Source organism: Cyrtonyx montezumae, unplaced genomic scaffold, assembly GCF_038088225.1.
Source record: "Cyrtonyx montezumae isolate F1298 unplaced genomic scaffold, pur_monq_1.0 scaffold_23, whole genome shotgun sequence".
NCBI lineage: Eukaryota > Metazoa > Chordata > Aves > Galliformes > Odontophoridae > Cyrtonyx > Cyrtonyx montezumae.
In genome coordinates this window covers 11465933-11535882 of record NW_027071970.1, presented here as the reverse complement: position 1 = coordinate 11535882, position 69950 = coordinate 11465933, and the positions used below count along the sequence as shown (strand labels likewise).

At 52.6% G+C, this 69950-nt stretch overlaps 3 protein-coding genes across 4 annotated transcripts in view; 1 reads left to right on the top strand and 2 right to left on the bottom strand.

The window, feature by feature from the left end:
* Window positions 1-1913, top strand: part of CMKLR1 (chemerin chemokine-like receptor 1) — a 5037-nt gene extending 3124 nt beyond the window's left edge. The window contains exon 2 of one of the 2 annotated variants that reach the window (XM_065738685.1): window positions 587-1913. In XM_065738685.1, coding sequence (XP_065594757.1) covers window positions 625-1707 — 1083 coding nt within the window. In that variant the 5' untranslated portion in view covers window positions 587-624 and the 3' untranslated portion in view covers window positions 1708-1913. Of the gene's footprint in view, window positions 1-569 lie in introns of both variants that reach the window. The other variant, XM_065738686.1, reaches the window with a different exon arrangement.
* A 3915-nt stretch (window positions 1914-5828) lies between these two features.
* WSCD2 (WSC domain containing 2) lies at window positions 5829-15188 on the bottom strand. The gene is made up of 8 exons (XM_065739310.1): window positions 14496-15188; window positions 11299-11413; window positions 10696-10880; window positions 10147-10268; window positions 9479-9653; window positions 8866-9030; window positions 8427-8627; window positions 5829-6537 (listed from the first exon to the last, which is right to left on the bottom strand). Exons 1-8 carry the CDS (start codon window positions 14911-14913, stop codon window positions 6185-6187), a joined length of 1734 nt encoding a protein of 577 aa, XP_065595382.1. The 5' UTR covers window positions 14914-15188; the 3' UTR covers window positions 5829-6184.
* A 19923-nt stretch (window positions 15189-35111) lies between these two features.
* Window positions 35112-54507, bottom strand: RPH3A (rabphilin 3A). Its single transcript, XM_065739331.1, has 20 exons — window positions 54443-54507; window positions 48247-48335; window positions 47954-47968; window positions 46684-46827; window positions 42236-42365; window positions 42005-42091; window positions 41572-41737; window positions 40466-40588; window positions 39899-39985; window positions 39758-39805; window positions 39489-39686; window positions 39126-39205; window positions 38725-38799; window positions 37992-38101; window positions 37568-37694; window positions 37291-37347; window positions 36975-37126; window positions 36023-36104; window positions 35448-35544; window positions 35112-35325 (listed from the first exon to the last, which is right to left on the bottom strand). Exons 2-20 carry the CDS (start codon window positions 48321-48323, stop codon window positions 35195-35197), a joined length of 1986 nt encoding a protein of 661 aa, XP_065595403.1. The 5' UTR covers window positions 48324-48335; window positions 54443-54507; the 3' UTR covers window positions 35112-35194.
* Window positions 54508-69950: the final 15443 nt, after the last annotated feature.

The following is a 69950-nucleotide window of genomic DNA, read 5'->3' as shown; positions in this document are numbered from 1 at the left end:
GGGAAGGAACTGGAGGAAAAGCCCATGCAGAAACAATAGCTTATTGTGTAAACTCACGGGGGCTTGGGAGCAGTGCTGGCAGGAGGATGATGCTCAGGGCAGCAGTGCACAGCCTGGTTGGGTTCGAGGTGCAGAGCCCCCGGGCTGTTAGCAGGGAGCGGTGCAACATGCTTAATGGGGGCTCAGAGTGGCTGGCAGGGCACAGCTTTGGGTAATGGCAAATGGCACCTTCAGTGCTCACAGTTCACATTTTGCTCAGTGCCCGGGAGAAGAAAGAGCAAAGCTGCAGTACTTTGCAGTTTGGAAATTTTCTAATTAGCTTAACACCAATTGTTTCCTCGGAGTTAAGTAGGCAATAAACTTGTTTTCATGAGTAAGGCTGCAGCTACATCCTGGTGAGCACAACCAAGATGTGCACAGCAGCTCCCAGAGCTGGTGCTTCTCCTGATCAGGGCATAAGCATTCCACATGAGCCCCAGCAGCAGAGCTGGGCCCATGGGATCCTCCAGCTTTCCCGGGCTCCCCCCCCCCAGCCACACCTCTGATATAACACTGTGTTTGCTTGGCAGGGCATCGCCATCTGGAGCAGCTGGATCTGACCAGGCAGTGATTTGTGCACCAGTCATGGCGCTCTCCAATTTGTCTGATTACTCTGATGACTCTGAGATATACGACTACTCGGATTACACCTATGAAGAACCAGGCAGTGTGTGGACAGGTCCATCCCACGACCCGAAGGACATTGCGAGGATACTCTCTGTTGTCATCTACAGCGTGTCCTGCGTGCTGGGCATCCTGGGGAACGGCCTTGTCATAGCCATCATCACTCTGAAGATGAAGAAGTCTGTCAACGCCATTTGGTTCCTCAACCTGGCCGTCGCCGACTTCCTCTTCAACATCTTCCTACCCATAAACATTGCGTACACCGCCATGCGCTACAACTGGATCTTTGGGACCGTCATGTGCAAGCTGAACTCCTTCCTCCTCATCCTCAACATGTACACCAGCGTGCTTCTGCTCACCACCATCAGCTTTGATCGCTACGTGTCGGTGGTATTCCCTGTCTGGTCTCAAAACCATCGGTCGACCAACCTGGCATGCATGGTCTGCCTGATCATCTGGATGGTTGGGATCATCATGAGCTGCCCTTCTCTCGTCTTCCGAGACACAGCACAAGCCCGCAACTCTGTCATTTGTTTCAGCAACTTCTCCCTGTCCAGGAATAGGTCTTACCAAGCACTGGCACTGGTGAGGCACCGAACGGTGAACGTCACCAGGCTCTTTGCTGGGTTCCTCCTGCCCATCACCATCATCACCTTCTGCTACATCTCCATCGCCTTCAACCTGCGACGAAACCGCCTCGCCAAGTCCAAGAAGCCCTTCAAGATCATCGTCACCATCATCGTCACCTTCTTCCTGTGCTGGAGCCCCTACCACTTGCTGAACATTCTGGAAACAGAGCCCGACCTGGTCCCGCGCTCCGTGTTTGAGATCGGCATCCCCATCACCACGGCACTCGCTGCCTCCAACAGCTGCATGAACCCTGTCCTCTACGTCTTCATGGGTCAGGACTTCAAGAAGTTCAAGGTGACCATCCTGTCCAGGCTGGTGAACGCGCTCAGTGAGGAGACGGGCCACTCCAGCATCGTGCACAGGAGCTTCTCCAAGATGTCTTCGATGACTGAAAAGGAGACCACCGTCCTCTAAGTCTGGATGCTCATGGGTTGGCCACAGTCCACCCGTGTCCAGCACCGTGATGGTGGAATGAGCATGGTCCCACACAAAGAGTGTGTTCTTTGACTGGCCTCACTGCCTGGGCATGGACGTGCATTGGAGACCTCTCTGTGCGTGGCCCGTGCTCCTTGGCCAAGGCACTCCTTCATTTTCCAGAGACATCTGCAGCTTGGAGGAGCCATGAGCATTGGTCGGAGGTGCCCATGCATGGACAAAGTGTCCCAGCTGGAGGTGACCAGTGCTGGGTTATGGGATGCTCTGTGAGAACACCGCATGCTGGACAGTCTTGTGATAAAGCAAAACAAAGAAACAAATGAAAAACAAAAAGGGAAAAAAAAAAAAGAGGTGAATTTCTTGTGATGGGATGTGTCTGTGGCTCCCCGGATGCGTGGATGCCACCCGCCGTGGCAGTAATGTGACACTGTGCCTTATGTATGCATGTACCCACGTATTTTAAATCCTGACATATATTGGTACTAGAGCAATGTGTCTAACTGTGATGTGAGCACTGTGTATCCAGCAGAGAACGCTGCAATAAACACAACGCTCACCAAGGGCTCAGCTGGGAAGGGGTGAGGGTTCGTGGGCTCAACCAAACAGAAAGTTGGCAGCAAAAGGAGAAAAGATGCACCGTGGAAGGTCCTTGCAGAGTGTCCTAGTAACGAATGGTTGACCCAGTGTCTCTATCCAATTTCATGCACAGTTAATTGGGGAGGTAGTGCGTGGAAATTCACAGGCGTTCTTGCCTGTGATGAGCAGGTAGACACCATTCTCACCCTTATTTATGGGCTGATTTCTTTGTGCAGTTCCAGGAGGAAGATAAAGGGCCACATCTCCACTGCAGGGGTGACACTTTGGGTGTCCCTGAGGATCCCAGCCCTTACGGTGGGGGCACTCCCAGCACAAGTCTGCTCCTGCATACGCACAAGAGCTGGGATATCAAATTAAAAATATATACCAAAAAAGAGCAAACATTGGGTACGGAGAGGGGGGAGACACAGCCACGTCCCCATTCCTGCCCTCAGCCCCAACAGGGATGATCCCACTGCTTTTTGGTGGCTGGATTTTGTGAGCCCATCTGTTGTCCCTGCAAACAGCTTTCCCAACCCTCGGTGACTTGGTACACAACCTTGGGTTAAACCATCATTGCAGGCAGCTTCGGAAACCTAATATTTGCGTTCATCTTTGTGGGTGTTTGCCTATTTAATACAGAACCTGTTTTACATACAAATACCCTACTATGTGTTGGAGCAGAGAAGGAGTTCAAGCTTTTCAGCTTTTTCCCAGTGCACATTACTGATTCCCAGTGCTGAACTGGGGGATACAAGGAAGCAGTGGGGCCAGGCTGGGGTCACATCCTGCCTTTGGGATATGATGGCCCCAGCAGCAACCCCGACACCTCATTTTCATTGTTACCCCTTTAATTTGGTTCCAGAGGATCCAAATGGCTCTTTAGGAAAGAAAAAGCTGACAATGTCCTCCCCCGTGCTCGTGTCACCCCAACGTGTTCTCTGTCGGATGGAATCCGGTGAACGCTCTGTTCTGCTGATTAAAATAGGAATTATTAATGACAGCAGCAGGCTCGGTGGCAGACTGGGAGTGCTGAGCATCCCACCTGACTCCCACTGCAGCTCCATGTGCTGGGAATGGGATCTGGCACACAGGGGCTGGCTGTGTTTGGGGGGAGGTCAAGGTTTCATGGCAGCACACATCTGGACAGGAGAGCTCTAGGAGCTGGGACCCCCAGCCCTGTGACCCTCATTGACATTCCTGGGCCATCGTATACACCCATTAAACCTACAGTCTCCATCCCCTGGGGTTCCACATCCCAAGGGCCCCCCCCCCCCCCCATCTCCATCCCTGGGTTGCCAGTTCCCATCCCACCTCTGGGACCTTCAGTCACAACCCCCAGGACCCATTGGCTCCCTCCCCACCTTTTCCCATCTCCCTGTAGCTTCAGCTGGGTCTCATTTCACACAACCATTTGGGAAATTACTCCAGAATATACCAAAATCATTTCTGCAGAACACATTACCGTCCTTTAATGACTGTTCTTTTTCAATTAGTTGTCACAGCCTTGAAATAAAGCCGTGCTTTACTTCTCCAATAAATCTCACCCTTTATTTGGAAATGGATTTAAGGAAAAAAAAAGAATAAACATGCTATCATCTCCCTTTCCCCAGTGCCAGGCAGGAGCCACATTTAAATTATCCTCACTGCATTCAGGCAGATCATCAACTGTAAATTTTACAGAAAATAGTAAAAAACGATAAATAAACATGCTTCCTTTGTAGGGGGGGTGAATATTACTGCAGCTCAGATTTATAACCCTCATCTCCCGTACATTTTATAGCTTTTGTAAAAAATATATATATATATCTATGCTGTCGCAGCTTCTGTGTTATGCTGCTAAGGCGGTTTCTCCCCCACATTTAAGGAGCAGCATGAGCTTAGTGTGCAACTTAATTTGGGAGGACGAGGAACCTTGCTTGAGGCCTCAGTTCGTCCCAAGGAGAGGTCGTTGGTGTGGCTGGGAAGGGAACTGCTCCGTATCTTATCCCATCCCTCACCCATCCCCATCCCCATGCTATCACATTCCTATCCCCACCTCCATCCTCATCCCCATCCCCTCCCACTGCTGCCTGAGCTGAGCACCAAACCCACGCAGAACCGGGGGGTAATGCGGGCAGTTTTGGTGCAGGCACCGTTACCACGGCAACCACTGAGTAACCCATCCAGCCTAGCTGCTGCCAGAGCCAGCAGACATTGCAGAGAAGAGATTTCCAGTAGCTGGGAGCGTTGTGCCTCACACAGATGATGCTGGGCAGAGCCAACGATGCCCACACGCAGCCTCCTTGCTGCCAGGGCACTGCCAAAAGTAAGGGTGCTACAGGAGCTGCAGCTCCGAGGAAGGCTGGCCAGGAGGAATGGCATCAGTCCCACCAGAACCGTTCTTTTTATAGAGCCTGAAGCACGATAAGAGGCAGTGGAAATAAAGTTGGCAGTAAATCTCTTCACTCACACAATACACCTGAATAAACCTTCCTCTAAGTACAGCAATGGGGGAAAAAAAATGCTGCCAGCACTGAGCTGCCTCATCAGCACTCCGCAGGGAGGGCTGTCATTAATGCAATTAAGGCTGGGAGGTCACACAAACACACGGGGAAACAGGGTAGCAACAGAACTCCTTTAATAGCTGGGTTGACCTGAGGATTGGTTCTGACAGAGGTAGGCAGCCACCGGCCTCCAGTGCGGGACAGGGGACACGGGCACACTCCTTGCAAAATACATTCGTGAGCAACCAGCTCCCCATGCAAAGAGCCCCCTCCCCATCCCGCCCCACAGCCAACGTCAGCTCCGCACGCACGTTAGAAAAATATATTTTATTGATAATCTCCTCCTCCAGTGGAGTTTTCTTCTCTCTCTTTGAATATAGATTAATCGCTGCCCATAGATTCTGGACCTGTGCACTTGTGTCTGTCACCATCAAGAGCTCAAAGCCAATCGTGAGTTCCTAAGTCTAGAAAAGGCTGCAGACAAGATATGGCTTTTGCACCTCCATCCATCCGTGGGAGGGTGGGCACCCGGCCATGGTGGGGGAGGTGGGGCTACAGCAGCCCCGCACAGAGCCAGCTTTGCAGACACTGGTTTGCAGGCACGGTGCTCCTTTGGTTTCCTCCTTCCCCAGGGCCAGGGCAGAAGCTGTGCTCCATGCCTAGGCCTTCCCTGCACCTTGGTCTCCCTGTCAGAGCTGGGAGCTGGCCCAGCTCTCATCCAGACCCCCACCCACTGCTCCCCATCCCTCAGTGAGGAACGGATGCTCCCCCAGGTCCTGCAAGCTGCTCTATCCAGGGTCAGTGCTCCCATCACCATGCAAAGAGGTAGCTCCCCCAGAACCCAGAGATGGTGCACTGGGACCACCTGACCTCAGTGCACCCCTCGGTGACTGATGGTGCTGCCCCTCACCCCGTACTCCTCCTTGTTGTACTTATCTCTGCTGGAGACCCAGAGGAGCCGCTCAGGGAGCACACAGAGCATGGGGACAGCCCCCAAAGCCAACACGGCCCAAGCATTGCAGCATCCATGTGCAGTCCTAAGGATGCTGCAACAGCCAAAGTGGGAGTGGGATGGAGCTGCTCAGCCCCACACCACCTGTGTTTCCCTGCTCCCATGATGTCCAGCACAGCAGGGGGACACCTGCAGGACGGGGCTGGGGACAGGGACCGGCAGCAGTGGCAGGGCACTGTGCATCCCCACGGTGCCCAGCTCTGTGGAGGTATCAACCAAGCAAACTGAGCAATGGCTGGGGAGCGAGCGCTTCTCATGCAGGGGGTTGATTAACAGCTCATAGCAGCAGATGGAGAACTACAAGAAAGCCACCCACTGGGTGGAAGCAGGCAGAGGAAATCAATCCTTTCCTCCCCAGGCAGGGGCAGGTCCCCCATGACCGTCACCTCGGGTAGTAGTCATCCGGCACCCCTGATAGGTTGCGGAGCTTCAGAGCGGCATCCACCGTGCGGATGTACCCACTGATCATCTTCCTCATCTCGGGGGTGTAGGGGTCGTACTCCAGCTTCCTCAAACCCGAGCGTTTGAAGTTGCCATCCTTCTGCCCCTCGACGCAGAGCAGGCGGTCCTCGCAGGCAGCGATGCCCAGCAGCCCCACCATGCGCTTCAGCTGCACGAAGAGATCCCTCTTGAGGTCCTCAAAGTGCACCACCAGAACCTTCCTCCCAAAGCGCAGCCAGTCCAGGGTGTGGGTCGCCCACCACGGGGCGTAGTTGGCCACGAACTCTGGCCACTCTGCAAGGAGCACAGGGACAGCAAGGTGAGCGTTAGGCGACCCTGTGGTCCTCGTGTCGCTGTCCCCCTGCTCTGGTGGCTCAGTTTGTAGGAACGTTGTGAGGCATGGACAGCTCTGTGGTCACGGGCATGTCTCAGTTATCCCCAGTTTCTTGGCTAATTGATCTTTGCATAAAAATGGGGATAAAAAGGATAATGAAACATCCATAACAAGCGGCGACTCTCCTGGCAACGCATTCTGCACATAGATCATGATGCATGAAGCCCTGGGTATCTGCCTCTTCCTCTCTGCCCCCAAGAATCCTATGCCTGATTAATAGCCAAACTGTATTTAATTCCCCAAAGAATCATTAAACACAGTATCTCTTTCATTAAAGAGATACAGGACAATTCACCTTGTGTAATCATATCACATAAAACTTTGCTTTGGAACCACTCCAGGGACATCGTAAAATTAATGTCATGGAACAAAATAGGGATTTTTGCTGAGCCTCCAGCCTCTGCTTGCTCGTAGCCAGGGGAAGGAAAATCCTGGCTGCCAATGGCCACATCCAGTATTTTCCAGCACCTAATGAATTGCCCCCAAATTAGAGGGGGAAGCAGGGTGGGGTGCTGGGGAGATCAGGGCTTTCTGCAGGGGAGGCTTGGGCTCACAGATCACCATGACCCTGTTTCTCAACAAATCTCAACCCATCTAAAGACCTCAAGCGATGGCAAACCTCCACCTTTCCAAGCAAGCTGTGCCAAAGCTCAACTAACCTGACAGTTAACCCAGGTGGCAACAGCATGCTAAAATGTGGGATCCGCTTTGGGTTGGTTGTGAGCCAGGAGCAATTCTTGCACCCCGTGACAGTGGGACACAGCTGTGCCCAGCTGCATGGGGCTGGAGCCCAGGGGGCTGCCCCAGGAGTGCTGGAGGGGTGTTTGGATGCTAGGGAGGGCTCAGCTCATAACCAAAATGCCTTTGCTGGCATCAAGCACATGGTAATAACTAAATCCAGGCACATCACTGCAACAACGGAAAAAGATCCCCTTAAATAAACTCTGAATTAAGGGTAGCAGATGTTCAATCAAGCTAAATATTTTAACTCTTTCCAATGAAGTCAATTCCACAACAGCAATTTGTAAATTGCTATAATTAACAAGCCTCTGCAAGCTGTCTGTGGATGGGAAGGTGGCTCTTCATAAGCAGCCAGGCATGCTGAACCCACCGGCGTGGCCCAAGGGAGGGGGGATGGAATTTGCCATAAGCAGCTATGGGGTGATTTTCACCCTGCAGATACCCTCCCTGAGGAGGGTGTTCCCGTGTTGGTGGCAGAACAGCACTGGCTGTCCCAGCCCTGCGGTGACACATGGAAATATTTTACCAGTCCCATCCATTTTTAATCTCTTCTTCCTCTCCGTACACCACGCCATCTGCACTAAGCCTCATTGCCTCGTGGAGATGCTTGTAAGAGGAAGAATCTCTCTCTTCCCTCCCAACCTCCTCACTACAGGAAAGACATTGAGGCACTGAAACGTGGCCAGGGGAGAGTCAGGTTGGAAATTAGGAAGAACGTTTTCTCAGAAGGAGTGGTGATCCATCAGCACAGGCTGCCCAGGGTGGTGGACCGGTCACTGTCCCCAGGAACCGCGGAGGTGTGGCACTGAGGGACACAATGGGTACGGGGAGGGTGCCTCAGTGATCTCAGAGATCTTCTCACACTTAAAGATCCTATTTTCTCATATAAGGATCTCATAAAGGACCCCAGAGGTCTTTTTCAACCCTAATGACTGTACAATTGCACAGTAACCCTATTGGCTGCAAACCTAAGGGATGCTCCTCACCCCTGCAGTCCCAACACGAAGGCACCGTGGGTTGGTCACGCACGGACCCAGCTCACTCCTACCTTTGCCCCTCCAGTGGGCGTGTGCAGCAAAGCCAATGTGCCCCCCATATTTGCGGTTGAACTCTGCCATCAGTGCCTTGTAGGGGTTGCGGATCAGTAAGATGGCTGCGTCAAAGGCCTCGATCTCCTTCTGACCACTCTCGTGGGTTTTGATGCAGATGGTCCGCCCGCTCCGCCAGTGGTCCCGCTCACCCTTGAACCCTGCCAGGCAGAGTGCATCATCTCTCTCACTGCACTCTTTAAGTTCTCATTATGAAGTAAGAGGGGGAAAAGCAAAGACTGAAACACAGCAGAGGGAGAACACAGGCAGGGCTCGTGCTTGTAAGGTCGGGTCCTTGGTTCACCAGGAGAGGCCAGGTAGTGAGGAGCAGCGTCAGCACGCTCTGGCTCCGCCTGTACCCAGCTCCATCACACCGCACCCCACACACCCCCCACTCACCTTTGTTGTAGAGGGACCCATCAAAGTAGTAGCTGCCAGTGTAGAAGCCAGTGGCAAGCTCGATCAGGTGCCGTGCCCACGTGTTGCCAGCCCCAGGAAAGCTGGCCAGGGCAACGAGCTGCTTGGAGCGGGTGGGCAGGAACCGGCGGTCCATGCAGCGGTTGTCTGCAAGGGGAAGGTGGGGTCAGCATCTCCCTCCACTGCAGTCAATATTGCATTTTTATTTCCACCCCTTTCTTCTATCCCCTTGTCCTATATGGGACAGGAGCTGCTCTGGGCACACCCTGCCTGTTCCCAGTTCTTTCCCCCGTATTTCCAACATACATATGTGGGTTCATTCCCTCACATTGGTGGGTTCACCTGCTGGCTGCACACCACGGCTTGGTGACAGGAGAAAAAACCCAAGCAAGGAGGGATCCCATTGGAGGCAGATGGCAAACTGTGATTTCCTGCATCTGATTTAAGCAGTAATTAAAACTGTTTGTTCAGGGGACAATCTATTTCCTGGGAAATTAAATCATGATTTCTAATGAATAGTGAATAACTACAACAGAGCAGCTGTCAGTGGGACGGGCGAAGTGGTGGCTGCCCAGTACCCCCATCCCGTGCCCACCTTGCACCTGGGTCTGGTAGACAAGCAGGAACTCAGTGGTGCCACAGCTCTCAAACTCCTCTCCGGCACAGCGCTGGGCACAGAGCTGCTCATCCTCACGCTCGTGCAGGGGGAAAAGAGTGGTGGGAAAACCACAGTGACAGATGGTGCCAGCCAGAGCTGACAGCGGGAACTCCTGCAGGGATGGGAACACAGACAGAGCCATCCTCAGAGCCCCATTTATGTGGCACTTAGGGACATGGGTTATTGGGCACGGTGGTGATGGGTTGGCAGTTGGACTTGATCATCTTGGAGGTCTTGTCCAACCTCAACAGTTCTATGACTCTGTGAGTAGGCATAGTGGTGATGGGTTGGCAGTTGGACTTGATGATCTTAATAGTCCTTTCCAACCTTGATGATTCCATGAGTAGCATGGTGGGGATGGGTTGATCACTGAACTTGTTGATCTTGGTGGTCTTTTCTAACCTTAATAATTCTATCGTGATCTTGCTGGAAGCCTACTGCAAGCCCCTGGGCAGAGCCAGGGCTGCTGCCAGAGCGACAACCTTTGATGAGCCACAGGACAGCAAAACTGATCATTTGTAAGCAACAACATCACACTTAATGGGACGTGGATCTGTCTGGCATGACACATCTGCTGGCTCAGTTTTGAATGCAAGCCTCAGTACCTTCTCAGTGCAGAAGTCCACGCACTTGTCCACAGACATGTTGGGCATGGGCTGACTGGCAGGCAGGGCAATGGAGATATTGTCTGGCTGGCGAAAGCAGCCCCGGAATATCGCACTGCCATCTGCAGGGAGAGCAAACCCATCAGGTTGAGCTCGTTAACATTCTGTTAATTGGATTTTGGCTAGCTTCTTTTTGGGAAGTGTTTGTAAAGGAAAACTACTCAGGAACGCATCCTTTGACGGGGAGGAAGCAAAGTGTCACACATGAAGTGTGCCTGGCTCACGGGCTGCTACAGAACACGGTGGAACCAAGAAACTCTAATCCAGATGGAGTTAATCCCACTACCATCAGCCAACAGCTGTATGGAGCCAGCTGCAGCGAGCAGGATGAGTCTATTACTGAACCCCCCTCATCCCCTATCAACACGATGCATTTCCTAGCTAATTTGGCTCATAGAGCCTTACAACCCCCAGTAACACAGCCACCGACAGTGACACCAGGATTTCAGCCCCAGAGGGGACCCCCACTTTCAGGGAGCACAGACTCACAGCGTCGGGCGGACTCCTGGGCCAGCTCCAGGCGGTAGATGGAGAGACGGTTGGCCCCGCCGCAGGTGCTGCTCCGCTCACCCTTGCACTCCATGTTGCACTCAGATTCGCTGGCGTTGGGTGCCTGCACCTTATGGCCACAGTAGCACTCAGCACCAAACTCCAGTCCTGCGTACAGGTAACCCCTGGGGGGAGAGGGGGAAGTGCCAGGTGTGGAAAAGGGTTGGCACTGGGGTAAGATCTGTGCTAGCAACAGTCCCTGGAGATGATGGCAGAGGGGATTGGAGGGGTGGTGGAGCCACCACTGTATGGCCAGAAGTGCCCAGCACCACCTTTGGGTGCCTGCAGCCCCCTGCCCCATAGGAAAATAGCACTGAACACATCCCATCAACCCCTGACCCTTTTCTTGAGGAGTAAAAGCGGTTTCCTCACATTCCCAGCAAAAAAACAAAACAAAACCCAAACACACATAAATCAAAATGACACACACCTAAAGGAAAATAAAGTAGGGAGGGGAGAGTCGGGGCAGGGAGTGGCAGCAGCAGAGAAGTCAGATGGATGCATGGAAATTAATGAAGGTGCAGTGCTCCCTCCCAACCCTACCGCTCAGCACAGTTGTCCTGGCAACGGAAGACTGTCATCTTCTTGTAGTCAAAGAAGGACACGCCACGCAGCGTGCGACTCCGAGTGTTGTCCACGTAGCAACCGATGTATCGTGCTGGGGAGGGAGAGGAGGGGGTCAGAGCCTTCAGGTGATGATGGTTTTTATTATTATTTCTGATCAGGATGTGCTACAGTGCCCCGGCATCTCAGGGCAGGACAGGGAGGAACCAAAGGGTCCTCAGGAGGACACAGAGCAGGGCAGAGCTATCGGGTTAAGGAGAAATGCAGCATGAACAGAATTTCGTTCAGCCAGGAACTCATTTTTCCCCAGCCCCAGTCATCAACACGGACAATATTTGCTCAGCACTAACAGTTGGCAAAGTAAAGACTGATGGCTGTGCTGAGAGCAAACGAGGATGCTGGTGGACAGGGAACAGAGCTGAATAAATAGTCACCACGAAATCATTCATTTGACAAACTTAGCCTTCTCCAATGATCTGATAACAGCTACATCCTCGCTGCATTCCTTCCACACACCAGAGCCCACCATGGACAGCACCCACCCAGCCGTGCTTCTCCACCCCTACACCAAATCAACAGTGAGACGCCTCCACGCAGCACATCCTCCCTACCAAAACAGCATCGTTTCCCACCTCCTGCCTTCATTATGCATCCACTGGGGGCCTGCAGCAGCCCCTCACCCTGCACACCCCACAGCTGCCACGCACAGCCCCATCCACGCTGCAACCCAGTTTTCCACATCAGCCCAGGTACGGGGTGGAGGAAAGAGAAAAACAACATTCCCAATAGCTCAAACCACCACGCAGTCATCGTTCACTGCTCCCAATTGCCCTCAGCACAACTTGGCATTTCTGCAGCGCTGAGCAGGTTTCTGCAGGTCAGCTAATTTAGTTCATGACAGATCTAACCAGCACAGGACCGCTCTGGCAATTTTCACAGCACCAGTGACTGATGTGCATTACGTTCAATCCATCGCTCTTGACATATGTGCACTGCAACTTATTAGGAAAGCAACTGGAATAATGAGGGAGATGAAAAGACAACGGGGGTTGCTGGGTGAACCACAGAGTGGGCAGCACCACTGTCCATCTGCCCATCCCCTTTCCTCCCCTGCTCATGCTGTTTAGCAAGCTAAATACAGAACCAAGGTGTTTTCTCAGGGCTGTGCTGCAGTGATGCTTGAAACAAATACCTGCCCCTGATTTTCCAGCTCGTTGATCAAAGGCTGAGCCATTCCCCAGCCCCACAAAGCTCCTCTGCAGATGCTTTCCCAAAACCACCGTGCACAGCACCATGACAGAAGGTGCTTACCACCAGGAAACTTCCAGCAACAGGCATCAAACCAAGCCCAGTGCTCCATGCTGCAACCCCTGTCTGGTGTCAGGAGGTATGAGTACATCTCTGGCCAAGGGCCCACGTAGCTGCTTCCCCTCTTTGTGTCACTGCTTGCTCATGCACCGTGGCTGGGAGCAGCTGGAGGAGCCCACCAAAGGCTGATTACATTGGAGGGTGCAATGCATACAGGCACAACATTTCATGGTGTCTGACAGCTCCTTCTCACCAACCCTGTGGCAAGGTCTTGCCATGTGTCAGTTGGCATTTAACATCACGCAGCACAGAGAGCGTGCCATGGCCCCTGTGCACTGCGCAAACACAATGGGCTGCAAGCATCAGGGCAGGAACATCACCCACAGGGAGCTTTCTCTTGGTCTCATTTGACGTGAGAAAGTGCCTTTAAACACCACAAGCAGTTTTACCCTCCCATTAAAAGCCCCATCATTAGGAGCAGCCTTGCTCAGCCTCCACCTGCAGGCAGCCAGAAACCTGCAGCTGCTCAAACAAGTGGGACACCACGGGCACCGACATGGCAGGGACACCTCTAGCACCAGGAGCACGGGAACAACCTTGCACAAGGATGGCATGGACACCAGGACATCCTTGCTATCCTGGTGCCAAGGATAGCAAGGACATGGGGGACATCCCAGCTCCTGCGCCGTGCAGCAGCCATGGTGCATGCTGTGGGGCTCAGGGGACATGAGAAGGCAGCAGGGAGCCTGATATCACCCAAACACCTTTGCAGTAGTTACCACTCTGCTCCCAACTTCATTCTGTGTTTCCTATGATGGATAATGCTGCAGCAATTGCCCTAAATACCACGGTGATCCATTACACTGCTGTCACAGGTGCACTGTACTGTGGCAAGCTGTATTGCTGCTCCTTGCCAGCCCACTTTATTACTGACAACAAATCTTAACAGCTCCCCCATTGAACCAAAAAGGTGAGCTGCTGCCTTGCCAAGGGGTCACAAAGCCAGCTGGGAGTGGGCTTTCCTGGCAAATCCCAAAGGCAGTGGCATGGCAGAAGCTTTCCTCTGTGTTTCCCTGGGCTTTGCAGGCACTGGGTATCAGCACCAGGTGTGTAATGCTGTCTCACATCACCACGCGACCTCAGAGCATGTCAGTGAGCACAGAACTCTGCCTTCAGCTGCCTTGGGGATAAATAGATGACATTTTAAAAATCAATGAGAACTACTGCATTCACTTATGCTTGTTCATTAATAACACTCCTGCTCGACACCGCGGCCAGGGAGCCCCTGGCCAAACCCAACTGCACGTCAGGCTTCAGTATTCATTGGGGCCAATGGGATTGATCTTAGAATTTTCAAAGTGTGGGAGTTCTTGGGGCAAAGATGTCAAAGAATCATCAGATCATTAACGTTGGAAGAGACCGCCAAGATCATCGAGTCCAACCATCAGCCCAACCCCACTAAATCATGTCCCCAAATGCCACATCTCCACGTGCCAGCACAGTCCTTGTGCACTCCCCATCAGGCTGCCCCAAAGCGCCCATCACTGGGAGCTCCAACCTACAATGCACAGGGTAAGAGCAAAAATGGAACAACTGAACTGGATGATTGGTGTTTGGGAAGGACGGAGGAGACGATTCCCCCCAGAGCATCCTCTGGGCCAATGGTCTCCAAAGCAAGGCACGGGTGCGTGGCAGCCCACTGAAAAGGAAAACAATTTCATTTCTTCATGCCATCCATAGAGCTCATCAATAAATACACACATACACTAGTGCCACGTGCTCAGAAACATTTCACTGACGTGACACAAGCCCAAAATCCCTTGGATTTTGGCACAAGGACATTTCAGGCGTATACCACCAGCCCTTACCTCTGTCCTCCTCCTTCTCACGGCCTCCCCGGCCCTTGGCTGCTCGGCTCCGCACCACGCCGTGGTCACCCACTCTGCTCCTCTCTCCTGGCTCCTTGCCCTTGAACCAGGGCCCACGTCGCCGTCCCACTGCCACCTCCGGGAGACCTCGGCTCAGCCGCGTGCCCCCCAGATAGGGCAGCCCCAACCCCTCCCCCACTCCAGGGCTGCGCTGGCTCCCCGTGACCCGGGGCTCCCCAGTGAAGCCAGCATGCAGGAAAACCAAGCTGCCAGCTGCCAGGTACAGAGCCAGAAGCGTGAAGAAACGCACGGGTCTCCGCCGAAAGGAGCGCTGGAATTTTACCCATAGCTTGGCCATAGCATCTTCATCCCTCCTGGAGGGCCAGAGAGATGCTCTTCTTTGAGGGGGATTCTGCATTATTGCCCTCCTGGATGAGCCCCCCAGAGGGACACAACAGCACGGAGGACCATGGGGAAGGGATGGAGCTTTGGAGCAGATCAGTGGGTGCAGGAGCTGTCAGCAGCAGATGCTCCCACGAGCATCTCTATTGGGAATCAGGGCTGCTCCCCCTGAGGATAAGCAGGGAGAAGTCCCTGGGCGCATCTCCAGCCCTGAAGTTCTCTATTCATTTCAGCCTCAGGGTGAGGAAGCTCCACCTGCAAGCCAAGGAGAAGGCACTTGTTAGTGGGACATGTCACAGCAGCAGTGGCAGCGAGGGCCCCCACGTCCCCGTGACCCACGGCTCTGCTGCCTGTCACTTGCTCATCTTATTTTAGGAAAGGAGAGGAAAATAAATGGAAAAACCAAGTGCCATTAGTTTAATGGCCTCTATGTTCCTGCCATCTGTCTTCAGTTGATTAAATAAAAAATATTGGTGGAACATATGGCATGAATTATACATAAATATTTTAATTTGGGTTCCCAGACTAGACACTCAATCACCTCTTGAATGAATTCAGCACAGCCCACAAAGAACCCATTCGTTGGGACCCAGTGCCCATGGTCCCCACACACTGACCACTCCCCAGCCCCAGGTAGTGAGTAAAGGCAGAGTAAAGGCAGAGTAGCAGCCAAACAAGGAGATGCATGCTATTTGAGCTTCTGCATCACTGGGCACCTCCAAGCTCTGCTGTCCCTTTCCACGTTCCCATCCCCACTCACCTCTTCCCCCACCCAGCTCCATTCCTGCTGAGCTGCAGCAAGGCAGTGCTGCATATAAAGAAGGGGCTTCAATTACTCTCATTAAGCCATCTGGAGCTCATCCTTCTCCATCATGAACTGCAGAGTCGCAGGTCAATTACTGCACATTTGCATATATTCCATTAATGCCTCTGCTAATTGTCTGGAGGAGATAATGCTCTTGCCTCGCTGCTCCCTCACTGGCTAAGGATTACAAACAGCAAGCAGAGCCACATTGTGACCCAGCAGGGGCTCGGGGCATCCCTGGGGCCAGCAGCACGTAATAACACCGTTATAAAACCACCCTGTGGTGGTTCCTTTATTCCCTACTTCATTATCCTCAGTGCCCAGCAGCTCCTGGCAACACTCTTTGGGATACCAGCCTGGGGAGAACCATGGGGCTCAACCCCAGAAGCACCCAAAATAACCCATCCTCAGGGCCAGATCCTTACCTACCTCCTTAATGCCCAAGGTTCATCCCCTTGGCACCTAGGGCTGGCAAGCAGAGGCTTCCAGCAGAACCCAGCAGTTGCTCATGATCTGAAGGAATGCAGCGCCAATCATTTATACACGTGGGCTTCCTCTTCAAATTGCTCCACAATTAGTGAGCAGCAAGGTTCAGCTGCCTTCAAGCACCACCTCACATCTGACCACTGCAAAACACGCTGAAGTGCTCACGTGGTTCTCCCAGTGCAGGAGAACAATCGGCCCATTAAAAACAGCAAATTAACGAACACAAGTGTTCCATTAGGAGGAGAAGGCGATTGAACTATCCAATTTCATCGCTTCATTAGCATTTCTTATCAGAGAGACTGGGAAAGAATAGGGCTTTAAAATAGCAAGGGATGGGCTGGAGGCGGTGTGGGGCAGGGCGGTGTGGGGCAGGGCCCCCCCCAGCACGGTCCTGCACCCCACCAGCACCTTTAGGTCTGGAAACGTGCCCAGGGTGCAAAATAGAACGCACGTTCTGCAGAATGCAATGCATCTTTTGCAGGAGCCAGTGCAAGGCACGCAAGATCTAGTTGATGCTGTGCAGGATCTGAAGCACAGCGTGGAAGATCTAATGCATGGCGCACGGGATCCGTGGTGAAGCACTGAAAACCTACTGCGTGCTGTGCATGAGCCAGTGCACGGTGCTCGCTTCCAGGGCATGCACCATGCAGGGTGTTCTCTCTGCAGCCACCTCATGCTGTGACAGCAGCACGCAGTCACCCCACGCCACCGAGATCAGACACTTTGCAGTAGTGTTGTCTCAGCCCTAACACTTGGGTATCCTCCAGCACTGCCTGAGAGGGCTGGTGGAAGGAGCTTCCCTCCCTGGAGCATCCCTCCCAGCCACTTCACCTCTCCAATCTGCACGCCTGTCTGCACGCAAACAGGGCCAGGTTTGTGCTATGTCACCCAGCAGCGTTTTGGGGACACTGCCTTCATCTCAGCTACATCACTCGGTGCTCCTGGCTCCCTCCTGTTCTCTCAGTCCCAGAGCTGCAGAAGAAGCCATCCCCAGTGCTGACACCCTCTTGACACTTAAGCTCTGTGAAAAAGGTGATTTAACTCCATTCAAATGACTCCGTGTAGCTGGGAATTGGCTTAACCTAATGAGTCTTAATACATATTATGTTCTAGGTACTTTATGCCCAGTCTGCAAAATCCAGTTATGGGTTTCAACATGCCTTAGTGAGCCAAGATGTGCACCGGAGGGGATAAGCAGTACCAACAGGACCAACCCCATGCTGCGTACATCAGCACAAAATCCACAAAGCCCATGTGAGGCCCATGGGGCCATCAGCCAAGGGCTGGCAGCTGTGCCCCCCCCCCCCAGACTGCCCCAAATTTCGCATAATTTGCCCACAGAGCCCACGCTTTGCCCTCGGTAATGTGGGATTATGCACAGCACAGGGGCAATTAGGAAAACGAGCTTTTGGAGCAGCAGACAATGCCTTCTGCAGCCCGTTCAAATGAATGCAGCACAGAAGATTCATTCTCGCAGCTCTCGCTTTAGAGCTCCTTCTCAGAGAGGCTGATTGCTTTCTTTTTCTGCACACCCATCCTATGGCATCCTAAAGCTTGCATAGCCCCGCGTGGGCAAGACCATATTAAAAAAAAAATGCTTAGAAACGAAGCAGATCCCAACATGCAATAGCAGGAGGTTGCACTGCATCTGGGACTGACTCTGTTCGGTCGAATTCTGATGTGATTCTCAAATCGAAGTGTCCGGGGCACGGAAAAGCCCCGGGGCCACCACGTCCCACTGCCCCGTGGTTGTGCACGGGGTGACACAATGGGGTCACTGTGCATCCTCTGCTCACATCACCCTGTGCATGCCCACGGTCCCAGACACATGGGTGAGGGAACGTGCCCATGGGAAAGGGGAAATTGGGCACAGTCTGCCCCAGGAGTTATGGCAGAGTCAGAGAGGGAAGGTGGGGGAGGGGCGGGGGCACCCCAGGGCTGGACCCTGTTAACAGAGAGAGGTCTACACTGCTGGAAAACTTTCTTTAACCCTATTCTGGTGCCAGGAACAGATTGTGGTGCTCAGCTCAAGGTAACCTTCACACATTTCCCCTCTGCTTCCCGCTTCTTCATGCATTATTTCATGTTTTTAACTTTATATTAATACATTCCCCTAAAATGCTGAAAGGATCAAACAAACAGGGGAAGCTCGTGGCAGGAGATGGCCATCCTCTGCTCTCCTGCAGACTGCGGGAAGAGGAGAGCCCCCACGCCTCCCCAGACCCAAACCAAAGCCCAAACTCAAAGCCAAACCCATGGCTTCAGCAGCAGAAGGCAGTGCAAAGCCCCACTGCCACTGAGCTCCTGTGGGGCACACCAGGACCCCCCACACATCTCCCAGACATATCCCCATGGAACCGAGCACACCCCAAATCCCTACTCACTACGACGAGGGGCTCTCCACCAGAAGTCTTCCCCCCCCCCCACACACACACAGTGAGTTTATTGCTCTTTTTGCCTTATTTATTTATTTATACATTTATGGGGGGTGGGGGGGGAAGGCTATATCTTTCTTTTTTTTCCTTTCTATTTTCAACACCCCCCCCCCCCCTTGCCCCCCTTACACACACCCGGAACCCACCCCCTCGCTCACAACACCCCTCCCCCATCTCCATCACCCCCCTACCTGCACCCGGAGCTCTCCGATGCCGCCGCCGCTCCATCCCCCCAGGGCCGGGGGGACAGCGGGGCTGGGTGGGGGGGTGGGGGGGGCAGCAGGTAGCCGTTCGGCCCCCCCAGGCCATCCCCCATTTCGGCCGCAGGGCTGCGCGCAGCCCGGAGCTGCTGCGATTCGGCCCTACATCGCTGCGTGCGCTTAACCCCTTCCCTACCGCTGCTTTGTGCCCTTCGGTTCTTGATGTTATAGATACGTCTCTTTCGGTGCACGGTGATGCGGGGATGCAGCACCCACCCGAGACCACTAAACCCACACCACGACCTTTGCAAAAAAAAAACCTCCCACCCGCTCGGGTTCAGCCGAGGATTTTCCAGCCGGGATCGAAAAATAAGGTTTGCTTCTTTATCTGACGCCAGAGCAATTAATTAAAAAAAAAAATCAATTAGAAACTTCCCCTCGAGCAGCAAAAATTGGGATGGTAAAATATGCTGAGAGAGGGGTTGAATCCTCGCTTCTCTGAGCAACTTTAGGGGAGCGGGGGGGAGGGGAAGGGGGGGAAGGGAGTTAGGAGGGCAGCCCCCAGCCCACTCAGTGCCACCCCCCAGCCGCTCTGCGCCCGGAATCACCAAATCTGGAGGAATACCTCTGTGTCGGTGCGATGAAGGCAGGCACCCTCCGCGCCATGGCCACCCTTCTGCCACCCACCCGGCGCCTTCGTAGCGGGCGGGGTTATAGGGGCTGGAAGCGGTGTGGGGGGAGGGGGGTTGTCCTCCTGATGGCCCCAAAGCAATGGGGTCACGGCGTGCGGGGCAGCCTCCGGGCTCTCGCTGGTCGGCCTTGAGCTGTGAGAGAAGGACGGCGGCTGGGGACGCTCCCGCAGAGGGAAACTGCAGGCTCAGCTCCGTCCTTGCTGCCTGCAGGAGCATCCATGTGCGATGGAGCATCCGAAGCTGCCCCGGGCGGGCTCACGCAGGGACGGCGGCGACGTTTCCATAGGAAACCAGGATGGGGAGCGCTTGCTCGGGGCTGCGGGCTCTATTTTTATCGCGTTGTGTTTCTCGGCGTGGCTTCCCTCCCTCCTACCCCCCCCCCACCCGGCTTGCCACCCCTGCAGCTCCCTGGTGAGCTATTGCAATCCCAAATTGCAGATCCTACTGGGATGTGCGGTGCGCGCATCCCCTCAGCCGGAGGGAAGTTTGCTGCTTGCAGAGACCTCGTTGGCTTCCCTCTGCATCTTGCAGCTGAGGAAGTGGCCGTGAGATGCAAACGTGTGGGTTTCTGCAGGGTGCAGAAGAATTCAGCCAGCTCTGAGAGTGTCCGAGTGTGAGAACGCAGAGAGAAAATGGCAAAAAATAGAATCTGCAAAAAAATAACTCTGACATTTTTTGTTCGGTTGCTTGGTCGGGTTTTTGGTGGGGGCTAAGAGCCACTGGGGGATGCTGGGCTGGGGGGATGCCTCCTGTGGACCTTCCCCATGGGTGTAAATGGAGATGCTCTGGATCACAGCCTCAGGAGCCTGAGCGTGGCCACCTTCTATAGGCACTGAACGGCATTTTCCATCCTCACCCCATTGCCAGGGGACATTTGACATTGCTCTGAAGTGACCCCAGGTGCCAGTGTTGGCCCTTCTCTACGTCAAGGATGTTGGGTTCAGAGCCAAAAGCCAACGTCAAGGTTTCTTTAAACATCCTTATCAGGGGAAGCAGCTCCGGGGTGACGTTCGTTGGGTACGTGCACGTGGGATTGTGTCCAGAGGGCCACCAAAGAAAGGAGGTGGCAGTGCTGATCTGTGGGTTCTCAGATATTTCTAATTCCCCTTGGCTGTCTCAGGAGGGCTCCTCAATGTGGACAAAAAGGAGGACGTGGCGCATTACAATAGTTAAAAATTTCAAAACAGGCTGTGTAAAATCTCGTGTTGAGGATTATGAAGCGTCAGAACACACACACACAGCAAAGGAAAAAAAAAAAGGCTGTAAACAGGATGTCTGAAAAGATCTTAAGCATAAAGGTCAGGATCTACAATTTAAATGGCTCACTGTTGCTTTCTCGCTCTGTGCTGTGATGCAAAGAAACAAGTTTGTTCTTGAAGCCACCACTCCGAGTCCTTTCGTGATTCAAAATGTCAGCTTTGTGAGCAGCACATGCTGCCTGGGGGTGCTGGAAGCAGTGGGGTTGGGATGTTGTGGATGGGTGGGGGTGGGGGTGGAGATGCCTTCCTGCCTTCCCAGGGAGGTGGTGGGGTCACCGTTCAGGGCACGTGGGGATGTGGCACTGAGGGATGTGGTTTAGTGGAGGAGATGGATTGGGGTTGGACTTGGTGATCTTTTCTAACCTGAATGACTCTGGATGAGTCCAGAACTCACAGACATTTGTGATAGGTGGAAACCAATGTGATGAGGAGATGCCTTTGGGTCATTCATTGCTTATACCCTTGCGAGGGAGCTGGAGAAGTCCCTGAAACCACTGCTTGTCCCCAAGGTGTCCATGCCAAAATTCCAGGGGCAGCTGGGACGTGTTATTGGGGAGCAGCTGATGAAAATTCAACACCCAGCAGATCCCGTGCTGCCGGTGCTTGTCTCCACTTTAACCAACCAGAGTGATGGGAGCCAGAAAGGAGAGAGCCAGGAGAAACACAGCTGCTGCAAACCAATGAGCCTCCACTGGCAGTGCAAGTGGTTGCCCATCCTCTTCCATTGTGCATGTTTTCGTCGCATCCATCAGGGACACCCCCAGCCCCATGGGAGCATCAAGCATCTCCCCCAGGGGCTGTGCCTCCCAGTCCTCAGGGGCTCACACCTCTCCTGCTCTGCTTTTTCTTAATTAACTCATTAGGATGGCAGCGATGGCAATGCAAGTCTCATGGGAGAGTTTTGCAAGCGCGGAAAGGAATCAGGGACTGAACATCAAAAGCGTTTTAGGGAAGGAGGAGGAAGAGGAGGGAGGTGTGGTGAGATAGGTTTGCATGGATCAGGGAGGACGTGGCCTCCCACATGTTGGCATTGTTTTTGTGACTGTTTGGAGCACAGGGAATTAAAACACAAAGCAAACAAACCAGAAGAAAGAGTGGATTAAAGCTGGAAGGAAGACGATTAAGGGATTGAAGGAAAAAGAAGTGCAGAGGATGTAGATGTAGGGGATAGCTCCCCTCTCTGCCTTAGGAAACAAAAAGGGAAGAAAGAAAAGATTTTGATAAGTGCTTTAAAAAATTCATGAGGTTTCTGTTTCTCTGTTTATTTATTTCCACCCTGGGATAAACTCCTGGAATAAAACATCTCATTTGTCAGTGGGTCCCAGGGGAGGAGGGCACACGTCATCCCCCCTGCAGATAAATTACAGCTCTGTGAGGGTGGGACAGCGGGGGCAGGAGGGGACAGATCAGGGTTGTGCATATGGGTTTGTGGAAAAGCCCTGCCCAGAGCAAGGGATAAAGCCTCAGAGTAAAAGGAACCACATAGGGCAGCTCAGGAGTGACATCAACCCCATGGGTGCTGCCTCTATATGTACTGGACCCTGAGTTCCCTATGAGGTGAAACCTCCTTTGTTTCCTGCAAAAGAATGCAGCCTGGCCGATGTCATCTGGAGCCATTCCTCTTACCTTGGAGACAAGAGCAGTATTTTTATTATTATTATTATTAATAATATTATTCCGCTCTTGGCTGAGAGCTGCCCTCCACCAAATAATGCCAGGGAGGCTCCTGCAGCTAATTCCTGCTAATGTTAATACACTGAAGGGAGAATGCAGCCCATCAAGTCTGGGTCTGCCTGTTCCTGTACTGAAGGAATGGCTTTTTCAGCCGTTCCCTGGTGTGATGAACGCGGGTGGCACGTCGCAATTTAACTGCCAGTAAAATTCTGCCTGGTAAAAACATGAGGGAGCTGTTTTTCAATGGGAACTGTAAAACCTTCTCCTGGAGGAGAGCAGCTTCAGCCCCCGGCTCCCCACCTGCTCACAGAGCCACCATCTGCCTCTGATGGTGCTGTCCTTTTCCCAAATCAGCAATGCCCCAGGGCTGTCTGCTGCAAACTGCTCATAACCATCACAGCCACAGCCCTGGTTCTGGTCCAGGTCTGCGTCCTGGTCTTATCCTGGTCCCGATTCTGGCCCTGGTCTTGGTCCCAGTCCCTGTCTTCTCCTGGCCCTGGTTCTGGTCCTATCCTGGTCCCTGTCTTGGACTTGCTCCATGTCCTGGTTTTGGTCCAAGTCTTGGTTCTAGTTCTGGTCTTGGTCCTCATCCCAAACTTGGTCATTATCCTTAGATCCCATTCTGGCCCTGGTCCAGGTCTTGGCCCTGGTTCTGGTCTTGGTTCTGATCCTGGCCCAGGTCCTGATCTACTCCTGGTGCTATGCCTAGTCCTGCACATTTCCCAGCCCACTGCAGGAGGACATTCCCACTGGAGATAGGAAGCCTCCAGAGAAAGGTGCACTGCCTGCAGCCCTCACCTGAGGACTTTATCCGGCGGTGACAACCCTATTTCAGTGCCCAAGACAGCCAGAGCTCCCCACTGCAGTACAATCTGCCTTTATTATTTCTTTCTGCAGTTTACATTTCCTCGTTTGTGTGTTACAGATGAGCTGAGAGCGCGCTATCATCTGGACTCATTTTTTCCCCTCTGGCAAGAGGGAATTCATCACCAGCTTCATACAAAAAGGAGTGAGAGAAAGGGAGAGTGTATTTTGGCAGTCCTGGTGGCCCCAGGGATGCTGTGATGCATGGGACAGGCTGGACCCCATGGACCAGCCCCGCTGTCCCCGGGCTGAGAGCAGGAGATTACTGCAGCTTTAGAGCAGACACGTGTAATGGCCGTGTCCTACTTTTTGTGAGCAGAATCCAGCATAAAAAAGCCACATTAGCAGTGAGAGCAAATATAGCAACTTGCTCTCACGTTGGCTCTTCCAGCGTTACTAGCTGGCAAGCCGTGCCAGGGTCATCAAGGAAAATGAAGTCGGGGATCTTTGTCCCCCACCTCTCCCTCCTCGATAGAAAATCATCTCCACTGCACTGCCAGCTGTCCAACACGGCCACGCAGTCATCTCAGCTCCCTCAGGGTCAGCAGCTGATCTGCCTGCCAGCTCTGGGAGGAGGCACCCGGCAGAGCCCTGTCCCTGTCCTCATCTCTGCTCCTGTGCCTGTCCTTGCCCCTGTCCCCATTCACAATTCTTCTGCTGTCCTTGTCCCTTTCCCCATCTCGTCCCCATCTTTATTCTCCATCTCATCCTGTCCCTTTTCTATTCCGATCCGCGTTCTCTTCCCCATTTACCACCACTCCCATACTACCCCCATAGCATTCCCATCCTTTCCCCATTCCTATCCTATACCTATCCTCATTTTATGCCATCTCTGTTCCCGTCGCATCCCCATCCCTATCTCCATCCCATTCCTATTCCCCATCTCATTCTCATCCTATCCCCATCCCATCCCCATGGAGCAGTGGGAGCCACCACAGCAGAACTCACCTCGCTGTGTCAGGCAGCTCACTCCTGTCACAGTAAAGGCATTAATTTCAATATCATTACTAATTACTAATTAAAAGTCCTGTGAAGCAGAGGCTCTCCCCCCCGGGAAGGCTGTGCTCCCATTCTGACACATCTCACCCAGATTGCCCACCCCAGATGGGACCAGAACTGTACCACAGCAGCCAAACGTGGGCTCCCAAATTAAAAGTACCAATTAAAGCCACTTAATCACTAGCTGCTGCCAAAAGGGAGCTGGAGGAGCACTGTGCCACCTCTGCACATGGGGACCATCCCCCAGCACCGTCCCCTTCCCTGAGCCACAGCTCAGCTGTGTATTCACCGTCTGCGCTCCATTATCACCAATCAATATAACAGTTATTACCTAATGGGCTAAAACTGTAATTCCAATGTCCCAGATCTGCATATTACGGTGCAGCTAATTGGTACAGAACCGATGCAGGGGCTTAATGAAAATGGAAATTCAGGCACATTAATCAAACAATTATTTTGCAACCACGAGATAGACAGCACTAAATTTAATTAAGGAATAAACAAAGTTAATCAGTGAACAGAAAACGTTTACTAATCGTATAAATACGTTGCAAGGAAGAAATATTAGGCAATAAGTTATTAAAGATTCCCAAACCTGCTCCTCTCACTACAGTTCTTAATAACCCAGTGCTCTGGCTTCCAGGAAGCACCATCTCGATTTTATTAAAGCATTTGTTCTGCTTTAAGCTCTACTGGGCACCAGAGAACAAGAAATATATTACTCTGCAAGATGAATAATTGCATCAATTTAAAATAATAGGGCTGGGGAGTGAACATGTGTGTGTGGGTGACACCTAACGTTGAGACCAATGCATTCTGGGCTTAATTATCAGAAGTTAGTGCTTTTCCAGCTCAAAAGTTAATTCTAAGTCAGACATAAAAGTTGTGAAGAGGCAGAAACATTAATGCCGTCGGCATTTCTCTTTCCTCTGCATGTTCATAGCTTCTTGTCAAAACCTGCTTGGTTAGCACAATTTCTGTACATAAATGGGAATACTTCTCCCCAGCCTTACTTCTGCAGGCTGTTGATTTGCGCAGCAAAGTGATTTGAATTCCTTGCAGCAGCATCATGCTTCCTGCAGCCCTGCGAGGAGGCCGCAGCGGGATGGGGGCTTGGTGGGGAGGCAAGTAGCAAGCTGAAAGCGTTTGCATCCTGCCAGAACCAACCTAGACAGTAATCGGAGTGAGGAGACATCAGAGGAAAGCGGGCAGCAGGGTCACCTCTGCAGCTGGGGGCCATGGTGATGGACAAGGTGATGGTCAGGACGATGGCCAAAATGATCACCAGTAGGAAGACCAAGACAGACAGAGAATGGATGGCCAAGAAAATGGCCAAACTGGTGGCCAAGATGATGGCCAAGGTGCTGCCTCAGCCCGAGTCCCCACTTGCAGAGCACTGGCTCAGGGATGGAAGGCGGTAAGGGCAGTTGGGGGAAAGGATGCTGCTGCTGCTGTCACTGATGTGTCCCTAATCTTGGGACCGTGGCCAGGGCTGGGAGCCCCAGCACGCATTTTGGGGATGATTCATCCCTTTAGCTCAGTCCAGTTTGCATGCAAGCCTTGCATGCAGGACAAGGTAAAACCTGCCCAGGGAAAACAAAGTTCAGCCAAAACCAGCTTCTGTGTGTTCCTTGGCAGCAAATCCTCCCCACATTCTTATATTTTCAGTCCCAAAGGCCACTTCCTCATTTCCCTTCTGGCCTCAATGGCCCCTAACTACCACTGGAACATCGTCCTGGTGCTTCATCCCTGAATCCCATAGCTCAGAGTGCTCCTGGTGCCTTCTCAAGGCCCCCAGCCCTTCTTTTTTATTTTTTTTTCCTTGTGTTGTGTGTGTGCATCCCCTTAATTCCATGTCGAAGCTGAGGAGAGGCGAAGGATGCTGCAGAGAGCACCCAGAGTGCCTCGAGTTCTCCAGCATCATGGCACATCCTGGACTGCAATGACCAGGGATCTGCCAGCCCTCAGGGTGCTCCTTGCCCTGACATCACCATCACATCTCCCCAGAAAAGAGCAGATTTGCTGTGCCAGCATCACTTTTTGGACCTCTGCTTGGCTGCAGGGGGGGAAATTTCACTTTTCAGTTTTCTGAGCCCAAACAGCAGCTGGCTGCTGCTGCTGCTCTGCAGCACCCGCCTTGTTGGCATTCTCCAGCAGTGCTGCAGGCTCAGCAGGCCCAGAGTTGCTGCAGAGCACTGAATTATTCAGCCACAGCAGAGCTCTGTGCTGATGGAGCCAGTGAGGGCTCTGAGCACAGCCAGGGGGAGGACTGAGCTGAAGGTTTTTGGAGCTCCTGGAGCTGTGTCCCGATTCCAGAAGTGACGAATCTGGGACAGCAGCTGAATCTCGTCCTGATAGGCACCCACTTAAAAAATAATAAGTGAAAAGGTGGGGAAAAAAAACCAAACAAACCAAAAACACGCACACACACACGCACCAAAGAGCCTCAGCCCTGCAGCAGGACCTGTGGAGGAAAAAAACCACCGTGGGGACATCACAAGTGGCAGCAATCAGGTGGCCTCGGTGGCATCTCAGCACATACCATATCACCACCTCTGCGGCCCCAACCACTTATTGGAATGCTGTCATGGTGGATGGCACAAAAAGGTTGGCAATCAATCCCGACAAGTATCTAGGCTCCAGTCGGAGTTGCTCATTCACCAAATTCTGTAAGTACTGAGCATGTGTTGCTTCAATGGAGGCGTGGATGCTGAAGATGGAGAGCGGCTTTTGTCAGTCTGATGCCACTGAAGTGAATGGGGAGAAGGCTTCATCTCAGCCTGACCCCATCCATTGGTGTCCCCCATGAAGAGGACAGAGGGAAGCTGCTCTGCTGGTGAAGGTAAGGAGAGCTGTCAGGACAAGAGACAGCACAGGGATGTACAAGAAGGATGGATTTAACTAGGTCACCCCGGGTCCGAAGGACAGCCATGTGGCAGGTGGCCGAGGTGACCGCTGCATCCCTCTCCCCCACCATTTGGAGATTAAATGAGTGCGGTGCCAAGAGCGCTCAATCCTTGTCCTTCATGCTCCCGTTGTCCCCAGGGAGGATGCTGGCCAGCCTTCCAGTCCCCATCTGCCGCAGGCACAGGAAGCTCTGCAGTGCCCTGGGTCCCCCTGCGGCTCAGGGATGGGTCACAGGGCAGTGGGAGCATCATTCCCCACGCAGCACCACCAGCCAATTACAGAGACTGTGAGGGCACAAGTGCCTTCCCCGGGTCATTTTTCAAGCGATTAAAAATAAAAAGGCCCAAGCGCGGCTCATATTTCAGCATTAATGTTGCTGCCAAATATTATCATGTCAACGCGGGCTGGGAAACGGAAGCAATCAATATGAGAGGAGCTCCAGTGCTGAGCAGAGAAGCAGCACGGCAGCCCGCACCCAGCAGCATCCAGCTGTGCACCGCCGGGTTGGGATCATCTCATAGGGTGTTGTTTTCCTTTTTCCTCTGCTTTCATTTTGGCACAGGGAGCCCAGAGCCAAGACAATAAACGATGGGGAGAGCACCATTTCTCAAGGGCTGACCCGTGCCTCTGAGGCCAGCGGGAAGGAGCAGGAGGAAGAGCTGCTCCCTGGGTGCTGTCACCCCTCTGCTGTCATTTCTTACTGCTCTGAACCAAATCCAACTCTTTGTCCGCCCATTGCATAAGAAAACTGAGCTCATGTCTCTCTTTGAATGAATTATTCACACTTGGCTCCATATTCACTAATATTTAAAAGCTGCTGCTGTGGGAAATGCTGTTCCCTTTTTTCCAGACGTTGTTCCAGACAATTCGGCTCAAAACATTCACCAAAGAACAATCCGGCGCTCTGGAGTCGTTGTTTTCTTTCTCAGAGCAGTGTGGCCAGATGGGGAGAGGAGGAGAAGGGAAAGGACAGGAACAGAGCTCCTTTCCCCTGGTATGTATCCCTCTACAGGACACTCAGAGGACAGCACAGGAGATGTGCACGAGGACGTGTCCTGCATGCTGCCACCTCGCAGCAGCCCTCGAGCATCACGTGTGCTTGGAAAAGATCACTAAGACCTTCAAGTCCAACCAGCAACCCATCACCACCGGGCTCACTCACAGGATCACAGACTCATTAAGGTTGGAAAAGCCTCCTAAGACCGCTGCATCCAACCCCAACCCACCCACACCACGTCCGTCAGTGCCACATCCCTTGAACACCTCTGGGGATGGGGACCCCACCACCTCCCTGTGCAGCCCTTGCCAATGCTCAGCTCGGCCCAAGGAACTTCTCGTTATCCTGGTGGGCACTGAGGACGGGCAATGGTGAGGTCTTTGGGTTGCAGAATTGCTTCAAGCCTATCTACAGGCCGAGCCCGTGGTCCTGCAGGAGGCACCGCATCCCTACGTCTCACCTGCCTCCCATAGCCGTGCAGGAGTTGAGCCCTCTGCCGACTCTGATTTGGGTTTCAAAAAGGAAATTCTCTCTCTTACTGGCAGGACAAACAACCCCAAAGCGATTCACTGAGGCTATTGAGACCTCTCCTGCAACAATCAGGGTTTCCATGGCAGGGCTTTTATCAGGCAGATAGCGATCGACTGTTCAGCCCCGCTGTTAATTAATCATGCTGACCCTCACCCCAGGGACAAAGCGAGCAGCCGAGGCACCCACGAACTTCTGAGGCTCCTCTGAAGCTGAGGCTCTCGGTTTCAGCCCTCCCCACCCATAAACCTGAATGCTTCTCTCAGTGGTGATTCACTTTGACCCAACAACAATTCCTCCTTTTGGCTTTCCGCTGCCCTGAGCTTTTCTTCTCTGGGTTCAGTGTAATCAAGACGACATCTTTTTTGCTTTGACGGTTTCTGGAAGGAGATTGCTTGCTGGGATTTGTCACAACACTGCCAGATGAAAACAAGGAACCATTTATCCACATAAGACTGGAGGAGCCAGAAAACCCACTCGGCTTCTACTCTGTGCAACACCACGGCTCCACATCGCTCCCACTGGGCACGTCAGCCCCACAGCCCCACTGAGAGCCCCCATTCATCTCCTAAAGCACCAGGAGATGTCCTCTGCACAATGCCTGCACCTGGGGCAAGCACACAAAGGCAGCTTTGCATCAGCTTCTGTATCGGCGATGCTGTTCCCAGCTCAACTTCACCTCTGAAAAGATTTCTCCATCCAAATTTCCCCTCTCTGACAAGCCAGCCCACTTGCAGCTGGACATTTCCATCCAGGTCTGGCTCCAACTCGGAAAGCGTTTTTATTTTGGAGCTGAAAATGAACTGACAGTCCTTGGAGGTGTAACCAAGAGTGAGTGCTGATACTTGGGCCTGGTTTTCCTTTCTAATGTTTCTTCTCCAGTGCAGAGAGGAAGACCAGACCGACATTGATGCACGTTTCCAATTAGATGGCACTTTGTCCCAGCAATTTATAGAATCATTAAGGTTGGAAAAGACCACTACAATCATCCAATCCAACCACCAAGCCATCACCCCCTCTAAACCATGTCCCTCAGTGCCACCTTTTTGTTGATGCTGGCACCACCACCCCAACACACAGGTGAAAGCCACCATCTAAAATCCCTGTCCAGGCTGGCAGACACACCACGATGCTCCGCTCGTTTGTTATTCAGCTGCTGCAAAGGCGAGACAGGCACACATTGTGGTGCCTTTGTCTACACAAGGAAACCTGTTTTATACCCAGTTAATATTCAGACTGTGATTAATCAAAATACTCCTCTCCTTGTCCCAATTATGCTCGCTGTTTGCCTGTACATCCTTTACTTTTGTTTAAGTGCGAGCAGAGGCAATTGGAATCGGGGATTTATTGCGGCTGCCAAACACTCCGCTCTCCAATGGCAATAAGTTACACTCCAATTATGCAGCAGGCAACAAAAAGGGATGATATTTGTTCAGGGGATGTTTTCTTTCCCCAAAAATACACCAAAACTCCCATAGGTGCTACAGGTTAACTCCATACCACAGGTGCTGGCCCTACAGGTGGGCATGGGGGGAATCGGGATCCAGTGCAACCCTAGGGAATTAGAACAAATGAAACCATCAGCGTCAGTCCCCATGCAAGGAACAGCTTCCTGGGCTCTCCAAATCCTCTGAAGCCCCATGTCCAATCTGAAATAGTTCTACATTGGGCCAGCAGCCCAGAGGAGATGCTGGCCTCAGCTCCACGTATCTGAGTAATGGTTTATTTTTAGGCTTTAGCATGAAAGTCATTGATCTGAGCTCATAATTGCATCGTTATCTGTGCCCCACGAGATAAAGAGATTTCTAGCTGAAGGCTTTTTGAAAAGCTGCTCTTGAAAGCAGATAGAAAAGAGATTTATTTCTTTGAGCTTCTCTATTTTTAAGTGAAGTATTTAACAGTGAATATTTGCCACCATTTATTTATTTATTTTATCCCAGAAGACAGAAGTGTTGCCCGCAGGAAGGACGGAGACACGGGATTAGAAGTGAACAGCAACACTACCTGCCAGGGGAGCAGGGATGGCAGGAACTATCCCAGAGCCAGATTTGGGGGACCCTCAAGGTGTCCCTCCATGAACTGCTCCCATTTCCAGAGCAGCCATGAAGGCATCTCATGTCCCTGAGCAGCTCCCACCACTCCTTCCTCACTGAGGAAGCAATGCTAAGGCACAAAAAGGCTCTCTGCAATGCAAACCAAGGATGAGAGCTCTGTAGAACATCCTTTTAAAATGAATTACACTCTGAGAGGTTACCAGTGAGTACTCTAGGGCCACAGAATCATTTGAGTTGGAAGAGACCCCCAGAGGCTGCGTGGTCCCACTGCCTGCAGTGCACAGGGGCACCCACAGCCCCATCCCCTGCCTGTGGGTGTCCACAGGGATGGGGCACCAGCACCTCTCTGTGCACCCTGTGCCAGTGCCTCATCAACCTAATTGTGAAAAACTTCCTTATATCCCATCTAAATCTCCCCTCCTTTAGTTTGAAACCATTTTCCCTTGTCCTGTCACAACAGGCCCTGCTTCAGAGACCATCCCCTTCTTTTTTACAGCTTCCCTTTAGCTATTGAAAGGGCAATAGCATGGACTGGGTTCCTGAATACCACCACAAAGCACATCCTGGGAGGAGACAGCAGGCAGGCAAGCTGTGCCTGTAGGGATCTTCTCCTCCATCGTTCTTGGGAAGCTCACCACGTTGACATCATGAATCCAACGAAGCTGCTGAGCCCTCTTCCTCAAACATATTGCTCACCTTCTGCTCAGTAGAAGGACAGGAGCCCAGCACCCAGCAGCATCCTCAGCCCAGTGGGTGGAAGAGATGTGCTCTGCTCCCAAAGCCTCTCCTCTTCTCTGATGCTCTCTGGTCACTCTCCAACACCAGCAAGGGATCTGCTTCCACACCAGCTGCTTCCTGCACCAGCTGTCACCCAAGTTTTACAGTTCTCTCAATGAAAAGTAAATCTGTATTGATTTCATAACAACCAGAGCTGTAAATTACTGTTTGGGACTCATTTGGTCAGTGCTGAGATGAGAACCTATTGATCTCACCAAAGGTCTTAACCTGATTAGCACTCAAGGAAACTCGTTGGAATAGCAGAACAATTCAGAGGCTCTGAAATATAATTAAAAGCATAAAGCAACCCACAAAAGCAGAACATGCAGTCCAAGTGCTGAGAAGAAAATAGGAGCCAAATGACTCTCTTTTATCCCCTCTCTCTCTCTTCAGAAGCCCTTCCGATCAGGACCTCGCAACCAACCACAACTGAGCTACCCTGTCCGTAATTACACGGGGCAGCAATTAAACCTGTTGGTAATTAAACCAGCTGTCTGAGGGAGCGTCCCGCACACCCTCCGTCCCTCCTTGTTATTAGTAGAGCAGCAGTGGCCTCTGCTGCTGCATCTCTGCATCGCACCAGGCGGTGCTGCACGGCGGCTGTGCTCTTTGTAGGGATGCAGAGGGTATGTGGGTGCCCCAATGGGACCCCCACGGCTGTGGGGTCCCCAGCACAACAGAGATAAGGGCTTGCTGGAGGACGTCCAGAGGAGGGCCACAAAAATGATCCAAGGGACGGAACACCATCCCAGGGGACAGACTCTTTAGAGGGGTCTGCTGTGAGAGGACAAGGGGTAAAGGCTTCAAACTGGAAGAGGGGAGATTTGCGTTGGGTGTAAGGAAGATGTTTTTACTCTATGGGCAGTGAGGCAGTGGCACGGGGTGCACAGAGAGGTGGTCCCTGCACCCACGGTCAGGGGATGGGGCTGTGAGCACTGTGAGCTGTGGGTGCCCCTGTGCACTGCGGGCAGTGGGACCATGCGGCCTTCGGGGGTCCCTTCCAACTCAAATGATTCTATGTTCTGCTGGAAGCCAAGCCTAAAAATGATGAAAGAAAGGAAAAATGGAGAGTGGGTGTTCCTGCAGTGGTACAGCAGCAGCTGCACTGCACGGGGACAGCTCCAACCCCGACCTGGGCACGACGAAGGGCACTGGGATGTCAGTGTTGTGTGGCTGGGTTACTCTTTGATGGGATGCATAGCGGCGTCAGAGCAAATCAGTGACTGCCCTGAATGCACTGTGAGATCTGTGTTCTTCCTCAGCCAAAGCATGCTGAGAGCCCACGAACGCTCTGGGAGCACTTCCCATAAGGAATCCCCATCTTTCTCCAACCCCATTGCACTTTCAGGGCACAGGAGAGCAAAGCCAGGCTCCACAGCAGCGGGAGCTCCTTGTTCCACAGAGATGGGGTACAAACATGGCCACGATCGCCCCACTCGTACCCCCCACCCTTGGTTCCTATTCCCACAGGGAAGGAAAGAAGCCATGAGCCATCATTTATATATTTTTCTTCTCCAATAGTCTCACTTTATTAGATACCACATCAAGAGAGGATGTTGTGCTGCATGCAGCGGAAGACTGGAGTATTTCTAGTTCCTGTGTAACATTTCATCTTTCTGTTAATATTTGTAAACTGATATTTTGCTGTAAAATCACTGCATGCAAGTTGGAATGCAAACAGCAGTAGAAGAGGCTTTTGTTTTGTTGTTGGGTTTTTTGTTTTATTTTTGAACCATTCCCCATCCATAGGTGCATGCTTTATTTACAACAAAAAGAAAGTCATTCAGGGCAGAAATTACCATCAGAAAAACTCAGAGGAGGGTGGCAAATGGAGACAAGGACTGTGGTTTGCACAATACCCGGATTGGGACCAACAAGTTGCACTTTATTTATTTTCATGGGTGGCAAGAGATGAGTTGAGCATTGGTTGTCTGAAGGGAGAGTGGGGCACACTGATACAGGACACAGAAGGAAGCTACCTCGGTAAAAGCAGCTTTAATTTAATAGCTCTGCACACACGAAGGAGGGTGGGCTGCTGCGTGGCTGGAAGAAAGGAATTGCTTAGATTTGATTTCATTTGTTCTTTTTGAAAGGTAACTCCAGACGTTTCCCCACCACATCTGGGAAGGGAGCACGCAGCATCCTGCACCAAAGCTCTGATGCAGAGCACTGCGGGTGCCCCACGTGGCTCCCAGCACGGAGCAACGTCAGCTGTGTGGGGAAACGACCACGAAAATGGGCTGTTCCACCTTACTCCTCTGCACAGCCCAGCTGGGCCAGCAGTGGGGAGATACTGCAACATGCAGGACAGCACTCGGCCCAGTGCTAGGGGGGTTGCAGAAATCAAAATATTTTAAATATATATATATAAATATTTCAAGAATAGGAAAATAATTCATCTCAATGACAAGGAAGCTCTGCAGTACAGCTGGATTAGAGCACGGTGGGACACAGCAGCGAGATGCATGGGGTAGCAGCACAGCCAGAGGGGCTGGAGCTGGGCTTTGCACAGCATGCATGGGTTGTGGTTGGCCATGGGGACAGCCCAGCACTGCTCACTGACGTTGCAATGCTCGAGGTTGTCCGGAGTCAGCAGGGGAAGCAGGATGGGAACAGAAGTGATGAGCATCAGTCTGAGAGCACTGCAGCTCTCTGCTAGAGGCAGCAAAGGAAACACCTCCAGACAATTGTTAAAGCACAGCTTGAAGACAACAGGTCTTGTGCAGACTTGCAAAAACGATAACAAAATATGTATATATATATATATCCAAAAAACAAAAAGTTGGAAGACCTCTACCTGTTGCAGCTACTTTCAGTGTTTGTGGTATTGTAAAGCAACGATCCATGAACATAAAAGCTAGTTGGTGGGAAATCTCTTCTCCCTCAGCCTCCCTCCTGCACGGTGCGGCCAATGTTGGGACAGCCCCGCTGTGCTGGGACAGCAGGACAGCAGCAGAGCCTCGCACAGCCCTCAGCTCACCCTCACCAGCCCCAGCATGCACTTCCCTGCAAGCACAGTGTGGTTCCCTGCATGTCTCTACCAGTGTGGTACAACTGGTGGATCTTCCCAGCAGAAATTCAAACAGACACACTGCGATATTGCCCACATGGGGTGAATCCAAAGCTCAAGCTGTGCTCGCGGGGTGGCATCTGTGTCATGGGCTCTTGATACCGAATGATGGTTACAACCCACATCAAGCCAAATTTTTCAGTATCAGCACCCAGCAAGCTGCCACTGCTGCCACATCCGTGCTCCAAGAGCAGCAGGTCCAGGGGCCACTCATCCTGCACTGGGTCAGAGCGATGAGCTGGGCTGATGAGACACGTGCTGTCACACACACCAACACTACAGCAGCACGTGTGAGACTACTGAGAAAGAGGCAAAGGGATGGGCGCAGTAACTATTGCTCGACAAAATTGCACACCAGGATAATTTGATGACCCAAAAGGAAGGGAAGTGAATACAAAAGATCTGGGTTAGCTCTCACGCAGAGGTGGGACACAGGGGATGCTCGGAGGAGGCAGAGCAGCGGTGCTGCCCAGGGCGCGTAGCAAGGCATGGCTGCACTGGAAGACGGACAGACCTACAGGAGGGGTGCAGGGCTGGGCTGCGGCTGCCTTTAATCACTGGCAACGTGGTTCTCATTCTGGAGGGTGTGCCAGCGCTCAATCTTCTTGTCCTTGTTCTTCAGACACTCGTACCAGTGTTTCAAGCGCTCCCCCTTTGCCGTAATGCCGAGCTGACAGCCACCTACAAGAAGGGGAGGAGGGAACTTTCAGAGTTGATGCTGCTGTTCCATTGCAAACCATTTCCATCCACCCTCAGAGCCAGCACGGTATGGGGCACCCAACCACAAGGAGACTTCCACTCACCGATGTAATCGTTCGATTTGCCGATGTCATAATCCCAGACAGAAATGTCCAGGGACTTCTTGGCCAGGTCGCTGTGTTTGATATCATAGAAAAACTCCTGCAGTGGGAGAAAACCCACATCACCCCATGTTTTCAAGGAAAACATTCCTGAAAAACTGCAGTAAAGATTTGAAAACATCCTCTCCTTGTTTCTGAATTCAGGATATATTCAAGTAGTGAAGAGTAAATGCTCTTCCCCCTGGATGGCAGCACAGTCCACAAGCCAAGGTAGAGTCATAGAATCACTGAATCATTAAAGTTGGAAAAGACCACTGAGATCATCCAGTCCAACCACAAAGTTCACTCCTTGCATCTAACTGAGTGTTTTGCACATGCCCCATCATCTAAACCCCAAAGCCTCCAGCCACAACTCTTCCCTAGCAGATGCAGGATTTCTCATTGGGATGGTGGCCGAAGCCAGAGAGATGTATGACCATAATGGGTCGGGGTGCCACCCATAGCAATCCTAAGTTGCCCATAGTCTGCAAATACCATTACAGTTGGTTTAACAATAGGAAAATGACATCCACCCTTACCTCATTAAACTCGGGATTCAATGTTTTCTTTTTAATCTGGGTCTTATGCTTGGCCTTTTTTCCCATGTCAGGTTTCAGCCAACTGGGGGCAACAGAAAACAGCTCAAAATTCAAGTGAGAGAAGAGTGTGAGCTTAATACACTACAAAAAAAGAGTGAGTTTTGGACTCAAAGACAGCAACCAGAGATATTTAAGGCAACGAAATGGGTTAGCCAGTCTCCCTTCCCACCTTCTAAAATTATCTCAATAAATGTAAAATGAGTAAAATCTTAACTAATCTTTTTTTCCTTCCTTGTATTGCCAGACTACACACGGGAAACCACACAACCCTGTTTTGCAGGGAGCTGAGCTCAGCAGAAACACGTCTGCAGAGAGTGTTTCCCTTGCTCAGAGCAAGCAGTGCCACTTTCAAAACAGAAAGCTGACCTGGGGCCGTGTCCTTCAAAAAAAAAAAAAAAGCAATTGGTCTCAAGTCTTCTTTTCCCAAAGGAAACTGCTGATGGAAAATGCAGCAAGGAATGTGTGAACGCATACATTGGTGGTCAGATTTATATTTTAAAAAGCTAAAAATAGCCCTCAGTGTTTAACAAAGTGCAGACCAGCACGCTCGGCCAAGGTGGCTTCATCCAGAGAATGTGGAATTTGTCAGGGGCTCAAGCTCCACGTTTGGCTGCAGACCCAAAATTAAATTGAATGGTTGGCACTCATTAGATCTATGTTTAAAAATGGAAAGCCATCCTTTTCTGTTTGCGAAAATGGAAAATATCCGAGAAAAGAGAGAGGCTGAGAAGGAAGAGCACTGAATCCCGCTCAAGATGTGCGAGGTGCACAACACGGGTGCTATGGCATGACTTGTAGGGAGAATAGAGGGTATATTTTCCTGATGACCCCACAGCCACACGTCACGGACAGTCATGACTCCTTGGCCACGGGTCACACAGTGCTCACTTACAGTTTAACGAAGGGGTCTGAGTACCCGTTGGCATCCATGGCTGCCAGGTGCACGCAGCGCACGATGCCAACGATCAGGCCGCCCTGCTGGGTGCTGTACATGAGGGACACCAGGATCTTGCCACGTTCCTCCACATCCCCACCACGATCCACCTGCGAGAGGGAGCAACCAGAGATAAGGACGCAGGGAGGAAGCCAAGTGATGAAAAAGAAGAGACAAAACAGGCATGAAGGAGACTTGTAGCCATGCAGAACCTCTTGTTTCAAAGAAGGGTTACGATGTGAGAGATGGGGTGAAATGTGCTGAGGGTCCTTACCTCCTCCTCGTACAGAGCCATCCCACGAGATGAGCCTGTTGTTCCAGCACGCTTCATCTGGGATGGGGAAGGGAAGAAGAGAGACTGCCATGAGTGACCACAACTGGAAGAGGCTAAAGGCTCCATGGAGTCCAGGTTTCAGGTGTTGCTTGGAACCCATCCCCAAAGACTCAGTGATATCCAGTACCTACACTTTTGGGTTGACCACAAGCTCCCTCGTACTCCGGTTGTTATCAACCTCAAAAGTTACAGTAACTGAAATTTCACAGAAACTCACTGGTATTACTCTCTCCAAGCAGATGTTGAAGTTCTTTTTCTGATTGGCTTTGAGCTTTTTCAAGGAAACTCTAGTTTCTCCAATAAACTCATTGTGGCCGAATTTGTCTTCGTCGCACACGGAGATCCTGGAGGAAAGGGCAGGGCAAAGTGAGCATCAGACAGACAGGTTACAGCAACACCCGGAGCACAAAACTCAGTCTTGCAGTGAACAGGTCAACAAAACGATTAGAAGCTCCTGAAAACGTTTGACGTTTCCCTTCTACAGGAAACTCCTGATTATTGTGTTGACCTGTAGACTGAAAGATTAAGAGTACGAAGATCAGAAGTGGACCACAGACTCTCTCTTCCCAGGTGCTCTGCCCATACCCTCTCCCAGCGGTGTCCTGCCAAGAACCACACGATTCCCCAGCTCCTCTACTTGCCTGAGTGTTTTCCGTGTCATGTCCTCATCCGTGATGCCGTGATACACCAGGGTCTCATTCCACACTGGGTTGCGGGTGTTGCGTAGGGTCTTTGTTCTCAGCTTATTTGACTACAGCACCAAAAGACAACACGGCACCTGAGCCAGGGCTTTGGGCACCTGTAGCTTATGGGAGGCAACTGGACTGTGGCATCAAAGACTTAAGCTCTTTCCTGATGATGACACTTGGATTGACTCTGCGTGAGACAAGGCAGCCAGCACATTTCTGTGCACAAAGTAAATGCCAATTCAAGGCTTTTGCTCTCGGTTTCTCCCTCATTTTGCTCGCAGTTCCCCTGGGCAGAGCTCAGCTGCACACTGAGCACAGAGCCATGCCAGTGGCCCCGAGCCAACCGTGCTCCTGCACTCCCAAATGATTTCCCCACTGAGCCGGATCCAGCTGGGCTGGGGAGGGAGATTTCCAGAGCTTACTTCGATGCAGTGGGGAGGAAAAAGAAGTTAGAGTTTGCTCTCTTAGTGGTTCCTTCTTCACAGCTCTAATTAGAACACGCCATGACTTCAAAGCAAACCAAACTATCAAACTCTGGAAATAATTAGGTTTTGTGTCAGGGAGAAGCCACACCAAGACTCCAAGGGGAGGAGATCTGCTGCAAGCCAGGGGTCTGGAAGGCTTTGAAAACCTCTGCTCACTCCCCAGGCGTTGGCCAGTACACCCAGCCCAGTATAATACCCACCTTGCTGGCCCCAGGCAGGAGGTGCAGCTTTACATAGGGATCTGCCAGACCATTTGAATCCATTGGTTTCAAGCCCTGAAATATAATAAAGGAGACATAGGGTGTGCATCCTTGTTAAGCAGAGCAGGGAAGGGATGAAATCTGTGAGACAAGAAGGGAAAGGAAAGAAGGAAAAAAAAGGGAAGGGGAAAGGGGAGAGGGGAAAAAGGAAGGAGAGAGAAGAGCAGCTCTGACCAGCTGCCCAGATGTGCCCAGCTGTAAGGAAAAATCCAACTCCAGCCCTACCAGGCCCAGGGTGTTGGGCGCAGATTCAGTCGTGAAAGAAAGGCAGAGAAAGAAGGCAAGCACCACTTGGTGGCCCTGCACACACAGGGTGATGGCAGGGGCTGGGAAGGACTCACCTTGGCGCGGATGAGCGTGCAGTGCAGGGCACTGTTCTCCTGGTCATACAGCAGGCTGAACTCCAAGGCTCCCAACGTGGCTGCGTGGGAATGGCACCTCGTAAGAACCCCAGCCAATACCTCTGCTTAAGCAACCCCAATTAGCAGTAATTAGAAAGATTTATCGCTTAGATATAAAAGCCTCTTATGGACGTCACCATCCAGATGTCAAGAGCTAAAACCAAAGCACAGAGACACCGTAAGGTTTCTTCCTACATTTGGAAGTACCCAAAGCATCGCAGGCTGAAGTTTGGGAGTGTACTTTTCACTTTCCAGTTGGCTTTCCCCCAGAAACCATGCATCCCCCAACCCTTGGGTACGCACTGCCTTCATCAGAGTCATAGCTGTTGGCATCTTCTTCCTCCTCCTCTGGGGGTGGCTGTCGCAATGGGGCAGAGGGCTGTGGGGCGCCAGGGGGTCGGGCTGGTCTCTCATCCCGAGCTGGGGGTGCAGCATAGCCCCCAGCTCGCTCCTCCTTGGAGGCTGGACGGGCTGGTTCTGGGGGTCCTGGCGGTGGGCTCGCTGTGGGAGAGACCCCATTAGCCCCCAGTGTGTGCTGCCCCCGGACCCTCAGCAGGAACCCAACCTTTTACCTTGTGTTTCCAGCATCCGGCTGGCTGCCCCAGGACCTGGTCTTGCCACTGGGATTAGATACACGGTTAATGGGATGACCGTGGCGATGCCCTCCCCAGCCCAACATTGGGATGTCCAACCCCAGCCCCACAGCACCCTACCTGCAGGAGCTGCTGGCCCAGCAGGGGCAGCAGGCGGCCGTGGGGGCGGTGTGGAATTGGTTTGCATGGAGTTGGCTCGCTTCACGCCTGCAAGTGGAAGCAGGATCAGTGCTGCTGTGCAGATGGAACAAAGCAATTCTGGCTGGGAGCCGAGCACCGCCCTGATGTGGGGCTGACAGCCCCCAGCCTTGCAGGGAATCCCTGCTCCTTTTTGCCCCAGATCACTATTTTTTTTTTTCTCTGCTTCTGAATCCAAACAACGCTGAGCATCGCTCCATCCTCACACCAGGCAGGACCTACAAGTCATGCTGGGGGTGTATCTTCTCCCCAGCTGGCTGTAAGGGACAGGAAAGCATCCGTCCTCAGGGCAGCACCCAGCACATGCCTGAGCATGCTGGAATTCCAGAGGGCTTGGATGTTTTCATACCATTCCCAGCCTTATCAACATCTGCAAGCTCAGCACTTGGGTGACAAGTGGGCTTGTCCCATGGCATCACTCAGCAAAGTGAAGTGGATCGGTGTCATCAGTGGGCACAAGCACACCCGTGTGCAATGCACGGCTCTCACCAGGGCTCCTGCTGACCCCACTCTCGGTGGTGGGGTCGCGGCTCTCGGTGTCCTCACTGCCACATGGCCCCATCCTGCCCTCAGCTGGCTTGCGGACCCGGGCAGCCACCGTCACCTCACTGCCTGCAGGAGCAAGAAACGCAGCAGTGAGGTTCACCCCACCCATCCCTGAGCACGGCAGGAGGAGGAGGAGGAGGAGGAAGAGCCACATAGAGCCTGCATGGAGCGCTCAGGAACATCCAAAGGACACAGCACATCATAGGGACACCAGGAGGGAGAAAACAAGGACATCCATCAGCGCCCATCCACCCCCTAACGACCTTACAGGACAGGGAGATCATCTTTTTGCCAATCATCTGCTATTTATTAGCAAGATGTCAGCAACAGCTGCCCGTGTCTCATTTGTGCACCCCACGGCGGCCATCCGAGCGGATAAATCAGCACGGGGGTGCCCGCACTGCTCCCTGATGAATCTCAGCCCACAGATGGGATGCAAAAGGTCCCAGCACTCGCCCGGCTCGCGGGTATCAATCTCTGTGGTGACACAAATGGGCTGTTTATCCTTGGCACAAGGAGAAGTGAAACGCAACAGATTGCGGAGGGAGGCGGGGGTGTGGGGGTGCAGAAATGGCGAGGCAAGGAGTCGATTTCCAAGGGAGCTTTGGGAAAATGAGGGGCAGGGTGTGAGCATGCTGGGGACAAATCCACCCCGCCTGGCAGGAGAGCAGCAGCATCTGTAAGGAGTCAGCAGCTCTGCTCAGCGCATTCAATTGCTGCAGGTGGGAAGGTCCCAGGGAGCTCAGCACCAGCAGGGAGGAGGAGCCCCACTGGGCAGCACCTACACAGGGGAAGGCACTGGGAGAGGGCATAGTGCTTACCACAGTGGTCCTGTTCATCTGCCTGGCCTTGGGAGCACAAACAGAGTGAGAAGCAGTGAGGGATCCCACAAACCCGGAGACCGCCCCAAGAAAAACCCTTCAAGAGGCAGTGAGGATAGCAGGGCAATTTCTGGACCCTCAAAAAACACCCACAGCACCCTCCACGACTGTCAGAACACTCCTTTCTAGGGCTCAGCACGATGGGGACCCCTGGGCAGTGCCACTTACCCCGGCCAGGCGTGCGGGATGGCAGCTTTGGGTCTGGGGTGGGTGGCTCAGCTGGGCTGGGCTCACTGGGGGCCGGGGGCACCTTGCTCTTGCTGACAGGCATCGGTTGGGGCAGCATCTGCTTGGGCAAACCCTTGAAAAACCAAGCACCAGAGCGCTTCCACACCTGTGGGGAAAAAGATAGGCGGTGGGCTAAGGGCAAACAGCCCCATATCCTCACAGCCCCTCATCCCCACAGCCTCTCTTTGCTACTTATTCAATGATTTGGTTTCTTTCATCCAGTCCTTGCTGTGACAACTAGGAGCCCCTCTCTTCAATCCTGAGAAGCGTAAGGTGTTTTCTCCTTAAAAGAGCATCCTATAGAGACCAGGCTGAAGGAGGTGGATAAGGTACAACAGTGCTGCCCTTGGGTAGGGGACGCGGCTGCTCTCACCTCCCGCTGCTCGCTGCAGATCTTGCACAGCCAGATGGGGTGGGGACGGCTGTTGGTTGTCTCAACACCACACTTGGTGCAGACGTTCTGCGGAGAGAGAAAAGTTGCAGGAGGAAGCCACGTGGGGATGTTAGGTCCGGGCTAACCAGAGATGGGACAACGGGAGATGGACGGCGAGAGATGGGACAGTAAGAACAGAGATAAGGAGAGATGGGGCCACGAGATCCTCACCTTCTTGCAGTCCTCACAGACGACACAGGCAGAGCCCCGTGGCCCCAGCTGCTCCCCGCAGAGGATGCAGCGGTTCACGCCGTCCCCCAGCACGCTGCGACGCATGTCCTCCAGCCGGGTCATCAGACGCCTGGGGGGGGGAACACTGTCAACTTGGGCATGGCAGCCCCCCCTCACGGGGCCCTGGGGCAGCCACCACCTTTTGGCAGCCGTTGGAATGCAGCAGGGTGGGGGACACAGCTTAAGGGGCACGCTACAATATTATAACCCCCACGGGAGGGCTCTAATCTGCACTCCTATTGACTTTCCTGCTGACGCCGGCTGCTACACGTGCATAAAAATGCCAAATGTCAGCGTCTTTTTGCAAAGCAGCTTGACGTCAGCCAAGCAGATTTTGCCCAAATGAGGAAAAAAACCCAACAATAAAGACATCCATCCAGCTACTGAAGAGAACATTGGAATGGTTCTAAGTGAGAAGGTTGAGTGAATTAATTGATTTTTCTCTTTTTCTATGGGAAAATATTGCATATAGCTTTCTTTACCATAATTTGCTGCCCTTTGAATGAAACACCAAAAACCCACCAGAGAACAGTCTGTGAAAACACATCTGTTAACTGCAAATGTACTACAAATAAACCAACAAAACCCAAGGGCTCAGCAGCTCCAAAGACCCAGCAGCACGAAGGGGGCTCGCAAAGCTCACCCGCAGGAGAGCAGGTGCTGACCCCGAGTCCAAGGCCTGCAGATAGTGCTGAAGGGGAAAATAATGCATCACTGATGGCACTCGGGGAGAAAAAAAAGGAAGAAAGTGAGGAGGAAAACAGAGCCCACTGGAGTGAACGACACAATCCTCACCCGCAGGGTCTTTCTCTGCTCCCATCAGAGTATGACCCGAATCTGACAAAGATGCTAAAGCAATATGCATTTAAAAAATAAGGCATTTAAGAGAGGTTTTCCCACGTCTGATGGCAGCCTGAGATTGACGATGGCTCTGCTGCTGCCAGCACCTTCCAGTTGCTTACAACCAACATCCTGACCCCGGTCAGCATCCCGCATATCACATCCCACTGTGTGCTCGTGTCATTTCACATGGGTCCTTGGAAAGGGAGAGCACAAGAGGGGAAAATCAGATTGCATGAACCAAGGCATTTTACCACAGCTCATTAAATGCCTCATCAGTAGCTGGTTGAGATCACCAGGAGATTTTGGGAGCGTTTCATCAGCCGATGAACCAAACCCAAAGCATTACTCCATGATGAAGCAGAGTGGTTGCAATGGCTTCTTAGGGTGGGAGACGTGCTAAATCCTACTGGTGGGTTTCCCACTGATCATTTCCCTCTCATGTGTTTCCCACTGGTGGAATTCCTACTCACGGGTTTCCCACTGGTTCCCATGCACTGGGATCACCTCCCTGTGCTCAGTGGCACCAGGCCGTTCTCTGTTACTGCTTTGTTTCCAAGAACTGCGATGTCTGTCCCTGCCTCTGAGCATCTGTTTAATGATCATCCTACGTGATTCCCTCCTACACAACCAGTTGGGTGCAGGAGCCATTGGCACAGGGTCACTTTCCACCTCTTGACTTCAGCAGAGCTGGATGAGCCCACAAACAAGCACCATGCTCATTAAAATCCAGAAGCTGATTGTTCCCAAACCATTTCTCACTTAAATGAAGTCCATGACAGAAGGACTCCAAGGATTCTGTGGCAGGGATGACTCTTTGCTGCATGGCAATGCCATGGTGGCTTCTACCCCACATCCCACCATGTGCAGCGTGAGCACTTTGTCCACACTTGGCCAAGGGAAATATTTCTGAAGCAAAACCCTTCATTTCCTTAGCAGCAAAGCACATTTATCTGTATTTCTTTTTCCTCCTATGCTGCAACAGCTCAGCTCAAACGCGAGGCAGCTTCCCATTGGAAATCTGCAAGCCCAAACAAACTTATTATAGAAACTAGAACAAATGGCACAATCAAAGCAGTTGGGGAAAAAAAAAAGACAAAAAAAAAAAGCCTTAACATTTCAAGAGATTCATTATTTAGCTGCAAAATTTTTCCCAGTCTCTCATTTAGCAGAAGGAGCTCCTTGAGAGGATTTTTAACCAGTGGAAGTGCTTCAGCTGGCAGTGAACACACCTGTGGCACTCGTTTAAAATGAAGCCCATTTGCCTAATTAAAACATCCATTCAAGCCAGAGAAATTGGGCTTTCTTTTTTTTTCCCCTCGATTCAAATGCTGCCATGAGAGGAGTGTATAAAAGATTAAAATCAAAGTCCTGGGGCGAAGCTGGCAGAAGGAGCCAAGCTGGGACCTGATGGAGGATATCAGCAGGCACAGAGAGGTGTTCTTGGGCTGAGCATGGGCTGCTCTCCTGCTGCCAGCAGCTGCAGGATTTACAGCATTTCAAAGCAAATTTGGCTTGTTTCCTCCCCTGCATCCTGTGGTGCTCCTGCCCTGGCTGCGGCCGTGCATCTCTGCCTTCCCACGGACTTTTCCTCCCTATCTATCCCTTGGAAGTCTTCTGTTGCTAATTTTTATGGCACATATCAAACCACCATCCCATCCCCATCCATCCTGTCCCACTGCACGTCCCTAGGACCGTGGCAACGTTTCCCTTATCACCACGTGCCCTTCAAAGCACCCATCCTTCCGAGTCAAAGAAGCAGATGACATTGATAACAAATGATTAAAACAGGGAACAAAGATATAAATATAATATGCAGAAGGGGAAGAGAAAGTGGTGGCACTGACTTAAGCCCCACAGGTGGGGCTCCTGAAGGCAGCATGCAGGGAGGGAGAGCACCCCATCCATCACAGAAATACGTGCTCACGGCCGATGGCAGCAAGATAGAGCCGAGCAACGCAGCGTATCTGGGATGCTTCACATGCACCTGAGATAAGAGCAGTAAAACACTTCCCTGGTAATAAAACGAGTGCCTGGCCCCATAAATATGCTTTGGGAGAGCACCTGCAGCAAGTGATGGTCTGGGACTGGCAATATTCCTCGCCACTGTGCAGGGAGGAGTGGCACAGGATGCATTTAATGGGATGATAGTGGCATGGGGAGGGCATCTGGAGCAGTGGGTAATTCTGCGTGGGGTAGGGGAGCTGCAGGGACAGCTAGGACAAGGATGGGACAGGATGGAGCCAGAGCCACACAGAGAGGAGGATTTGATGGAAAGATAATCCTTATAAAAGCCCTGGGCTGCAGGAAGCCCTCATCAGCCCATTGCATCGCTGCTTAAGGTGATTCAGCTCCTGCTCACCTTCCAGATCTCTCCCTGCCATGAGACAATGAACCAGCCATAAGAAAACAACAAAGCGTCCCCGTCCTACAGCCCCAATCAGCACCCAGCCCACGTCTCCCACCGGCCGCCCCGCTGCTAAAAATAGGCTTTGGCTGTGGATTAATCCCAGCTGCATTTGACACGAGTGACCCCACAAACACCTCCCAGTGAACACATCGACCCACTGCTGGCTGAAAGGGGTTTGGTCTGAGGGCTCTGGGAGCAAGGGAGCCCCCCTGCACCCCATAAGCTATTCTTTATATTAACCAATCTTGTTTATTATTATTTTTAATGGAGGTCCCCCCTTTCCCACTTGGGGAATGAAAAACCCATTCGTGACCCCATTCAATCTGTCTTTCTGGGAGCACATCCCAAAGGATGCAGCGCCCATCTTCCATAACACACAGAGCTCTCCTGGATAACTTCCAGGGTGATGCTCTACAGGCACCATCCCCTATTTCCATCGCTGCACATCCTCCAGCTCATGCTGGAGCCAACAGCACGAAGGAGCTGGCAGGGCTCCTCCTGTGCCTGCTTGGAAGGAGGAATTGGCCACGGGGTGCAGGGTACCATCCTCTGCCCATTTCCTTGGGATGGGGGAAAGGAGCACCCACCCCCCAGCCCACACACTGCAGTCTGCAAACAGCCGCTGCAATGCACAATGAGGAGGAAAAAAGATATATCTTCCTCGCTGCTAACATTCACGGGAACGTAATCCAAAAAAGCATCACTGCTGAGAGTAATTCTTAGAAGGCTGGAAATGTGCAAAGCTGGGGAAATGCTGCTCGTAAGCTCTTTTGCAGAATGAATCAGCAGCGAGCTCCCTTTGCCATTCATAGGCACTCGGAGCTGGTTTCTACAAACAGCACAGAGAGGGAAGCTGGATGCAAGCAAACTTCGGGTCCTGGAGCTGCACTGAGCTGCTCCGAAATGGGTGTTCTGGGAAATGAAGGAAACCTGGCACGGCCAAGAGGCAACAGGCTGCAGCCTGCAGGTAGAGCAGTTTGCAGCAGCGGAGCACCGTGAACGTGCACGTTCAGGGGCCGTTCAGCAGCACACAGGCATGCGTCATCATCTTTTGGAGACCAAAAATCTACGAGACCATCCATGCTCAGCCCAGAAGTTCTCTGGGATCGCTCCAGGTGAAGGCACTGCGCCCGCTCACCCGATGCGCTCCTGCTCCATCTCCTCCATCTTCTCGGCGCGGGCGATGACGCGGTTGATGATCTCCTTCTCCTCATCCGTCAGCTCCTCGCCCTTGCGCTGCCGCTCGGGCTGCCCCCCCCGCGCTGCCCATCCTGCAGGGAGCCTGTGGGGAGAGGCCGGGGTGCAGTCGGGCACCACGTTGCCCCAGAAAAGAGGGGAAAATGGTGCCACCCCTCCCCGTTGTCCATACTCCCCTCCTGGCTGGAAGCTGACGTTCCCGTTTTCCATTTTTGCATTGTTCCCCCTGATATGCTCAGCTCCCCATGGCCACGTCTTGTTGGCCATGCACGTGGCATGGCCACGCCTGTCCTTGAATGCCACCGTCCCCAGCACAGTCTCTCTCTGGACTCCATGCAGTCCACAGGGGCACTGATGATAATTAACCCATGGCTGAGACTGCTGCTGCAAATTAAAGCCCATCTGGCTGCCATCCATTAGCACTGCAATCCCAAAAGGTGTGAACTCAGTGCTGGAAGTGTCACTCCTGATTCTGTCCCCTCCAGTGGCACTTCCACCCCAGCTCTGCAGAAATGCTGAGATGTGGAGACCCAACTCTGAACACATTCATGATTCCCATGTTCCTGCTTTAAGGACACCTCCAGCAGCAGCAGACCCCGTGCACTGCTGCCTCCCCTTCTTATGGGAAACTTCAGGAAGACATCAAAACATAGAACGAGATTGGTTTCAAGTGGAGAAATGCATTTCCTTCCCCAAACCACTGCCGTTATCCCCATGCTCAGCTAGGGCTGCATTCAGTCATTCTTCCCATCCTACCTCTTCCCACAGTTACTCTGTTTACAAACAAACCTCCCCAGGAAGGTCAGCCCCATGAAAATCAGCCCCAGCCTGAGCACCAGTGTCACCCCGATGCCCACTCTGTGTCCCATAGCTGGCAGCAGAGTGGGGACACCACAGGGGGACTCAGAATGCAGGCAAGGGGATGGTGCAGGTTTGGAGAGACCACGGCACAGATGTTCAGTGCTGGAGAGAGTCACTTTCAGAGCTAAAATGGTCTTTCTGTGCTCCCTGAGCATCTCCCCACGCACCCTGCTCCCACCTTGAGCTACCAAGCTTGTTAGGGTAAAAAGATCACAAGTTCATTAAGGCAGCACATCCTAAAGATAATTGCTTTTCCTATAGCCAGGCTGAGGTCCTTCCTGTTTTTGTGAGTGTTATAACACAACTAAAGTGCAATGAGGCAAAAAAATAAAAGCAAGCAGGATACTCACTGCTCCTTCTCGCTGCTGGAAGCACAGGGAAAGAGAAGGGAGAAGGATGAGGGGAGGAAAGGGATGGGGGCTGCTCAGCCCCTGTTTGCCCACTGCATGTCCCCATTCACAAATTCCCACGTCCCAAAACCAGACCCCGTGTCCAAAAACCATTCCTCCCCGCGTCCCAAAGCCAGACCCCACATCTAAAGCCATCCCACCCGGACAGAGAACCGCGGTGTGACATGACACCCACCAGCACCCAGCAAGGTGACATCGCCCTGCCCGCCGTCCCCAAGAGGAGCCCTCCTTACCTAGCTCTGAGGGACATGGTCCTGTCCCCGGGGCACATCCAGCGGTCAGCACTGCCACCCACCACCGCGTCTGTCATCGCCAGGGGGACCTGCGGGGACACGGACGGGTTTGGGACGCGGGGCAGGGAGCAGTGGCATTCAGCATCCAGTGAGCGCTGACTCATTGTGCCGGGCACTCCATCGCTCCGCCGGGTTTTGGCACGAGGAGGCGCATCCATCATTTTCCCACCGGGATCCGGCGAAGCTTTTTGTCACCCTCCTGCTGGCAGCCGCTGCCAACAGCTGCCGGTGGCGAGGGGGTGGCACGGGGGGGGGGGGGGGTAACCCCGCCTGGCCCCGATCCCACTGCCCGAGAGCCGCAGGGATGGGGATGGCACTGCTGATCAGTGCTGATCGCTGCCGGCACCGCGCACAGAGCCCACAGCCCTCCCCTCGGCGCGGATGTAATTAACGAGATGCCCGACCTCACACTAATTACAGCGCTCCAGAGCTGGGAGGGAAGAGGAGGTTTCCCTTCCAAAGACGATCATCCACAAACTGGGAAACTTTCCCCCAAAACCCAGCGCACCCCCTCTCTCCTGGGGAGCAAAACTCCTCCTTTGGCATTTTGGCATCTTAAAGTCTCTGCAAAACGCAACAGCACTCAGTGCTGGGGAGGCTCTGCATGGCAAAGCCCAGCCCGCTGCCAGCCCCACAGCTGTGTGCCACAGGAGGGTGTCCGTGGGCTCATCCATACGTCCGTGGGTCCATCCACCCGCGGGTGACCCCACCCCTCCGTTGCAGGGCATGGGGCAGCACAGCATTGCCTGCAACACCTGCATTTGAATTGCTCCTGCCTACCTGCAGCACTCCTGGGGGAAAAAAGAATGACAATAAATCCCAAACCCATCTGCAGAGCCCGACCCTTGCAGACCGGGCTGTGGAGTTTTCCCTCGGCGTAGAAAACACCAGCAAATCCCATCCCTGTGAGTTCTGGCTGATGGGGGAACGCTGATGCCCATATGCAAATGGGGTCCCAGAAAAAGGGAGAAACGGACAACCCCAGAAAATGGATTGCATTGATTTCAGACCTCTCTGCTGATTTCAGCAGCCACCATCCCTGGATCACAGTGATCAGTCCTGGTTTTACCTCCCGGCACGAGGACACCGGGTTAGGCTGAATCAATAAATGAAGAGGTGCTATTTCTGGTGCCATTTCCATATCCCCAGCCGAGCAGGGAAAGCGGTTCAGTGATGTTTCCCCTGGGCAGCTCCATGCAGGTGGGGCTGAGCCCTGTCACGGGGCCAAACCCATCGTGCTGGGGAGGAGGAGGAGGATGGCAGCACCAGGGATGAAGGCTGGTCCAGGCAAAGGGCTTTGGTAGGGTAGGAGGCCAACCTCACATTGGGAGCAACGGCAAAGCTGGGAGCCAAAATCCCAAATTCTGAGCAATGAGAAAGCGTACACCTTGCCTGAAAAGGGGAAAGAAAAATCCCCATCCCCCACCTCCCACCCTGCAGTACTGCAGGGGTTGTGCATCCGTCCCTGTAGAGCTGGGTGGAGGATCACCTTTGTTCCCCTGCAAACTTCACGATGATCTCTATGAGGAGTGAAGTACGTGGGGTAATTAGTGCTCGGCTGGCTTCCCGCGCTGCCTTTGCTCTTTGCCAAAACAGAAGGCTGATTGACAAGGTCGGCTCAATAAGCAAATTGCTCATTTCCATCCCACAGACACCGCCAGCACCTGCACTGCAGCAGCAAAGCTCCGGGCACCATTTATGGCCAACGCTGGGAGCTCAACCCTACATCTCTGATCGAGCGGGCGGCATCGCTGCCCGTGGCAGGGAGTTGGGACCCAATGATCTGGAGGGACCTTTCCAACCCAAGCCAAGCTGTGATTCTGTGATTTCTCCCCCATGCTGCTGTGGGACGTGCCCAAGGTTGGCTGGGATGTCCCCCAGGAGACCATGAGCAGGAGCTGGGGAACATCCCTAGGCTTTCCCAGCAAAGGGCACAGAGATGCTGGGAGGAAAACCTCCCCCACTGGAACTTTCTCCAACAGCAGAGAGGGCAGCACGGATGGAGAGGAACACGGAGATGGAGGAGTGCAGGAGACCTTCCCTTCTCCTATAAATAATAGATTTGGAAGCTCTACTTTGCATTACTTCCAGCAACTACCCTTGCTCGGCCTTAAAGCTAGGCTGTGTGCTTTTAGCACACGGCAAAGAACAAAATCAGCTGGCCGTGGCTTTCCCTGCCCCAAATCTCTGCAAGATGCAAGAGGCTGTGGCAGTCCAAGCCGTGAGCTGGGTGACATGAATGAAAAGGAGGTTTTCCACCCTAAGGTGCCCAGACACAGAGCCTTCCAAAGCGATGTCACCCCGGTCCCAGCACACGCAGACACCACACACGGAGCAGAAACCATTGGCATGACCCTGCCAGGCTCCTTAAACTGAGCCAAAACCCAACCTTGGAGCATCCCTGGTGCCATTCGTTCCCACGCTCCTGGTGCAGCCCAGCACTGCCAGGAAAAGCAGCAGGGTTTTAATTGTGATGCTTCTGTATGATGGAGCCCATGCGTTTGGCCGTGCCTTACTGAAAAGGGACAGAATGACTTCCTGGCATTGCTCTGCAAGGCAGCAGAGCACACAGCGTGGGTGACCCCGTGGGGAGACCCATGGCATGAGCCCACCCTGCCCCACATTACTTCAGCCATGGGGGTGGCACGGGGGACGTGGAGTCACCACCATCCATCTCTCAGCTGCAGAGCGGGTCCATGTACGGCTGACCCAAAGCCCTATGGATATCTGCTCTCTATTCAGTGAAATTCAGTATTGAAAAGGCTCTCTGTGCAGTAATCAGGCTGTTACGGTGAGCTCAACGTTTCTCACTTCACAGTGCCTGCAGAGATACCTCCACCAGCAAAGACACTGACACAGGCAACCTATTTCTCCAGCCTTCTCAGCTCTGCAATGCAGCTTTCTTAAATATTGAATAAGTCTGCCGCTCTACACCACCTGCCAGTGCCAATGATGAGGTAATTTTTGCATTGACAAAGCCCTAATGCAATTAATCTGGTTCGAAAGAGGACGATTTCAGGGCTGGCCGTTCACCCAGTGCAAGGTGCAGCTCCAGGTTCCCCAGTGGCAGCCAGACCCCGAGCAAAAACCAACGCAGTGCCAAGGCCGAGTGCTCCCAGAGCAGCAGCACCAGGCACTGTCCTTCAGGGCTTTTGTGATTCACACCCAGCTGAGAAAACGAGCATTTGGCAGCCCAACGGGCTCCCCAGTGCCATGCCCATGGGACGAGGGGTGGGAACTGAGGGAACAATGACCCACTGGCCATCCTCTGAGCAATGAGAAGAGCAATGTGGGTGCTCCACTGCAGAACCTGGAGCACCTCAGTTTCTCAGCACACCTGTGCACATCCCCAGCACACCATCACTGCTGAATTGCTCCCTGCTAGCAGCTGCTTCCATGGGATCCTGCGCTCTCTGCATCCCTGCAGAACTGAGTGCACTGTGGGGGACCTGGAACGTGGACCTGGTGCAGGCAGCTAGCTCACCATGCAGCTCCAAATCAGAATAGAGCAGCTTATGTTGGAAGGGACCTTAAAGCCCATCCATTTCAACCTGTGATATGGGTTGGTTGCCACCCCTCATCTCAGGCTGCCCAGAACTGCATCCACAGCCTTTGGCACCTCCAGGGATGGGGCAAACTCCAAACCTCACCTACAGGTCAATGAGAGCTCATATTTTGGCTCATCCCAGATGGTTTGGATAAAGCCAAGCAAGCTGCCTCATGGCTCACACTTTGAGAAACTGCCCACGTTAGGGACTTCCCTTCAATGGAAAGAAAAATGAGATGCAGATCTCAGCAGGCAGAGGTGTGTGGGAGTGGTTACCTGACCCAGCAGCACCGGGCAACATAACAGGCAGAGAAAGCAGGTGGGTGGAAGGAGGGATGGATGAGAGGATGGAAGGAGGGAGAGGAGGGTGAAAAGAGGGCCCAAAGATGGGGAGCTCCCCATGTGCACGCATCCTGCACTGTACATGGGCAGACACTGCTCATCCCCACCTGGGGACTGTGCTCCTTGCACCAGCTCCTGGAGCAGCATAGCCTGCACCCATCTGCTCCTGACAGCTCTGAGCACGCAGAGCTGCTCCTGCAGAGAGCTGTGCTACGAGCACTTGGAAATGCTATAAATGTAGCTCTGGTGTGAGACAACACAAGGCAGAGAGGTGGGATCCAGTGCAAAGTGCTCTGGTCGCATTGCAGCATGAGCAATGGCCCAGGAGCCATGGAAATTCAGTTTTGGAGAAAGAGCCAGAAGCAGCAAGCCCTGACCCCGGGGCCATGCCGTCCTCTGGCCCCTGCCAGGCATGGCAGGGAACAGGGAAGCTCATCCTGCAGCTTGGCACCATTTGGTTAATTAAGGCTAAACGTGGCCAGCAGGTGAATGAATGGCAGCAGTGCCCACAGTCTGCAGGTGCAGAGATGCCCAGATGATAGGTACACAATGAATGCAAAGCATCTTGTATCCCAGCCACCGAGCCACCCCGAGCCCACCCTCCCAGCCCCATGGCATCCCCCCAGCCTCAGCCCCAGCTTCCTGCTGTCCTCCAGGCAGAGATCCATGCCAGCAGCGTGCAGTCGATTTGGGTTAATCAGAGAATCATAGAATGCCTTGGGTTGGAGGGGACCTTAACCATCACCCATTTCCAGTGCCGTGGGCTGGCTGCCCCACACCAGATCAGGCTGCCCGTGGCCCACCCAGCCTGGTCCTGGGCACCTCCAGGGATGGGGTTAAGCAGCACAATGACATCTGCTCACATTGCTTCCCCTCTGAACCTAAAGCTGATATGGTGCTGTCACCAGGATTACTCCCCCTGATTAAAGGCAGGAACGCATATCAAGGGGAAAACGTATTTTTGGTTCTGTGCAATTACCCCAAGCTCTCATCCAGGCAGTGCCCACCACTTCAACAGCAACAGATCCCCAGCACAGGGGCACTCCCCATACCAGTGGCAGTAAAACGAAGAACTTCAGCCACGCAAAAACTCCCAGAAGCACCTCCAAGAGCAGCAATGCAAAGAGTGCTTGCTGCTGGGACGTCAGGAACAGCCCCCAAAGCTGCCACGCAGGGGCTGAGCCCTGGGTCTGCAACTCCTAACAGGAGCAAGGACCGGGGTGGGTGCATCATGGGATGCTCACGGCTGTAAGGCTGTGCGGGTCGCAGGCCCCACACCTCACTGTGCCCTCATCCCATCCAGCAGAGCCCACAGGCACCCGGTGAGCATCCAACACGTGGCTAGCAACTGGGACAGCTTCCAGCACAGCAGCCCCATAGCACCGGCCCCACCCGGCTTAATGGGAACGAGCAATGAACCAGCAGCCCATGCCCTGGTGGGTACGGTGGTTCATCAGCTGCAACCACTAATTGGCAGCCACTGCGGTGACACTGCCTCCTGGTCTGCGGCAGGAGGACGTGGCCACCAGCACCACGAGCTGTGTTTCCTCCTCTCGGATCCCACGGTGCCTCAAGGCTCGGGTACCAAACGCTGGGGGCACCCCACAAAGCACCCAGCACTCCGCTTTCCTTTTGCGGGGCTGCAGAGGAAGAGGAGGAAGGGCTGAAGGAGGCAGTGGGTATTCGTTCCCAGTGGGGTCGGAGGGGCCGGGGAGCTCTGCTGGAATCCCACCCCGCAGCCCCCGCTGCTCCCCGAGGAAGGGCTGAGCACCGATCTCCCTTTCACTCAAAGAGAGCAGCTCGCTAAATCCCCTCCAGATGAACGATGCATCATCAAATAAACCCCGGTATCACGACATTAACGATATTTATTTTCAGGCTAAGCCGCAGCCTGGGCTCTTGATACCGGTAATTAAAGCAAACGGTTCATCTGTTCTCAGCTCCGCATCCCCGCAGGCAGCTCCCTGCGTTCACATCTCCGCGTTCATCCTTTCCCGGAGGGGACCACCCCGACCCCCCACGCGCTGTGTCACATCCCGGGAGCCACGCGGCACGGAGCGAGCCCGGAGCAGAGCAAAACGAAGGAAACAAAATGAAGAAGCGTTCCTTGCTCGCAGACAGCCGCTTCTATCCCCACCGGCAGCACTTCAACCCGTCCTGGAAACGGGCTGCTCCCCACGCCCCGCAGCTGCCTCAGACCCCCAGCCCCGAGCAGGGCGATGCAGACCCCGGCTCTCAGCCCCTTACCTGGCCCGTCCCGGCTCGGCTCGGCTCGGCTCCCCGGCAGCACTGCGGAGCAGCGCGGAGGCGGTGCGGGGAGGGGACACGGCCGGGGCGGCCCCGCAACGCTGCCCGCCCCGGGGCAGAGCCAGCAGCAGCCCCCTCCCAGCCTTCCATTCTCCCACCTCCTGTCCCCATCCCATCCCCCCTTCCATCCTCACCCCTCCCATTATTCCTGTTCTCCATCTCCCACTGCACCCCTCTCGCCTCCCATCCCTTTCCGCCCTAGGACACAGTCAGCCCACCTGAACCTCGATGCGGGACCCGGGGCTTCCCCCGCGCGCCCCATCCCAAACCCAGCTGCATCCCATCGGCTCTCGCTCCCTCCCTCGGGGTTTAAGTAGCACTTTCCCGGACCAACGTGAGCCCCGTGCACGAGGTCACACCTCCTGCAAAGCCCAGACCGCGGCACCCGGAGGAAATTCTTATCGTTTTCCACTCGAAAAAGGAGCCCTGGAAAAGAGAGAGAGCAGCGGAAGGATGCAGCACGCTCCTGCCTCCGACGCGGGACGCGCTCCTCCCGGGGTTGGCTTTTGATTGGCATTCGCACCGATGCTTGACGGACATCTCCTTCTGTTCCCGCACACCCGTGGATTTTTATTTAGCGCGAGAGCGCGGGGCTTATGCAAAGCAGCGCGAGAGGCAGCGCTGCAAAGCTGATGCGCCCTGACATCCTCCTCGGGGAGTCAGGAAAGAAAAAAGCATCTGCATGAATCTGAAAAGCAGCTCTGAAACGTGCTCTCCAGCCGGGCAGCCACGAACACCTGCAATTATCCGTTCTGAGTGCCTGGCACTTCCAACTCCCGAGCAGCCGAGACAGCCCCTGCTCTAAAAATAAAGGAGCTGCCTTGAAATTTGTTAGATTATAAATACATTTTGTCAGTCTGGTGTCTCATGCAGCAGATCAAAGCCTGGGGTTGGTAGGGATTTATTTTCTCCCAGGTTTGTTTTTGTGGCTGTGGGACCTCTGATTGCCATGGGTTCGTTATGTCCTGCACTGAGCGTGTGGCACGTGCCATGGGGCTGGGTCACCCCTCAGCACGTGGAAGGGGGCTGTCCCTATCCCATGGCACCACTGGCAGCCCGTGGCACCATTGCATCATTAAAGTTGGAAAAGAGCACTAAGGTCACCCCCAGCCCCAACCCGTCCCCACTGTGCCCACGAGCTGTGTCCGTAAAACATAAATCAGACCCCAGTTTGGGGCACCGAGGAGATGGATGCGTGCATGAAAGCCAAAAGTCAACTCCTGCAGCGCGGAGAGGAGGAGTGGAGGCTTTGCAAACATTTCCCACCCCAGCACCATGGCACAGTGACAGCCACGAAGGCTCTGAATCCTGCAGGCACTCCCTGGCAGTGCTGCACAGCCCCAGGCTCAGCCAGCCCCCCATCATTGCAGCCACTTCATTACAATCTTTTAATAAGAGCCGTGCTAGTTTTACATTCATTTCTCATCTCTGATAACATTCTGTCCCATATAACGGCACTATTATCCTTGGCGAGGTGAGGGGAAGAATATATTTCCTAAAAGACAGGAGACGTTAATTTTTCAGTCAGTACCATAGAAGATTTCATCTCCAACTCCTCTTCTGTTAATGGGATTAGTCTAACTTATTTACTGATCTAATTAATTGGCATATCCTCCGCTCAGCGGCTCAGAAACCGACTGCCATCGGAACAACCGTGCCTCGTTGGCTTTCAGGGGCTGCAGAGTGCACAGGGTGGTGAGCTTTATCACACTGACATCACTTCGGGTGGGGCTCGTTGAGCAGAGGAAAGAAGGAGCTCCGTTTCCCCTCCAACCCATGAAGTGGTGGCGTTTCCAACACGACGTTATGGCTGCGATGTGTTGCGTTGCATCCCAGCCAGCGCGGCGTTGTTGTGTGTCATTGTGCATCGTAGACATCTCTCATCCCCTCCACGGTGCCCAGAGGGGGGGGGGGGGGCAAAAGGGGACCCCTCGATGCCACCCGAGCTGCTTTATATAGGTCACCCCACGCTCAGCGGCAGCGCTGGCAGCGGGGGAGGTTGGACTTCACACTCTTGCTCCGTGAGCTGCTTTTCTAGGTCACCAACCCACAGCGGTGCATTAAAATAGAGCCTCTTCCTTCCCTGCTCCCCGCGGCCGTGGGCTGTGATGCTGTGGCTGCTGCAGCCGCCAGCCAAAGGAGAAGGGCTGTGGGGAGGGGGGGCTGCCAACCAGAGCCACGCCGACCCCGGAGATGTGTGCTGCGGGCTGGGCAGGGTGATGCTGCACTCCAAAATGTCCTGGGGTGCATGGGCACACCAAGGGGACCCCCACCCCACGTCTGGTCCCATCCTAGGGGTCCCACCCTGAGTTTCTCTATTATTTCTCTTTGTGTTTGGGGGCCTTTTTCTGCCTTTTTAAAGTCTTTTCCTCTTTTCTTTCCCTGCTGTATCGCTCAGCCCTTTGCTTCCTGCATCAAGCCAGGCAGAAAGTGCCTTGCTTCCAGAAGGGAGAAGCAACCATGGTGAAATCCCACAAGGAGCTCTACGGGGACGTTTCCCTGATGCCTTCCTGTGCCTGGAAGGGATGACAAGCAGGAACTTGGGTGGCTGAGGCTAACACAGGGATTAACATGTTGCTAAAATCAGTGCTTTAAAAAAAATAACCTAAACTCTCAGCACCAAGGGCGAGCAGCTGCCCGCTCCCCATCCCCATCGGGCAGCGAAGTTCCAAGTCTGAGCTTCTCCCATTGCCAGGTCCCTCCTCTGAGAAGAAAAAAGAGCTGAGGATAACACGGGATGGGAATTGGGGTTTCCCTTCGAGGACCCCCAGTGCTGTGGCAGCTCTGGGTTTCTCCTCGTGCTCTAAGAGCAGCGCCCGAGTGCCCGCTGCAGCCTGCTCTTTTCCAGGGCTGTAAATCCCACCACGGAGCTTTTTCTGCTGCTTTTTGGGTTTTTTTTTTGCTGCTTGGCAGCAGTTCAGGGCATATTTGTGTTTTGGCTGCCAGCAATGCAGCATTTACAAACCTGCCCTGGATTTATCTGCTGCAGAGTCGGCCACTAAATTAACAACACAAAAGTTAGGGACGTGGTGGAAACAGCAATGGTAGAGCAGCACCAGCCCCCTCCCACCCACTGCCCCACTCCTCCACCTCGATGCACTCCTTCTTGCAGCAGCTCGGCTTCGTTTTTTCTCCTGCACTAAGTGCACACTTTGCCCTTCTCTCCCTCCTGCCGTAGCTGGCACACGCTTGCATCGCTGCTCAAGGAGCTTTAATTACGTCTGAAACCCTCAGTGCTTCAACAAGGTGGGAGAGCAGCCGTGCAGAGGTGCTTTTTGGGGGGAAGCAGGCGGGCTGGGTGCTCCGTGGATCAGGAGCATTGGGCAAGCTATAGCTATTCCCAAGGATGCTGATGTCTCAAACCACAGTGAATCATAGGACACACTGGGCCCATTTTCAGGCCCCAACTCATCCCACCCGGAGCCTCCACAGCCCAACACAGTCCCAACAGACTGTGAGGCACTGGAAGGGACTGCCCAGGGAAGTGGTGGCATCACCATCCCTCGAGATGTTCAAGAAATGAGGAGATGTGGTGCTTGAGGACATGGGGTGATGGGTTGGAGACCTTAGAGGTCTTTTCCAACCTTAGTGATTCTGTGACCCTACGGTATTTTGGCCACCCAACTCACGTGCCGAGGGGTGGATAACTGTTACAAAATGTACCACCAACCCCACGACGCTGAGCAGCAGATCCCAATCAACACAAGAGATTTTCCACGCTCCTTGCTGTCACATCATGACATCAAACCCCAGGGCAGGGAGGACAAGGCAAGGAGCCCAGCAGGGATGGGTTTGCACCAGCAGCCTCAGCCCAAAGCCCAAACCCTTCAGCTCCCCGCAGCTACTCCTCAGGTGCACGGCTGGTACTCTGCCTCATTAGGTTTTAATGCACAGCTCCAGGAACTTATTTAAAATTCACTGAAGCTTCCTCGCACAGAAGGATTTAAAACAAGAATAAAGCTTGTTGGTGGAATTGTACAAGAGCAGGAGACAGAAGGACGGCACGTTTCCATCTGCTCCGCAGTGCAGGGGAGCGGGGCTGTGTCAATCAGGATGCGGTGACACAGCAATCCCTCCACAGCTCTGGCTGGCACCAGGAGCTGGCCCAGGGAGTGGGGGGACTGCGGGCTGCCCCAGCACTGCAGGTCCCAAAGCAGGGCCAGGGGGCTCAGGTTAGAGACAGGGATGCAGGGGAGGTGAGAGCATCCTCTGGGCCTGCTAAAAAGGGTGCTGCTCGACCTGCCAGCGAAGGGAGAGCAGCAGAACACCACGCTTTTGGGTTTAGAAGGAACTTTTGGAAAGAAATCCCAGTGCAGCAAATCATTGGGCTGTTTTCTTTCCACGCTATTGCTTTTATCATTCTGATGTTTTATTCCGCTCTGCGGTGGTGCAGAGATGGGCACAGCACTCCTCTCTGGGCAACAGAGGCACACCCGAAGGGCTGCCCTGGGTTTGGTTAGAGCATGCAATGGGAGGAGAGATGCTGGGGGTTTTCCTCTCTTTCCAACCCCCGTTGAGTCCAAAACCATGATCCAGGATAAACTGTTTAATAGGGCAAAGGCAAGAAAGATGGGATAGTACAACAGAAGGGAGTGAAAATGGGCAACTCTGGGGTTGGTGTGGTGGGGATGCTGCAGTGCCGACCCCAGAGCTTGGCTCCATATCCTAAGGCAGCCTCCAGGGAGCAGAAGGTGATGCTCTGACCTCCCAGCCCTGCTGGGCAGCATCTCCTCTCAGCTGAGCCACTGGGCGTACATTTCCTGCAGGAAAAGCCATTTCCCAGCCCCTGTCCTCCCACCTCTGCCCCAGGCTTCAGAAGGGAACAAACCCACCGCGGCAATTCAGAGCACATCACTTTGAAAGCGCCCTCACGACTCTTGCAGAGCAGTTTAAGAAACATAACACACCCTCTCAAAGGAGATGGGTTTTTTCCCCCCCATAAAACGATCTGCTAACTGCTTCCCAAATGCACCACGCGAGAATAATCCGAAGGCATAAAAAAGCTTGCCAGAGGCACATTCTGTAGGATGCGTTTGTCAACAAGTCCCCTGCTGTGCCTGCACAGCTCACACAGCACTCCGCATCCCGACCCCCTGCACCACGCTGGGGCTGTACGTGCCATCCTGAAGCATCTGGACATGAGTCTATGACATAAATTCAGATCTCTGTGCTATTCTCCCTTCTAAATTCTGCCAGTGCCTTCACAAAACCCCCCAGTTGGCTCCTGCCCACAGGTCCCCTTTTTTCTTTCCCCTTTTTCTTTCCCCTTCCCCTTATTTTTCTCTCTTTTTTCCCCTTTTCTCTTTCCTTCCATTTCACTTCAGAAACAGGGACTTGGGTTTCTTCCTGCAGCCAGGCACAGACAGAGGGGACCAAAAAGCAGATTTAAATCCAGGGAAGCAAAAAAAAGCAGCAGCTCCCGAGTTGAAGGGACCCCCAAAGGCCTCGCGGTCCCACTCCCTGCTGTGCACAGGGACACCCACAGCTCCAGCAGTGCTCTCAGCCCCCATCCCTGGACTGTGGGTGTCTATAGGGATGGGGCAGCACCACCTCTCTGACCAAGGAATGGTTTTCCTGTGTCGAAACCACCCACGTCACCTTCCAACCTGTTGGTCTGACATTGAAGCCGGGCAAAACGGCAGCATAGCTGAAACAGGCCCCACTTAATGAAGAAGTGAAATGTAATTAGTGCCAATCATCACGCGTTTATGAAAAGCAGATTTCATTAAACCCACCTGATCCTTTTTATGAGACTCCAGAATTAGTTTACCAATGCAACCGGGCATCGCGTGCGGCTGCGGATGACATTTTGATGAAGAAGCTGGAGCGATATAAAAATCAACACTGACCCTGATAGGTTTCTAAACAGCTGTTTAACAGCTGCCCAAATGTCAGAGAGGGAAGCAGAGCTCACCAACAGGATGCTGTTCGGCCTTTAATTAGCAGGGGGTTGATGATGTGCCCTCTAAGACCCTCAGGGGGCACAGGGTCAGCACTGGGGTGCAGTCACCTGCCCTGGGAATTGTTCATAGAATGGCCGAGGTGGTAGGGGACCTCAAACATCACCCAGGTCCATCTCCCTGCTGTGGGCTGGTTCCCTGACCCCAACTCAGGCTGCCCAGAGCCCATCCACAGCCTCAGGCACCTCCAGGAATGGGGCACCCACAGCTCTGGGCAGCAGTGCCGGGGCCTCGGTGCCCTCTGAGTAAAGAATTTCTTCCTAATAGTTAAATAAGAAGCCAATTCCTCAAAGCCACACTTGATATTGTTTTCCTCTCACTGATCTCCAGTTGGGAGCGTGATTTATTACAGGGTAATATCAGGACTCAGACAAAAAGATCCCTTCTGGCCCCAAAGGCCATCAATATGGAGGGCTGGGGAAAGAGTAGCTGCCCGGTGGAAGTAATTTAGGGGTTCTCTCTCCTCCCTGTACCTGGAGGCACACACACATTGCTGTGCTCCAGTGGGGCTCCAGCCTCTGCAATGGATGTGCTCAGCAACGGTTATTTTCCATGCTGTATTTCTGCCTGAGTTTTTATTCCCCTCCAGGGAAATCAGGAGCAAGGCTCTGCAACAGGCAACCAGAAATTAGCACACTCGGAAGAGGAAAGCACTGGAAATTCAGCTGCCCACTGAAAGCCAGATGAACACAACAGAGGGCTCCAGGCACATCACCACTCCTGGACACACAATGACCAAGGGCCCAGCACAGCAGTTGCACTTGACCTTAGTGGTCTTCTCCAGCCTTTATGATCCTGTGAAAACCAGCAGGACAGGAAACAAAGCACAGCCAGGGCATACATATGCTGCTCATCCATCAGCAGCCCCAAGCTCAGGCTCTGATGGGTGTCCTCAGGGCTGCAGCCATCCTGTCCTCCCACACTTCTGTCATCCTCCTCCAGGCAGAGGCAGGAGGAAGGAACAGAGGACACATTCCTTGTGTTACTCACTGTCCGGATGCTCACAGACACCCTGGCTCCAGACTGTGAGGGCAAAGGCCGACAGCAACAGCTCTGAGCCACGGGGGATATAGAAGTGAGGTTCAACACGAAAACAAAGTCACCAAGTGTGCAAATCTCCCAGTTGTCCTCCACACACAACGCTTTCTCCACTCTCTGCATTAAGCTGTGCCATTAACTACACATTTGCCAATTCAATTTGAATTATAGAGCCACTGAGACTGGAAATGACTTCTAAGATCACCAAGGCCAACCCCACCCCATCACCCCCATGCCCACTGACTCTTGAAACACTGCTTTAGCTCAGTTGGAGAGGGGGGGAAGCAAATTTCCTGTAAAATAAAACAAAAATAGAAAAGCAAGCGGAGAAATAACAATGGGGACAATGGAAGGCAGCTTGGCATGCCAGCCCTAAGACATCTGCAGTCAGCCCAGTGCACACCTCTCCACTCTGACTGGAAAATAATAATAATCACAGGATCATTGCAAAGTCAATAACTCTGAGACAGTCGAGAATTACTTCCACTCACTTCATAATCACTTATCGTGCTGAAAGCAAGCTGAGGGTGTTCTCCAGGTTGAGAGCAAGCATTCTGACCTCAGCTTGCCTTGGAGCACACAGGGCCAGCAGCTCTTCCTCACATTTACACTTTCCCTGCAATTTAAAATAGAAAACGAATAAAATGCCAATTAAAAAATAAAGCAAGCTGTGGCATGCCTTAGACTAAGCTGGGATTTTCAAAGGATGGCTCCTCGGGCTGCTGGAAATCAAGAGGAAATGCCTCTAAAGCTCTGCAGCAGTGCCTTTGAAATCCCAGCCTTTTGTCTGGAGTTTTGCTGGAAGCACAGGACCACAGACAGAGGCTTTCACCATCCCGCTGCCAGGCTTGTCTGTCACCCTCCTGGGGTACAGCTCCCAGCCTGTGCTTGGTGGAAACGTTTCTGAAATATCAAGTGTATATCAGAGGCAAAAAGAATGCTGCAGGTAGAGCTGCTGGCCAAAGATCCCACAGCCAGACGAAGGGCAGCGTTACGGGGTGGGGAAGTGTGCATTCCTGGAAAAATGGGAACGCTGACTCGGAATATTAAAGGAGCTTTGGAATATTTGTTGGTCAAGCACAGCCTGGGCCCCATTTTTTGTCTCTCTTGCCTTTTTGGCACAGTACGAAGGGACCCAGCACAAGGGCTGCCCCTTTGCACTCCGCATGCCAACCCCAGATGCTGTTTGTGCAATCAATGAGAAAGCAATCAGGATCTCAGCAGCACATTAAGAGCAAGCCTGCTGAAAGCTTGGGTTTTTACAGATCCCCTCATGGCTGGAGCTACAGGGCAGAAAGAAAGCAGAGTGAGAACGACATGCTGACCTTTACAGATCTGCTTCCTTCCCACCTCCCAACCTCCAGTCCCGGCCAGCATCCATCATCCACCAGGCTGCAGGAGGGGATGGGAAAATGGAAGGGAGCCGTAATTACACTGCCAGGCTTGGCACTCCTTGTCCCATCTCCACCTCTCATTTGTCACTACAGAAATAATACGGAAGCAGAGCTGTAACGATCCAGCTTCTGCCTAAATCCACGCAGCACAGCAGAGGCTTTATTGTTGCAAGCTCAAAGGCAAGACAGCACGGCCTCTGATCTGCTGTGCTTACTGAGGACAAGCCAAATAAACACACGGAGGGGATAGATTTTGCAGGGGATGCATCTGCCTCTCGGCCCCGTGCAGTTGGGATGTCATCTGTAGGAATACAGCATCCTCTCTCTGCAGCCCCTGGCTGAGAGGATGCTCACAGCACCTCTTTGAGACACCAGGGCGAGTTATCCTGGAGGCTTATCCAACCCAAGGCATTCTATGATTCGAGCATTATAAACCACATCCCATAGCAGAGTGCCCCCCAGGAAAGTCCCCCCCACAGCATCCTCGCTGCAGGCAGCTGGATTGCTCAGTGCTGAAAGCCTGCTCTGCTGAATGGGGGAGGTTAATTACTGCGATCAGAAATACCCAGAGGGAAAAAATGCTACGCCAGATATTACCAATTAACCCAGAAATCTAAACATCACAATCGCTGCAATTAATAGGATCCTACACTCACACTAATTAGCAGGCTGCGTGCGAGGAGGATGTGCCAGGAGGGAGGGAGCTGCAGGGGGGCCCTGGGGACACAGCCAATCCCAGCTCCTCATCCCATCCCTGCACTTCTGGGGCTGCAGACCTCACTGTGAGCACAGGAAGGGTCTCACCACACACGAGGAGGACCCTGGGGTACACCGTGCCCAGAGGACACCCGCTGTCACCTCACACTATGAGTACAGAGAGCACAGCAGTATGAAGGCTGTCTAAAACAAAAAACCAACCCCTTCTCCTTCCTGTGCAGCTCCGGAGAAGTTGTGGATGCCCCACATCCCCAGAGGTGTTCAAGGCCAGGTTGGATGGGGCCCTGCACAGCCCGACCTTGTGCAGCTGACAACTACTAGCAGCAGGAAGGTTGGAAATGGATGAGGTCCCTTCCAACCTGAGCCATTCTGTGATTATCTGTTGGCTCCAAACTGGCGTTGCAACGAAGGTCAGTGCAGCCCTTCCCACCAGCACTTCTGTAATGCTTTTGTTTGGTGATGATTTTCCTCAAAAGAGGAGAAAGGGCTTCCTCAGCACAGAGCCAACCCTCTCACTAACAGCAGCTTTGTTCCTTAAGTAACCTGTTGGACCTGACTGCGAGCCTGCAAATTTAACTATCGAGAGCGAGACGATGCAATATAATGGATGTGATGTCAAGAAAAATTAAATCAAGTGTCAGGATAAAATTCCGGGGGGGAACATACTTTTATGATTCATAATGCCAACCAATTATCTCCCTGACAGGCCGAATGGCTGTATTTTATCATGCCCAGCAGCCTGGAAAGGGAGTTGTGCAAATTGGCGAATAAAAAGATCCTTTAACAAACTCGGTGGACGCCGGAACGATCGCCAGCATGCACTTCGTTTTTCAGCACTAAATGATGAAAAAAAAAGAAACCCCAGCATTGAGACCTTCCCAAAAAAGCATCTCTGCCAGGGTGGGTGCATTACCCCACACCCAGAGCCCAGGCAGCACGCAGCCTCCCATCCCAGAGCACCATGCATCTCTTTTCCTTCCCAACAGCTGACATGCTTCAGTGCTGCCCGCTTTGGGCACTGGGACGTAAAACTGAGGGTTGCATTTTAATCAGAACTCCAAAGCAATATAATATCTCAGCTAGGTACAAAACATTGTCCTTGGTGGTGACTGCCCCCCAAATTACAGCAGGCGCTGTGGTTCAGCAGCAGAGCCACAGCAGCAGAGGAAGCAGAGCTGATGTAGCTGCGTGTTTTTGTTTATGAGTGATGTTTACTGCTGTTGTCTCAGCAGGCATCAGCAGAAAGCAGCCAGGTCAGGCTGCAATGAGAGACACTTCCAAGTACCTAGGTCTGCCGTGCAGCACGTTGGGCTAACAGGACTCAAAGGGAATGAGAAATTCCAGCTACTGAACTAAACTGCACGGGGAACCAGCATCACACAGAGCTTCTCCAGATGGACAGGTCTGAGGTCTGCATCCTGGAGAGTGAAGAAGGAAAAAACCAAGCTGTCACCATCCACGTCATAGAAACATTAACGTTAGCATGGACCTCTAAGATCACCAAGTCCAACTCCATTTCCACCACATTCACACATAAAACCATAGAATCATTAACGTTGCCCAAAAAAGGTTTCCAGTGCTTTCCATCTCCACTAAGAATATAATGAAAGGTAACTAATGGCTGGCACAGGACCATCTCAGAGGGGTGTTTGATGAGCTCTTACCCGTTAGGACAGGGGATGCAGCAGCAAAGTGCTGAGAAGGGGCTGCAGAGCAGTGCCCACCTGCTGCAGGGCACGTGGCTGCAAGGTGCCACAGGCAGCTGTCGCCCATCGGGGTGCCGTGAGGAGGCAGCTTTGGGAAGGAGGGCTCACAGTGTCCCACTGCCATCTCTCTCTCAGCACCTGAATGGCCCCAGGATAACTTCCCCTCCTTTGTGATGCACACAGAGCAGCTGGCAGAAAGCGCACGTGCGCATGCACACACACACAATCCCCACCGCACTGGAGGCAGTGGTACACTCATTATGTTTTAAATAAAGCATTTTTAAATCGCTCAGAATTTAGCAACAATCTCCATGGATACCCATCACTGAAATCCCTGTGTTACCATGGCAACACCTTCCCCATCTCGCCTATTTATCCCGGAGCTGACACACCATTTATCTGAGCGATAGCAAAAGAAGCTGAAAGCAACCTTCCCTAAGCATGCAGCCATAAAAACCCCTCAGTGAGGAAATAACTATTAATAGTGAGGAAGCAGCCCCAGTCCGGAGCTCTGTGAGCCACTCAGTGCCCACGATTGCAGAGGACAAGGCAAACAAACCATGGTTTCCAGCAGTGAGGCTGAGTGATGCAAAGCACAGACACACATCTCCAGCAGCCACGGGGCTCTCAGGAGCAGGGCTGGCCATGCAGCCAGGTGAACCGGACAGAAATGTCCCACGCCAGGTCTGTATGGTGTCTGCTGGGGTAATATACGAGGAGCTGGAGATCTCCGGGGTGTTTAATTTCACATCTACCTGATGAAGCAGTGCTGTCTATTATTCTCTGCCTCTCCAAGAGTTGAGCACAGCGGGGCTGGAGTCTGATGGGGAACACGGTTAACTCAGCCCTGAGTGAGTGCGTTAAGCACGAGGGATCCACTGCCAAGCTCCCAGGCAGGAGCTCACACATCAGCACTCAGCCCCACGCAGCACTGAGAGGAACAAAGCCTGGCGTTTCTGAGGCCATGCCGGGGCACTGAGCAGGAGGGCAAGGAAATGGCAGCAAGCTTTGCGGATGGAAGCCCACCACCAGCACATCCCTCGAGTGAAACAAGGAAAAAAAGCTCCCAACTCCAGTCCTCCTTTCCTCTCCACTCAATCTGCAGACCTTGCATCCGAAAGACCTTCATGCTTCAAGGGCAGGAGGCAGCTGCAGGGAATGGGATCCTTTGGGCACACTGTCACACCTAACCACAGAGGATGCTTGTTTGTAGGGGGCTGACAATACACTGGTTCTTCCTTCTGGTTCTCATCTATGGCTGGCACCATTTGGGAAAGAAGCTCTGAATTTTTCTTACAGCCCTTATAAAAGCATCACAGTCTGCACGGAGCCCACCCAGTGACCCATGCCTGAGAAGGGCAATCTGAGGATCAGAATATACTGCTTTATCCCTAAGCAACTGCACTGTGCAGAAATGAATCTCTGCAACAAAAGTCACCCCTCAAAGCCTTCTGATCGATTCAATTGGATTTGGGAAGCAGACTGCTCAAATTACTGACATTACTATGCAGATCTGGGCCTGGGAAATGGAGTTACAAACTGCTATGAATCCAAAGGTTAACACACTCAGACAGGTCCTCGTGGGAGAACCCTTAGAGATTGATCTCAGATTTCATACAATATCCAGACAAATCTCTTTATTACAGACCAACAGTAGTCTCAGCATCACACAAATGAGATGACTGAAGGCCACATGGGGAAGAGAAGGTCAGTGCAGTACACCTGGAACAACAGCACACAGCAATTCAGTAGAGCTGCTCTGGAAGTACTGCATTTTCCCAAGCTCATGAGCCATGAGAAACTGACTGCAACGAGCAGGAAGGCTGTTAATTACAACACTACGAGTCACTGCGAGCATCTGTGATTAACAAGAGGACTCCAGGAGACTGAAGACAGATAAGCAGATTGCAGCCTTAGCCAACACAATGATTGCTGCAATGGAGACGGCTGAAGGTGGAAACTCAGGGCTTGACACTGCTGGGGGAAAGGTTTACAAAGTGCAGACAAGAAGTCCCAGTCTGCTGTTTGCACAGAAGTCTACAGAAAGAATACCCCAATTAAAGCAGCTTCCTACTATGCTAAATTAGGACAGCTGCTGCCAGAGGAGGCCAAAAGCATATGAAAGCAGTGAGAAGATATGGCCGTAGGAGACTGCTGTGGATCCAGCCCTGCACAAGAGGCTTCCCACAGAGAAGGCCAGGATGGATACGTGCATCCAGACCAAGCATGCAGGAGGGCTCGATGCTTCCCTCCCAGAAGCACAAATCTTCCCTGATTTGTTCCCATTGAAGCAAACAGGCTTTTCAACAGCAGCAGGGGAATAAAGGCCCTGCCTACGGTGGGATTTCAACCTCCAAGATCTATGTGCGAGCCCTAGCCCTGCTCTGCACACCCACAGCCAAGCCACGACGAAGGACAGAGTCATTCCCTTCTTGGAAGGACACTCACCCACTCTACAGCTATGAAATCTTAATCACAGAAGATGAAATGAGATCAAGCAGTTTGAAAAAGCCACCACTTACACACTATTTCTCTCTGCTGTTTGTTATACAGCTCTTCATATCCCTAAAGCTATCATTCATGGTCATAAACACACGTGGGACTTTCACAGATCTATAAAATTGAAGATTACAGCCAGAATAAACAACCATAAACTAAGCTCAGACACAGCACTATTAAATAACAAGGCCAGAAGGAATCACAGCCATCTTCCAGCCTGATTTCCTGCAGAAGAGAGACTGGAGAGTTCCTCCCCCTCCTGTTTCACACACAGTGACACAAATAAGGAAACAGAGAGAAGCAACAGCATAAGAATCCAAGGCTGCTTCCTCCATTAGTAGCAAACATGCACGTAGTCAAGAAGGACAGCAGGCTGTCAAGATGATGCACACTAAAAATACAGCAGCCCCTCCAGTACTTTGAGGCACTCATTGGGAGGATCAGGGTTCTTCTCAAATCAAGCTTTTTGATCTGTGAATTGCTATGCCAAGACTTACTCCAAGGGGAAAACAGGAAGCAATCAGCATATTAAGACTCCTTTGAAGGTACCTTTCCAAACCATTACAAAAGAAAAAGGAAGAAAAAAAATAAGATCCACATTTGATCCTCTGGCAACAATTCAGGTCAAAGGCAGATCTCAGACTTGAAGCACAAACGCTGTGCAATGTGCTCAGAGGTGATTCCAAGCGAAGGGACTAAAACAAAAAGCTACACAGGGACACGAAAGGAGAACTGCCACCCTGAAAATGGAGCTCTGACTTGCATCGACTGTGTCAGAGATGCACTGGAAAAAACATTTGCTTTGGAAACAGCCTATAGGTTGATTGAAGGACACCTTCATTTTCCCTCTGTGGCAGAATTTCACGACCCGCTCAGCTCTTCTTGCTACAGGATGAGAAGTGCAGCATGATGAACCTCCCTTTATGACAAAAGGCGTGTTTCAGATTCACCTAAACTAACCACTGGCTGCACTGGAACTTATCCTGAAAGAAAAAAAAAAAGCAGTCAGCCAATGTTTCAAGGTTTTACAGAGATAAACTTGTCCTTGAACAATAGCCAGTCACCAAGGCTTGAATGAATATCAAGTGCTGAGAGCCACCTCTGAACAGCAGCCCTGTCGGGACACGCTTCCAGCTCAAGGATAACCTTACAACTGTTTTTGTCAGACTTTGCTTGGCAGAACACACCAGTGGCCAGCACACCCCAGCAGTGGGCAACCAGAGAGCACAGTGCACACAACAAACTGCAAACAGGAGAACACCCAGCTCAGGAGGGATGTAATCTCTAAGTACTCTGTAACCATCTCCACTGATACTTACCTGCGCTGGGCAAGTGAAAAAGCAACACAGCAGCCTGGAAGGAAGCAGGAGGTGCTACGTTTCACCACATCGCTACTGCTTTCAGTTTCTGTCAAAGTCCCCTTCTGAAAGAGATCATAAAACCATTGCTGCTCAGAGACGGATGCAACGGTTACATGCATTCACAAAAACATCTCACTCTGCAAGATAATCGCCTTAAACCCAAGCTGCTCTACGTAGCTCCTGGCCTCATTTGAATCCCATCTGTACTTGATGCTGCAGAGGCCTTGACCACGAGGCTTTGCCTCCTTCTTGGCATTTCAGTAGATTATCTCTTTGCTTTGCCATCGCCTCGAGATTAAGCTAGTTTCACTACAAAGTGGCTCTGTGTTCAACCAGCACTGTCCACGTTGTCCCTGTTACAAGACAGCATTTATTTCCTCAAAAGTTGCAGGATGGCTTATGTGCCTTTTCCCCACTCAGCCCCTGTAAGCAGGATCAAAGGGAGCACTAATGCTCAGTGGAAATTTCACTGAATCAAAACCTCTCACATCTCAGCAAAGCTGACTGACTGCTCAGGCTGTCTAGTTTCTGGGAATCAGTAACAGCAGTGACATGCCTAGTGGGAATGTTTCCATTAGCTTTAAGGAAGAAAAAAGTAGTATTGCTGGCCCTAAATTTAGACATAAAACATTATGTAGACTCAGGGGCACATGCACGTTCCTCTGCTCTGCTCAGAGAACAGGTACAACATCACATTTTTGGAAGTGTCTAGCTCCAAGTGCTCCAGGATCAGAAATGTTGACAGCTTGTGAAGTATGGGAGCAGCAGCTGGC

Bases quoted from the DNA above. Each gene is read 5' to 3' on its own strand.
- WSCD2 (XM_065739310.1), bottom strand. From the start codon at position 14,913: ATGCAGAATCCCCCTCAAAGAAGAGCATCTCTCTGGCCCTCCAGGAGG. The intron at 10,269-10,695 runs GTGAGTCTGTGC...CTCTCCCTGCAG, and splicing joins CCAGGAGTCCGCCCGACGCT to ATGGCAGTGCGATATTCCGG. The intron at 6,538-8,426 runs GTAGGAGTGAGC...TGCTCCTTGCAG, and splicing joins CGCCCACTGGAGGGGCAAAG to AGTGGCCAGAGTTCGTGGCC.
- RPH3A (XM_065739331.1), bottom strand. From the start codon at position 48,323: ATGACAGACGCGGTGGTGGGTGGCAGTGCTGACCGCTGGATGTGCCCC. The intron at 41,738-42,004 runs GTGAGAGCAGCC...TTTTCCCCACAG, and splicing joins TCTGCAGCGAGCAGCGGGAG to GTGTGGAAGCGCTCTGGTGC. The intron at 35,545-36,022 runs GTAAGGGTGGAT...CTCCCACTGCAG, and splicing joins TGAATCCCGAGTTTAATGAG to GAGTTTTTCTATGATATCAA.